At 41.2% G+C, this 72,089-nt stretch overlaps 5 protein-coding genes across 7 annotated transcripts; 2 read left to right on the forward strand and 3 right to left on the reverse strand.

Annotated features, from left to right (window-relative positions):
• The first annotated feature begins 374 nt into the window (after nucleotides 1–374).
• LOC310691014 (vomeronasal type-2 receptor 26-like) lies at nucleotides 375–34,294 on the forward strand. 3 transcript variants are annotated; one of them, XM_083470599.1, is made up of 4 exons: nucleotides 375–1,223; nucleotides 1,960–2,187; nucleotides 4,469–4,595; nucleotides 7,745–8,702. In XM_083470599.1, exons 1-4 carry the CDS (start codon nucleotides 390–392, stop codon nucleotides 8,653–8,655), a joined length of 2,100 nt encoding a protein of 699 aa, XP_083326725.1. In that variant the 5' UTR covers nucleotides 375–389; the 3' UTR covers nucleotides 8,656–8,702. The 3 variants fall into 3 exon arrangements, 1 of the variants encoding a protein (XP_083326725.1); XR_014518317.1 differs by lacking the exons at nucleotides 375–1,223; nucleotides 1,960–2,187; nucleotides 7,745–8,702 and adding exons at nucleotides 3,568–3,649; nucleotides 33,881–34,294; XR_014518318.1 differs by lacking the exons at nucleotides 375–1,223; nucleotides 1,960–2,187; nucleotides 7,745–8,702 and adding exons at nucleotides 3,568–3,649; nucleotides 14,969–15,107.
• On the reverse strand, nucleotides 19,508–25,054 carry LOC310691002 (vomeronasal type-2 receptor 26-like). Its single transcript, XM_083470569.1, has 4 exons — nucleotides 24,203–25,054; nucleotides 23,244–23,471; nucleotides 22,287–22,413; nucleotides 19,508–20,645 (listed from the first exon to the last, which is right to left on the reverse strand). The coding sequence occupies exons 1-4, from the start codon at nucleotides 25,034–25,036 to the stop codon at nucleotides 19,735–19,737; spliced, it is 2,100 nt and encodes a 699-aa protein (XP_083326695.1). The 5' UTR covers nucleotides 25,037–25,054; the 3' UTR covers nucleotides 19,508–19,734.
• LOC310691070 (olfactory receptor 6F1-like) lies at nucleotides 29,734–31,387 on the reverse strand. Its single transcript, XM_083470670.1, has one exon. It carries the CDS (start codon nucleotides 31,371–31,373, stop codon nucleotides 30,438–30,440), a length of 936 nt encoding a protein of 311 aa, XP_083326796.1. The 5' UTR covers nucleotides 31,374–31,387; the 3' UTR covers nucleotides 29,734–30,437.
• Nucleotides 34,295–38,136: 3,842 nt separating the features above from the next.
• Nucleotides 38,137–39,625, forward strand: LOC310691101 (olfactory receptor 10R2-like). The gene has a single exon (XM_083470704.1). The coding sequence runs from the start codon at nucleotides 38,753–38,755 to the stop codon at nucleotides 39,617–39,619; it is 867 nt and encodes a 288-aa protein (XP_083326830.1). The 5' UTR covers nucleotides 38,137–38,752; the 3' UTR covers nucleotides 39,620–39,625.
• Nucleotides 39,626–54,839: 15,214 nt separating this feature from the next.
• On the reverse strand, nucleotides 54,840–55,775 carry LOC310691651 (olfactory receptor 6F1-like; the record flags this gene model as incomplete). The annotated part of the gene is made up of 1 exon (XM_083471511.1): nucleotides 54,840–55,775. One exon carries the CDS (start codon nucleotides 55,773–55,775, stop codon nucleotides 54,840–54,842), a length of 936 nt encoding a protein of 311 aa, XP_083327637.1.
• Between the last annotated feature and the right edge of the window lie 16,314 nt (nucleotides 55,776–72,089).

A 72,089-nucleotide genomic window follows, 5' to 3' on the forward strand; every position in this document is an offset into this window, starting at 1 on the left:
CTGACATAGCTAAATAATATCTAATGCACAGGTAGCTAATCCTCTTATTGGGGCCTGATGTGCCCCTCCCATCAATTTTACTCAACCCACAAGACCTACCAATGTCAGCAATGACACATACACAAAAATCTTTAAAAATAAATAAATAAATAATAGACACAGTGCCTGTCCCCACTCATCAGATCAAATGTTTAACAAGCAGGAATGGGAAATTATCCCAGTTTTCAGCTCATGTGAATGTGTCTATTTTGTATAAATGAAAGACAGCATGCAGCCAACAGAATTCATCATATAATGTACATAAATAGTTTGAAATAACTCTGGAAATTATATTTGTCTCGTCCCTTCCTCCATTCCCTCTTTAGCTCATTTATGGCTCTGCTCCAGTGATGAATGATAAAACCCCAGGTCTTTCCTTCTACCAGTTGGCAGCCCAGGAAGACCTTCAATATGAGGGAATTATCTCTTTGCTTCTGCATTTCAAGTGGACATGGATTGGGGTCACTGCAATGGACAATGGCAATGGGGAAAGATTTGTGCATACAGTACTTCGATTGTTTTCTCAAAATGGCATCTGTTTTGCCTTCGTAGAAAGAATTCCTGATTTTAGTTTTATCCATGAAATTAATGACATGTTACAACAGGGGGCAAAAATACATGATAAAATAATGAGCAGCAAGGCTAATGTAGTGGTGGCCAATGGAGACTTTTATTCTATGGCATTTTTAAAATGGCTTCCATACCTATCAGAACACGATATGACAAATAATGTAAAAAGTAAAGTTTGGATAACAACAGCTGAGATTGAATTCACTTCATTTGTCTATCAAAGAAACTGGGATTCGGGACTATTCAATGGTGCTATAGCCTTTGAAATTCACTTCAGTGACCCACCAGGATTTCATCAGTATGTTGAGAACAGAAACCCTTCCAACACAGATGGGGATGGTTTTATCAGGGACTTCTGGCAACAGGCTTTTGATTGTGTATTCCCAGATATCACTGCAGACCAGGTGGAGGGGAACATTTGCACAGGGGAAGAGAAGCTAGAGAACCTTCCAGGATCATTTTTTGAAATGAGTATGACAGGGCACAGTTACAGTATCCACAGTGCTGTCTATGCCATCGCCCATGCGTTACATGCTATGTCCACATCCAGACCCAGACACATAGAAATGGCATATGGAGGGAGAGTGAAGAATCAGAATCAACTGTTTTGGCAGGTAACGGGTTGAACTTCCTCAACTTGGAAGAGCACTGTTATTCCTTCACAATGTATGGGTTTCCTAAATACTGTCAGCTTGCTCTTTCCTCTCAGGGTTCAGGCATATGGAATATGAGGAGGAACTAAATCATAATTTTGTGGACAGATGATGGCTGTGTCTTTGTTTCTCTGAGGAAAGAGCAATGATGGCTGTCTCCTTGTTTGAACAGAAACCCCCCTGTACATGATATAGCATTTCCTTGGAGATGTTTTGTGGCCCATTGAGACACCATTTCACTAACAGTCAGGAAGCAGTGGTAACAGTCCATAGAGATGAGCAGCATTCTTGCTATTCCAGTTGTTACAGCAAACCTGTGAATAGCTGTGTAGCTGTGTAGCTGCTATATATGTATAGGCATCGAGAGGAGTAGAAGCAAATGTGATTATTGACAATAAATAATTATCTGTCATGTGCATTCCTTTGGCTGTGAAACACCCTTGACAGCCTGCAAATTTTTCATCAGAGCAGGGGGTCACACACCACTGTTCTGTCTGAGGGATGTAACAGGGAGAAAGAGGCCTGACAGAAAGAATGAGAGAAAAACATTTATGTGGGAGAAAATGGGTTGGCTCTCTATATGCTTGTCCCTGACTCCACTCACTGTAGGTTCTGACCTCAGAGGAAAAAGGATTGCTCAGCCCTGTATTAGAGTGCAGCCTTTTTTAAACACTTGTCTTTTCTGTTTACAATTTAGCTCCACCACATTCTGAGAAGTATCTCATTTAATAACACTGCAGGAGATGTGGTATCCTTCAACAAGAATGGGGAGGTAGCATCTAGCTTGGATATTATCAATTGGATTATATTCTCCAATCAATCCCTTCATAGAGTCAGAGTCGGAAGGATAGATCCTGGAGTGCCTTCAGATCAAGCATTCACCATTGATAAAGAAGTAATAACTTGGCACAGCTGGTTTAACCAGGTAGAATCCAAGTCACAGGCATTTAGCAAAAGGTCTAATAATAAAGGAGCCCTGATATTCTATCCTGAAATTTAAAACTGATTTCATTTGATGATGAACACTTGTGAAATACAAGTGGACCAAGGAGGATATAGTGTGGACCAAGAAAGGATAAAAAATGAAGATAGGATAAAATGTGACTGAAAGGCGGGGGGGGGGGGGAGGACATGGGTGAATGGGTGAGGAGTGTCCACATAACTGGAAGTACATTGCACTGGTGCAAACAGTCCCCAGAGCAATGCTAGATAGTCCAAAACCTCAAATACTGGTCCCAGTCCAATACAACAAGCAAAGTCCAGACTCAAACAGTAAGGCCAGGTTCCCACGTCTGCAAATGATCCAGGGTCAGAAAGCCTAGAGTCATCTGAGTGCCCACAAAATTCCTCCCAGATCTAACAAGCCTCATGGTACTACCTGGTCAATTAGTGAGCTGAGCTGTGTTCCCTTGCCTGCCTCACTCTTCTAGAGCAGTGTTTCCCAACCGGTGTTCCACGGCACACGAGTGTGCCGTGAGACATCGGCTGGTGTGCCGCGAGATGCCTGGAGGGAGGCGGGCGAGTCGGGCGGCGAGAGGCGGGGCGGCGGCGGCGAGGAGCCACTCGGCGCGCAAAGCGAGGGAGGCTGGAGCCAAGAGCAGCGGCGAGCAGGAGGCGCTTGGTGGGAGATTCAGCCGAGCCCGAGCTGCGTGCGCTCCCGAACCTCTGGGCGGAGAAGAGCGTGCGTGTGTCCGGCTTAGCGACGGATCCTCTCACCCGGCGCAGCAGAAGACAACCCTTGGGGCGGAGCTCCTGCCACAGGCCTCCCGCCTTCTTCCCCACGCGGGGCAGAATAAGTGGAAACCGGCGGACGCAGCGGGTTTTTCAGCCGCTGCCCGGGTTGCCCCTCTCTCCTACAGAGCCGCATCCATCCCAGCCCCTCCTGTCATCTCAACCTGCCCGTCTAATTTACATACCATCATATCCTCCTTTCTTATTGATTCACTTAGATTTAGTCTTACATTTCTCGCTTTGTCTCCGTAGACTGCGCGGAGGGAGAGCCAGAGAGAGGCATCGCTCCTGCGCGGCGGGAGAGGGAGCAGCCGGAGCGATGCCCCAAACGAGCTGAATTCCGAGCGAGGGACTGAGGGGGGAGGGAAAAAACTTTCACTTTCGTGCGTCCCTCCCGGCGTGACGCTGCGCGCTGACGTCACGGGGCGGGGCTTTAATGGTGGTGTGCCGCGAGATTTTTTTTCAGTAAACAGGTGTGCCGTTGCCCAAAAAAGTTTGGGAAACACTGTTCTAGAGTATGTTTCCCACTACTCCTGATGCCTCACAGCCCGCTGTGCCCATAGAGATGGAGACCCCTCTGGTTCTAATGATGTGTCCTTTTCCTCTGGCTCCCATGGACTGTCAGCTGCCCCTTTAACATCCCCTACTACTGTCCTGTGAGTACCTCCTAAGTCCCCAATCTCTCCTGCCCAATCATCAATTTGTATCAGTTGTGGCTAACACTCCTTGCCAGGATCCTCTTCCCCTTCCTCGGTGTCCTGATATATCACGACAAGAAGGCAACAGGGGATGAAATGAGGCCAGAGGGAGAAACTGAGAGTTGACAACAGGAAGTATAGAGGAGACAACTAAAGTTGATATGGGAGTTGTAGAAGAGAAAAAGGGAAGCATAGTAGTGAAGGTGGAGATAGTGAAGGAAGGGAAGGACAGGGATGAGGTCAACAGCCTGGTGCAGAAGTCATAGTATTTACTGCCATTCTCCTTATTTATTTACATATTACTTTTGTATATTGTCTGTACTATCTTCCCACTGATATTGATGCATATTTTTATGAATAGCTCAGTTCAGTTCCTTTTAAAAAACAAAACTGGTTCAATGAACATGTTTACTTAATATGCATATTTTCTCTCAGAACACATATTTAATTACATATTTTGATCAAAGAGACACCATGTGTTGGATAGTTAACTTCATATTCTTATGGTATGGATCAGGACGTTTTTTATTAGAATATATAGGGACTGAATTCATCAAATGTCCCCAAATGACTTCCTCCACCTCAGATAGTAGCTGTTGAGACTAGGGTTGGCAATTACTTCTACAGTGTCCAGTGCCCTCAAGGGAGCCAATTCATACCCTACTGAAATGCTGTGTCACTTTAGTAACACAAAGCTGGGTCCAGCACCTGAGGGATTCCAAACACCTTATTTTCTGTTTATCATTCTGCTTATTCTGTTTATCATTTATGAATTAGGCCTCTCCTCTTTCGGCCTGCACTGAAAGTTGCCAACCAGGATCTAGCAAGAAAGTGAAAGAAGGGAAGCCATTTTGCTGTTATGATTGCATCCTATGTCCAGAGGGCAAGATTTCAAACCAGGAAGGTGAGACATAGATGATTGCACAGTCAATTGCACTTAGTTTCCTCATACATGATGGGGATCTAAATGTAGCTATGGCTAACAAGCTACTTTCAAAGGGGCTGTTATTGATAAGAGTCTGATGCTGGGCTGACCAGAGCCAATAATCACACCGGGGGGGGGTATTGTATTCAGACTGCAGTAATATGGCACTGGGGAATGGATTACAAAGCCTATATACCTCATGGGTGCCCAGGAAAGATTTTTCTGCATGTTGCTTACATCAAGCCATCAGGATCAAAATTAAGGGAGAGAAGAATAACAGTGACCTCATTGTGGGAGTTTACTATAGATCCCCAAGCCAAACGGAGGACATAGATGATGCCTTCCTGGAGCAGATGGCCAAGCATGCAAAAGGAAGGGAGATAGTAGTAATGGGGGACTTCAATTACCCGGATATTTGTTGGATGTCAAACTCAGCCAAGAGCATAAGGTCAAACAGATTCCTCACTGGCCTTGCAGACAACTTCATTGTCCAGAAAGTGGGAGAAGCAACAAGAGGAACAGCCATTTTAGATCTGGTCCTAACCAAGGTTGATGACCTGGTTAGTGGGGTAGAAGTGGAAGGATCATTAGGCGCGAGTGATCATGCTCTTCTGAAGTTTACTATATAGCGGAAAGGAGCAGCCAAGCATACTAGGACTCAATTTCTTGACTTTAAGAAAGCCGACTTCATAAAACTTAGGGAAGTGCTGGGTGAGATCCCATGGACAGTAATACTAAAAGGAAAGGGAGTTCATGATGGCTGGGAGTTTGTTAAGAGGGAGATAGTAAAAGCACCACTTCAGGCAATACCAATGAGACGGAAACATGGAAGGTGCCTAAAGAAGCCAGGGTGGCTATCTAAAGAACTTTTAATTGAGTTAAGATTTAAAAAGGATGTGTACAAAAAATGGAAAAGGCGGGAAACCACCAAAGAGGAATTCAAACAAATAGCCAGCACGTGTAGACACAAAGTCAGAAAAGCTAAAGCACAGAATGAACTCAGGCTTGCTAGAGAAGTTAAAAGCAACAAAAAAGGCTTTTATGGGTATGCTCGTAGCAAAAGGAAGAACAAAGAAACAGTGGGGTCACTCAGAGGAGAAGAAAGGGCTGAACTCCTCAATGCCTTCTTTGCCTCTGTCTTCTCCGATAAAGAAAACAATGCCCGACCTGAAGAATTTGGAGCAAATGATTCAGCAGAGGAAACACAACCCAGAATAACTAAGGGGATAGTACAAGAATACTTGGCTAGTTTAGATGTATTCAAGTCTCCAGGGCCAGATGAACTGCATCCAAGAGTATTAAAAGAACTGGCAGATGTGATCTCAGAACCACTGGCAGTCATCTTTGAGAATTCCTGGAGAACAGGCGAAGTCCCGGCAGACTGGAGGAGGGCAAATGTTGTCCCTATTTTCAAAAAGGGGAAAAGAAAGGACCCAAATAATTACTGCCCAGTCAGTCTGACATCAATACCAGGGAAGATTCTGGAGCAGATCATTAAGCAAACAGTCTGTGAGCACTTAGAAAGGAATGCTGTGGTCACCAATAGTCAGCATGGATTTCTGAAAAATAAGTCATGTCAGACTAACCTGATCTCGTTTTTTGACAGAATTACAGGCCTGGTAGATGAAGGGAATGCAGTGGATGTAACCTACCTTGATTTCAGCAAGGCATTTGACAAGGTGCCCCATGATATTCTTGTAAAGAAGCTGGTAAAATGCGGTCTTGACTATGCTACCACTCAGTGGATTTGTAACTGGCTGACTGACCGAACCCAAAGGGTGCTCATCAATGGTTCCTCTTCACCAAACTGGGAGGGGTGGCTAACACCCCAGAGGACAGGATCACACTTCAAAACGACCTTGACAGATTAGAGAACTGGGCCAAAACAAACAAGATGAATTTTAACAGGGAGAAATGTAAAGTATTGCACTTGGGGAAAAAAAATGAGAGGCACAAATACAAGATGGGTGACACCTGGCTTGAGAGCAGTACATGTGAAAAGGATCTAGGAGTCTTGGTTGACCACAAACTTGACATGAGCCAACAGTGCGACGCGGCACCTAAAAAGCCAATGCAATTCTGGGCTGCATCAATAGGAGTATAGCATCTAGATCAAGGGAAGTAATAGTGCCACTGTGTTCTGCTCTGGTCAGACCTCACCTAGAGTACTGTGTCCAGTTCTGGGCACCACAGTTCAAGAAGGACACTGACAAACTGGAACGTGTCCAGAGGAGGGCAAGCAAAATAGTCAAAGGCCTGGAAACGATGCCTTATGAGGAACGGCTAAGGGAGCTGGGCATGTTTAGCCTGGAGAAGAGAAGGTTAAGGGGTGATATGATAGCCATGTTCAAATATATAAAAGGATGTCACATAGAGGAGGGAGAAAGGTTGTTTTCTGCTGCTCCAGAGAAGCGGACACGGAGCAATGGATCCAAACTACAAGAAAGAAGATTCCACCTAAACATTAGGAAGAACTTCCTGACAGTAAGAGCTGTTCGACAGTGGAATTTGCTGCCAAGGAGTGTGGTGGAGTCTCCTACTTTGGAGGTCTTTAAGCAGAGGCTTGACAATCATATGTCAGGAGTGCTCTGATGGTGTTTCCTGCTTGGCAGGGGGTTGGACTCGATGGCCCTTGTGGTCGCTTCCAACTCTATGATTCTATGATGGTATATCATGTTACATGCTGATTGGTTACAAAGCATTGATGTATACATTGTTGTTGAATCAAGGTATTTGCACACTATTCAGCTTTTTCTACTTGTTCTTCAGTTCCATGGTAATATCATCTATCTTCTGCTGCTGCTTCCCTATTCTGAAATCTAAGGGCAGGTTTCCCGCTCCCTCTTTCTCACAAAACTTAGAATATGGTAAATTTTGCACCAGCCACTACTCCCACATCACAGTCATGCATACCTCACCTGCCTTACCACATCCTTGCCATTGTAGCCCAACATCATATTATAGCACCACAAAGCTCCAAAGCAAATAAACAAGTCCCCACAACAATTCAAAGTATTTTCCAATTTGAATAGATCCATTTCTTTTTCTGAGTTTGAGGGAAAGGCATGAAATGTTTCTGAGACTGATAGCATATATGTGAGCTAAGGTTAATACTTTTCTTTTCCCAGATATGAATGACTGCACTAAATGCTCAGATGAAAACTATCCAAACAAGGAACGAGATATATGCATTCCCAAAAGCATCAGTTTCTTGTCATATGAAGAACCTTTAGGCATCAGTTTAGCTATAGTTGCTCTTTCTTTTGCTTTCATCACAACTCTGGTACTGGGAACATTTCTGAAGAACCGCAAGACTCCCATTGTCAAAGCCAACAACCAGAATATCACCTATACTCTCCTTGTCACCCTCTTGCTATGCTTTCTGTGTGCTTTACTGTTCATTGGCCAACCGAAAAAGATGACATGTCTCCTGCAACAAGCTGCTTTTGGCATCATCTTTTCAGTGGCTGTTTCCTGTGTACTGGCAAAAACTGTCACTGTGATTCTGGCTTTCACGGCCACAAAACCAGGATCCAGGATGAGAATGTGGGTGGGGAGAAGGCTGGCCAACTCCATTGTCATTTCCTGCTCCCTTATTCAAGCAGGCATCTGTACACTGTGGTTGGCAATCTCTCCCCCATTCCCAGATGTTGACAAGCACTCAATGCCTGAGGAAATTATACTAGAATGTAATGTGGGGACTGTGATTATGTTTTACTGTGTCCTTAGTTACATGGGCCTTCTAGCAATAATTAGTTTCACAGTGGCTTTCCTTGCCAGGAAATTGCCAGACATTTTCAATGAAGCAAAGTTTATCACTTTCAGCATGTTGGTATTTTGCAGTGTTTGGTTGTCCTTTGTTCCATCCTACCTGAGTACCAAGGGGAAATATACAGTAGCTGTGGAGATCTTCTCTATCTTAGCCTCCAGTGCTGGTCTATTAGGTTGCATCTTTTCCCCCAAATGTTATATTATTTTGTTGAGGCCTGAGCTGAATATTAGGGAACAGATAATAAGCATTAACAAAACAAAGAAATAAATATCTGTGTTTTGCTGTATGTTATGAGGGGAAAACACCTCACTTTATTACCAGCTTTTGTTTAACACTGCTGATTCAACTTCTAACCACTACCACCATAAATATGAAGGATGAAGACCCTGCCCTTTGAATATATTGATAGTTGCACAGATGCATGTGTGAGAGAAAAATCACTGCTTTATTAGGGTTGCCATATTCCCCAAAGTGAAAATCCAGACAAAGTTGTTCAGCCCTAGCTTTATTTCTTGTTTTAAATACACGAAGCATTAGTTCTAGTGGAATAATCACGTGTGTTTAGTAACTGGAGCATTTTAAGCTTCCTTTTTCATCAACAAGGTTCCCAGAGTAGCTAGCAAAGATCAGAAGTCAGAAAGTTCTTGTCCTCAGGTTTACAGTATGTACATTATATTGTAAAAACACTCTCAAAGCTTCACTTGAACCTTGTGTATTCATGGTCATGTGTCTCTTGATTTTATTGGGACAGTCACACTTGATCCTGTCCATACTGTTTCACAATTTAAGCCCTACAATATTTTGTTGCTGATCCACACTTGTCCTCTTATTATTTCTGGTTTTCATTTCTTAGTCTTGATCATCCCATCCCCAGATATCCTTTGTCATGGGGAATAGGTTTAGGAACGAACAGAGGTCAGCTCTGGGTGGGAGTGGTTCAGAACACAAATGATATCATCGTCTGCTACAGTACAAAGGTAACAGCAGAATCTCTCTGATAATGAGAATATAATGAGCCTTTCAGCTTTTACTGTTCCTTGTGAGGGAGCAGCAAAGTGGACGTCAAAACACAAGGATAACAATCAAGCAATGAATGTGTCATTTCCTTTGATTGTATTTCTCCTTTATACTAGTAGTTTGTGGGGTAACGTTTTTTAAAAAATAACAACTAGTTTGTATTTTTAAATAAAACCTTAAGGTCACATTTTAGCTCACTAAATATATTTTTAAAAATAATAATTATGCTTTACATGTTGAAATTTGTAAAACTATGATGAGATAAGAGCCACCGGATTCAGTGGACCTTACTCCCAGACAACTATTATGAACAGTATTTTAGTAATGCCTTATGGCTTATTGGTGATGTGAACCCAGGTCTCCACAGCCTAATTTGAACATTATATGTATACCACTCTCCATTAGGGAGTCCCTTTTGGCTACAGCAGCTGTTAAAATCAGTGCCTAACATCAGAATTCACTACAACACCCTTGTTACCACATTATCTAAAAGAAGAGAATTCAAAATGATACTACTGGAAATGTAGCAGCAGTTCTACAGGGAATCTCCCATTCTGACTTAATAATTATCTTCCTGTTTCATGATCAAAAGTACTGTAATTAATTCTGCTGCTTCCCAAAGCCCCTATGGAGTTGAAGTGAACACTGGCAAAACTCACAGCAAAACCTGTGGAAGATGATATAAGCATACCCAGTACCATTTAAAAGGTATGGTATCCACTAGTCTGATATTGGATGCTCCTAGACTCAAGAGAGACAGTGTAAAAGTAATGAGAGTGTTGCAGAAGAGAATAGGGAAATATTTGTGCATAAGGAAGATTTCCTCTTGTTCTAAGGATGGTGGATTTGGTAGTGTTGCTGCTGGCAATGTTTCCTAACAAGATATGCAATTCCCATGTGGCAAAATGCAGGGTGCAGGATCCACACCATCCAGTTCACATATATCATCAGTCAGGAGATTTTATTATTGGTGGCATAGTTACTCATGGTGGTTTCTACTCCAGTCAAACAACCTTCACTGAAGATCCGCCACCCGCGTTGCCTGAAGAGCTTGTGTAAGAACATATTTATTGTTTGGGTTTTTAGTTATATTTCTCATGTCACTTGAATTATCAGCCTCAAAACACCCGCTGAGGCTGCAAACATATGCACGCTTATTTGGAAACAGCTCCCTTTGAATGATATGATCCATTTCTGACAGAAAATGGAGAGGTGCGTGTTTTTAAATTAATGTTTTTAAAGTAATAATGAAGAAAATAATCTCCCATTTCTCCACAGGCGAATAAATAATGCTTCATTGAAAGGAATATCTATTTTGCGTATCTGAAATACCACCTTTAAATAGTTGGTTGGTTTTTTTTAAGAAAAACAATTTTTTTAAAAAAAAAAAAAACCAGACCATTTATGATCATTTTAACTTCCTGAAAATCTTATTCCCATTTCTCAGGGAATAAACCCTACTGAACTGCATATTGTTAAATTCAGAGTGCAGTACCCACATTATCCATCTCATATGCATAATCAGTCATGAGAGTTAATAATTGATGGCATTGCTTTACTTGGAGGATTTTTCTCCAGAGCCTCCAGAAGTTGCAGCACTTAACCCACAATCACTTTCATTGGAATAAATCCCACTGAATGCAAACTGATTAACTTCTGAGTTGAAATATAAGGGGCTTACCAGTATGAAGTATTTTGACACAGATTGCAACTCTTGTTCTAGGGTGGCGCCTAAGGCTTACCAGCACATCCTGGCCTTGGTATTTGCAATAAAGGAGATCAATGAAAACCCTCACATCTTACCCAATCACACCTTGGGCTTCCACATCTATGACAGCAATGACAATGCAAAGAAGACGTATCATGCCACAATGCTACTTTTATCAACCCTGGAGAAATTTGTCCCCAATTATATATGTGACATCCAGAATAATCTGACAGCTGTCATTGGTGGGCTTGACTCTGAAATCTCCCTTCATGTGGCATCTATTTTGCATATTCATAAGATTCCACAGGTAGGAAACTCTTGTCTGTTTTCATTTGGAGTATGAGAATCCAATGCCATTTTCATACTTTCGTGCTCTTTCCAGATTTTATTTTGTGTGTTGGAAGGAGAATTAGACACATTAGAAATAATCAGATCAACAATTATTATTTCTCTCCCTCTTTCTTATACCCAGGCTAATAAAAACCCTTCTTACAATTCATTCATTAAAGAGAGAAGACATTATAATTGGAAAACAATGCTCTAGCAATATAAGTGAGATTCATGTCTGACTCTTGGATGAAACCAATTTTCTTGACATACTTCAGTTTGGGTCCCCATCTCTCCTAAGAGGGCAAGGCCCTGGCAGACCCCAGGTACAAAAGACAAAGGATGCTCAGCGCATGAAGACCATGCATAATGTCATGGCATATGTGATAACAAATGCTCTCTGAAAGCTGATGACCTAAACCATTCTCTCAAGCCCATTTAAAATATAGTCTTTCTCCAAGATCCTGAAATAAATAAATACTGTACAAGAGTGTACATCCTCACCCAATCCCAAATTCCAGAGCCTGTTTTCCATGCAATTGTAAAGTTCAAATGCCTTTCAGGGTTCTTCTAAAAATCCCTATAGTAACATATGTGAATGGCTATAACTAGTTTAATCTGTGGTGTAATTTATAATAGCTTTCACATTTTCTCCAATCTCTCTTTAGCTCACCTATGGCCCTGCTCCAGTGGTGAATGATAAGACCTCAGGACTTTTCTTCTACCAGGTGGCCCCCCAGGAACACCACCAGTTTGCAGGAATTCTCTCTTTGCTTCTACATTTCAGGTGGACATGGATTGGGGTCATTGTGGTTGATAATGACAATGGAGAAAGATTTGTGCAAACTGTGCTTCCAATATTTACAAAGAGTGGTGTTTGCTTTGCCTTTCTAGAAAGATTCCCCAAATATAGTTATGCCAGTGACAGTTATGGCATGGTACAACAGGGAGCAAAAATACATGATAACATTATGGGCAGTAAAGCTAATGTAGTGGTGGTCTATGGAGAATCTTATTCCATGGTATTGTTTAGATGGCTTCCCTTTCTATCAGAACATGAGCAGATGACACTGAACATGAATTGCAAAGTATGGATAACAACAGCCCAGATTGAATTCACTTCATTTGCATTTCAGCGGAATTGGAATTCAGAAATGTTCCATGGCTCTATTGCTTTCACAATTCACCTGAATGACCCAGAAGGATTTCATCTATATGTTAAGAGCAGAAATCCATTCATTACAGATGGAGATGGTTTTATTAAGCACTTCTGGGAACAGGCCTTTGGCTGTAAATTCCCAGATTACATGGCTGGCAAAGTGGAAGGGAATGCTTGCACTGGGGAAGAGAAGCTGGAGAGCCTTCCTGCGGATTTTTTTGAAAACAGCATGACAGGCCATAGTTACTGTATTTACAACGCTGTTTATGCTGTGGCCCATGCTTTACATGAGATGTCTACAGTCAAGCATGAACAGAGAGCAATGGTGCACCAAATGAGGCAGAAGAATCAGAACCACAAGTTCTGGAAGGTAAGGAGTTGAAGATCCTCAAGTGGCAGAGCACTTTCTCCTGACATCTGGTCTTCCTCCATGTTTCTAGCCTGCTCTTTGCAGCTTAGTTTTACAAAGAGGATGAGAAAACCAGTGCTGAATCATGACATCCCACACAAAGGGGGGGGGGAGAATTATAGTTATGGTAGTCTGATTGATTTGTGGCATATTGTGATGCCTGCAAATTCTGGCTGTACAAAGGTGGCACTTTCCGGAGACAAAAAGAATATGGTCATGGGATTGTTCATGCAGAAAGCATCCTGTTTTTCATGACAAAGTGTTTGTATGGAAGATCCCACAAAGCCAGCTGAGATGCCAAACTAATAACAACCGATAATGGCTGGAGGCACCTGCCCCATTCCCTTAGCAGCCCCCATCCTCCAAATCCTTCCTCAGAGAAAGTGTTCCCACATCACTCCTGAGAAGGAAGGTGGTGGTTGTAAAAGAACAGGAAAAGATGTTGTGTGAGAAAATCAGTTGATTCTGTCCATTTTGGGCTATGACTCTACTCCCATCTGGCATAATTGCCATGCTCCATTGGCACTGCGATCTGCACTCACCATTTGATGAGGTTTAAGAGTTTTCCTATGTATCAAAACGCTTTCCTGGAAACAAGTTTCACCGTCTCTACCTTTTTTCTGAAACTACTGATTTTCTTTTTCCAATCTAGCTCCACCAATTTCTGAGAAGTGTCTCATTTAACAACACTGCAGAGGATGAGATTTCCTTCAACCAAAATGGGGAGGTGCTATTTGGCTTGGATATTATCAACTATGTTATATTATCCAATCAATCCTTTCAGAGAGTGAGAGTTGGAAGGATGGATCCACAGGGTTCTCCAGATCAAGCATTTACCATTTATGAGGATGTCATAATGTGGCCCAGCTTATTTAACCAGGTACAGCCCAACTGTCAGCTACTTCAAAGGTTTTCTGGGATTAATTGAGCACTGATGATCTCTCCTTATGGTGAAAACTGCTTTCATTGTGGAAATCATGCATACCCACAAAAAGATTTTTGATTGAAAGAAGATTACTACTTATGAATTCTATCCAGGTTGATGTGCAATAAAGGGGTGAAGAATAAAAAGACCAGCTGAGAGCAGACATGATCAGGTTGTTTTTAGAGCAGCAATAGAAGAGGAGAAAAAAAGAGAAGTGGTGAAGGGGCTTGAGCAGGAGATATGGAATATATCATTCTTACAGGAGTGGTTGTCAGGGAAGGGTGACACAGCATACCTGACCTCCCAACAGCAATGCAACTGCATTACTGGGTGGGATAGGAGGAGGGGAAATACAGCAGAAAGGTTAATGCACTGTAAGTGCACTGGCAAAGGGTATGTGTTGGTTGGGGCAACTTTTCCACCATATCCCACTCTCCCTTCCGATAAGCAACAGTGAAAGCATTGCCAAAATGAATGATATTTGATAGCCCTCCCCACCAGCCACTCTTTCTGCTTTTAATTGTATTGGTTTTTTTATTTTTCAGTTATTAACTACATTTGTATACTACCCATGGAACTAATTTCTCTTGCCAGTTTTTGTCACATATGCATATTTTAAGCCATAGGTCCATTTCCTCATAAATATGATTTTTTAAAATAAAAAAAACATTTTAATATGAATTAAGATAAATATTCAGAAAGCATATTTAAATTCCTGTTTTAATCTGTTTTAACTGTGCTGGAATGCTTGAGGAAGCTCAAAACATATGGATTGGTCCACTAGATGCTGATCAAACATATTGTACTGGGATTCACAAAAACTGAATTTATCAAACATTCCTAAACGTGACCATCCTCCTATGGTAGCAGCTGCTGGAACTGGGAATGGGTGTAGCCCTAAAACTGCTTTATCTATATATTGTATATCATACTAGGTATTTTCTATCTCTCCCCAAACAAGTGGACCCAGAACCTGAAGGATTCACCAGACACTGTTCTCTTCATTATCATTCTGCTCTTTCATTTATGGATTAGGCTCAGCCTCTTTCTGTATGTACTGAGAGTTGCAAACCTGGTTCTTACAAGAAAGTGAAGGAAGGGGAGCCATTTTGCTGCTATGATTGCATCCCGTGTCCAGAGGGGAAGATGACAAACAAGGAGGGTAAGAGATAAACATAGAAAGCTGGATCCACTCAGTTATTTGCACTTAGTTTCCATTGAAATACAGTAAATGTAAGAAATTTTAGTGTAAATGCCGGTCCTACTTAACACCCACAAGCGTTCCCTGGAAATCATACATTGGGCAAGCATTTGACCAATGAGTCCATGATTTCCATTGATACTTACAGGAATCAGTGATCTCTTTCTGCCTTCCACAATGGTTTGCTGTTATGATGGCTGCAGCCAACCAGATAAAGAGAGACAAAGGAAAAACTGATTTTGTCTGATCTCTCCTGCTCTCTGATTTGTTCAATCTAGCTCCCCTTTCCTCTCTGCATGGTTCATGCCCCAAAATGGTGGTCACTGACTAGCAAAGCACAATAAGGCTCTGGCTATTCAGATATATGAATCTGAGGAGTATATTGCAAGCTTTAGGAATTACTCTTTATATTTGCATATATGATTCGGAAGGTAACAAGCAGGTTGATATTATGGCCTGTGTGTATTTAAGTCAGTCTGCATCGGACGTAAATGCTACTGAGTTATGACATCACTCTGAGATTTAGCACACATGATCCCAAATAGTTTACCATCATTTTTATCCCTGCATCGTCCCACACTATGATGCTTCATTAGATCCATGTAGACCTTAAACAGTGATACTCACCCCTGAACACTTTTTATCATATCAACACTTCCTCTATTATGTTATTTGAACTGCTCTGTCCAAGGGTAGCTGTTACATCGTGCTGTTGATATAGATGGCAACTATGTGAACTCAGAATACATCTTTCTTTTTTCAGATATGAGTGACTGTAATAAATGCTTAGATGAAAACTATCCTAGCAAGAGGCAAGATACATGCATTCCCAAGAATATAAGCTTCTTGTCTTTTGGAGAGCCTTTGGGCATTAGTTTAGCCTTCCTTGCTCTTTCCTTTGGTTTGATCACAGCACTGGTGCTGGGAATAATTCTGAAGAACCGGAACACTCCCATCGTCAAAGCCAACAACCGAAACCTCACCTATACTCTACTCATCTCCCTCCTGCTCTGTTTCCTTTGTGCTTTATTGTTCATTGGCCAACCTAAGATGGTGACATGTCTCCTCCGACAAACTGCTTTTGGCATCATCTTTTCAGTAGCTGTTTCTTGTGTGCTGGCAAAGACCATTACTGTGGTTCTGGCTTTCATGGCCACCAAACCAGGTTCCAGGTTGAGGAAGTATGTGGGGAAAAGACTGAGCAACTCAATTGTTCTTTCCTGCCCCCTTATTCAAGCAGGCATATGTGCTGTGTGGCTGGCAACATTTCCCCCCTTCCCGGATGCTGACATGCATTCCCTGACTGAAGAAATTATATTAGAGTGTAACGAGGGCTCTGTGACTATGTTTTACTCTGCTGTTGGCTACATGGGCTTCCTGGCAGCTGTCAGTTTCACAGTGGCTTTTCTTGCCAGGACGTTACCTGACAGTTTCAATGAAGCCAAGTTTATAACTTTCAGCATGTTGGTCTTTTGTAGTGTTTGGTTATCTTTTGTTCCAAGTTACTTGAGCACTAAAGGCAAATATATGGTAGCAGTGGAGATATTTTGTATCTTAGCCTCTAGTGCTGGATTGTTAGGTTGCATTTTTTCCCCAATTTGTTATATTGTTGTGTTAAGACCTGACTTGAACAACAGGGAAATGCTAACAAGAAGAAAAGAATAAAGCACTGAATTTGCTATACATTTTAATCGAGAGGTTTGCAAGTGTGTGTGTTTTGTATTTGTGTGTTAAGTAGATTTTTAAAATTTCTCTCGTCTTCATCAGCTTTATATTAACCTGATTCACAATACTAATCTGTTGTTGTTGTTGTTATACAAGAACATGTAGACATGAAAAGCTAGTAACAGGGGAAAAGTAATGATAGAGTTGGAGAATAAAATAATAGCATCATATTACAAACTTGCTTTCCTGAGTAGCAAATGGCATTCAGATACCCCTGCCATAACAAATAATGAGAATGAGAAACTAGCTATGAAGAGGCCCTCCCTGTTGATATATACAAAGAAGGGAAATCAATCTGCATTTAAATTGTGAGTCCAGGCACAATGAAGCCATGAGGGGTTTGGTGAACACACAGTGGATACATAAAATACGTCCAAGGACTGTGCTGGGATCAAATAAGGCCACAACTTTATTGATGATTTTTTGCAGGTTTGGGCATAGGATATGTATCTACTAATCAACCAGACTGCCCACTGGTTTATGGATAGTTAATTCCACCCACAAGGTCCCTTCCAACTCTGTATATTGAGTGTAAACCTGTCCCTACACTGTCCCATCAATGTGCTATGTGCAAGGCCTTTTGGCCAAAATATACTCACTACCTTTTAAGGCAGGTAGCTGCTGTGGAAAGAGCTTTCTTCATTGTGATTCTCTGCTAACAAACCACTCTCCCAATAGAGAGTATCTCACCCAACACTCTGTTGGTTCCTGAACCCATTTCCCATGGCAAAGGATATTTGGGGATGGGATGATCAAGACCAAGAAAAGAAATCCAGAAATAATAAGAGGACAAGTATGGATCAGCAACAAAATATTGTAGGGGTTAAATTCTGAAACAGTATAAACAGGATCAAGTGTGACTGTCCCAATAAAATCAAGAGCACACATAACCATGAAGATATACTGTAGATATAGATATATAGATATGGGACTCGGGTGGCACTGTGGGTTAAACCACAGAGCCTAGGACTTGCCGATCAGAATGTTGGTGGTTCGAATCCCCACGACGGGGTGAGCTCCCGTTGCTCAGACCCTGCTCCTGCCAACCTAGCAGTTCGAAAGAACGTCAAAGTGCAAGCAGATAAATAGGTACCGCTCCAGCGGGAAGGCAAACGGTGTTTCCGTGCGCTGCTCAGGTTCGCCAGAAGCGGCTTAGTCATGCTGACCACATGACCTGGAAGCTGTACGCCAGCTCCCTCGGCCAATAAAGTGAGATGAGCGCCACAACCCCGGAGTCAGCCACAACTGGACCTAATGGTCAGGGGTTCCTTTATCTTTATCTCTCTCTCTCTCTCTCTCTCTCTCTCTCTCTATATATATATATATATGAATACACAAAGTTCAAGTGAAGCTTTGAGGATCAAGTATGACTGTCCCAATAAAATCAAGAGCACACATAGCCATGAATACACAAGGTTCAAGTGAAGCTTCGAGAGTCTTTTTAATATATAATGTACATACTGTAAACCTAAGGACAAGAACTTTATTACTGTTGATCTTTGCTAGCTACTCTAGGAGCCTTGTTGGTGAAAAAGGAAGCTTAAAATGCTTCAGTTACTGTCAGATGGCAATGGTGGTTGCTTGTGAGTAACCAGTCAGGACTCTTTTACTGGTTTTATTTTGGTGCAAGACTATTTACAGTGCAGAACCACAAGTTCATGTCTGCCTCAATTGCTAGCAGAATCTGGGAGTGGTCGTTTCCAGGTCCTCCCCCAACATAATAGCTTAGTCACCCCCAGCCTTTTCCTTCCTTATGTGCATTTTACACCTCTGCGCAGGGTGGGCGACGGAAGAGGCGTGCTTCCCTCCTGGCTGGCTTGACCAGGAGTGGTGCTAAGGCTCCCAGCAGCATCCTCTGGTCCCTTTCCCTCTTCCCCACTGGAGGTGTGGCTTTCCCCACCACAGGAAGAGTGTGCTGGTCCCATGGGTAGATCAAGAGGCGAGGTCCAAGTCCAGTCCGAGGTCGAAGGAGCAATAGGGAGGCAGTCTGTAAAAGCTGAGGCCGGGAGCAGGGCAGGGTTCAGGCAGGAACTGGCGACCAACAATGTTGCTTCTGCAACTTGGGAGTGGGGCTGGCTGGCATTTATCTGCCCTGAGACATAGGGTGGCCCCGATCCTCAGGTGACTCACCTCTCCTGGCCTGGAGGTGAGCACTCCTCCTGTGGGAACTTAGTTCCCTCCGCCTCTCTGCCCTAAGCCTCTACAACCCCGGAGAGGCTGGAGGGTTATCTGACCCAGAGGCAACCTCAGCTTCCTCTGACTGGGCTGACAGTGGAGCACCTGCAGGCAATGGGTCCTCCATCACCTCAGGAGCCAGAGCAGACTCAGCTGGTGCCTGCACCTGAGGATCCAGCACAGGTGAGGACCTTTCAGGCTCATGCCCCAGCCCTGGCTCAGATGGCTCTGGAAGCGGGGAATCCTGTGCAAGCTGGAATTCCTCAGGTTCAGCATCCGACTCGGAATCCCAGGCCATCACAAAGAGGAACTGCTTTGCAAGATTTTGGGAGGTTCCCTGTAACCCAACTGCCCCTCTCCTTCCCTTCCCTGTTCCGATGGGAGTCCCCTGACAATTACCAAACAAACACACGTGATTATTCCACTAGAACTACTGCTTCATTTATTTAAAATGAGAAATAGAGCTAGGGCTGAACAACTTTGTCTGGATTTTCACTTTGGGGAATATGGCAACCCTAATAAAGCAGTGATTTTTCTCTCACACATGCATCTGTGCAACTATCAATATATTCAAAGGGCAGGGCCTTCATCCTTCATATTTATGGTGGTAGTGGTTAGAAGTTGAATCAGCAGTGGTAAACAAAAGCTGGTAATAAAGTGAGGTGTTTTCCCCTCATAGCATACAGCAAAACACAGATATTTAATTCTTCGTTTTATTAATGCTTATTATCTGTTCCCTAATATTCAGCTCAGGCCTCAACAAAATAATATAACATTTGGGGGAAAAGATGCAACCTAATAGACCAGCACTGGAGGCTAAGATAGAGAAGATCTCCACAGCTACTGTATATTTCCCCTTGGTACTCAGGTAGGATGGAACAAAGGACAACCAAACACTGCAAAATACCAACATGCTGAAAGTGATAAACTTTGCTTCATTGAAAATGTCTGGCAATTTCCTGGCAAGGAAAGCCACTGTGAAACTAATTATTGCTAGAAGGCCCATGTAACTAAGGACACAGTAAAACATAATCACAGTCCCCACATTACATTCTAGTATAATTTCCTCAGGCATTGAATGCTTGTCAACATCTGGGAATGGGGGAGAGATTGCCAACCACAGTGTACAGATGCCTGCTTGAATAAGGGAGCAGGAAATGACAATGGAGTTGGCCAGCCTTCTCCCCACCCACATTCTCATCCTGGATCCTGGTTTTGTGGCCGTGAAAGCCAGAATCACAGTGACAGTTTTTGCCAGTACACAGGAAACAGCCACTGAAAAGATGATGCCAAAAGCAGCTTGTTGCAGGAGACATGTCATCTTTTTTGGTTGGCCAATGAACAGTAAAGCACAAAGAAAGCATAGCAAGAGGGTGACAAGGAGAGTATAGGTGATATTCTGGTTGTTGGCTTTGACAATGGGAGTCTTGTGGTTCTTCAGAAATGTTCCCAGTACCAGAGTTGTGATGAAAGCAAAAGAAAGAGCAACTATAGCTAAACTGATGCCTAAAGGTTCTTCATACGACAAGAAGCTGATGCCTTTGGGAATGCATATATCTCGTTCCTTGTTTGGATAGTTTTCATCTGAGCATTTAGTGCAGTCATTCATATCTGGGAAAAGAAAAGTATGAACCTTAGCTCACATATATACTATCAGTCCCAGAAACATCCCATGCCTTTCCCTCAAACTCAGAAAAAGAAATGTATCTATTCAAATTGGCAAATACTAAGAAATGTTGTGGGGACTTGTTTAATTGCTTTGGAGCTATGTGGTGCTATAATATGATTTTGGGCTATAATGGCAAGGATGTGGTAAGCCAGGTGAGGTATGAAAAAGCATCCCATGACTGTGGTGAATAAAAATTGACCATATTCTCAGTTTTGTGAGAAAGAGGAGAGAGAAACCTGCCCTTAGATTTTAGAATAAGGAAGCAGTAAAAGAAGATAGATGGTATTACCATGAATCTGAAAAACAAGTAGAAAAGCTGAATAGTGTGCAAATACCTTGATTCTACGAAAATGCTTTGTAACCAATCAGCATGTAACATGATATATCCTCCTGATGGCTTGATCTAAGCATCATGCATAAAAATATTTCCTGGGCACCCATGAGATATATAGGCTTTGGAATCCATTTCCCAGTATCATATTACTGCAGTCTCAATAAAATACCCCCACATCCTGGTGTGATTATTGGCTCTGGTTAGCACAGCATCAGACTCTTATCCATAACAGCCCCTTTGAAAATACCTTATTTTTCGCTCTATAAGATGCACTTTTCCCCTCCTAAGAAATAAGGGAAAATGTGTGTGCATCTTATGGAGCAAATGCAGGCTACGCGGCTATCCTAGAAGCCAGAACAGGGAGAGGGAGCCCTGCGCAGTGCTCCCTCTTGCTGTTCTAGCTTCTGGCTTCATGCAACTATCCCTGGCTTTTGCAGGAGGTGGGGGAAGAGACAGGGCGCGCAGCTCTGTCCCTTCCCCCGCCTCCCAGAAAAGCCCCCAAGAGCCGCGCTCCCTTTCTTTTTTTTCTTTTTTAATGAATTTTATTAGTATTTTCCACACAACAACAACACAAAAGATATCAAAAAATAACAATACACAACACACAAAAATCAACATTTGAAAACAAAACAAAAAAACCCAAAACAAAAACAAACAAACAAATCCATATCTTACAAGTTAATATTATAAACACTAAAACAACGAGAAGACATTGACTTCCACCAATCCCACAGCACCTCCTTTATCTCTCATTGTGTCTTCCTGTTTTCCTTTTAAAGAGCACACAGCTTTTGCGGGAGATGGGGGGAAGGGACAGAGCGTGGCTCTGTCCCTTCCCCCACCTCCTGCAAAAGCCCACAAGAGCAGTGCTCCCTTTAAAGAGTTCGCTGCTCTTGGCTGGCTTTTGGAGGAGGTGGGGGAAGGGACAGAGGGCAGGTTAGCCGCGTACAGCCTCTTCCGGGCAGGGGAAGCCTTCATTCCGCTGCCCGGGAGAGGCTATGCGTGGCTATCCCAGAAGCCAGAACAGCAAGAGGCTGTCCCAGAAGCCAGATCCCTCTTGCTGTTCTGGCTTCTGGGATTCAGAATATTTTTTCTCTCGATTTCCTCCAAAAACTAGGTGCGTCTTATGGTCTGGTGTATCTTATAGAGCAAAAAATATGGTAGCTTGTTAGCCATGGCTAGATTTAGATCCCCATCATGTGTGAGTAAACTAAGTTCAATTGACTGTGCAATCATTTATGTCTCTTACCTTCCTGGTTTGAAATCTTGCCCTCTGGACATAGGATGCAGTCATAACAGCAAAATGGCTTCCCTTCTTTCACTTTCTTGCTAGATCCTGGTTGGCAACTTTCAGTGCAGGCCGAAAGAGGACAGGCCTAATTCATAAATTAAAGAGCAGAATGATGAACAGAAAATAAGGTGTTTGGAATCCCTCAGGTGCTAGACCCAGCTTTGTGTTACTAAAATGACACAGCATTTCAGTAGGGTATGAATTGGCTCCCTTGAGGGCACCGGACACTGTAGAAGCAATTACCAACCCTAGTCTCAACAGCTACTATGTGAGGTGGAGGAAAGCATTTGGGGACATTTGATGAATTCAGTCTCTCAATATTCTAATACAAAACTGACGTGCAGCGTAAATTAATAATGCAGAGTTTTAAAGAATAAAAGAATAACACATCATTTTTTCCAGCTTTAGGTCTCTCTGTGACCCCATCACTTGGCGGAGAATGCTGTAAAGCGTATAAGCCATCCACCATTTTAGTAGAAGCAATTACCTTGCCCTGCTTCTTAATAAAACATTCATCACCTTCAAACATAAATTCGAAACCAACATTGGTAAGGCATGAAATTGACAATAAAGAAAATTCTAGTTCTTCAACAAACAATACATCCCTCAATTCTGCATCTAGGCATGTTGGGGACTGTTTGCACCAGTGCAATGTACTTCCAGTTATGTGGGTGGTTCAGGACACACCTCCACCCATTCACCCATGTCCTCCCCCCCCCCCCGCCTTTCAGTCACATTTTATCCTATCTTCATTTTTTATCCTTTTTTGGTCCACACTATATCCTCCTTTCAAAATAAAACAAGTATTTCACAAGTGTTCATCATCAAATGAAATCAGTTTTAAAGATCAGGATAGAACAATAGGGCTCCTTTATTATTAGACTTTTTGCTAAATGCCTGTGACTTGGATTCTACCTGGTTAAACCAGCTGTGCCAAGTTATTACTTCTTTATCAATGGTGAATGCTTGATCTGAAGGTGCTCCAGGATCTATCCTTCCGACTCTGACTCTATGAAGGGATTGATTGGAGAATATAATCCAATTGATAATATCCAAGCTAGATGCTACCTCCCCATTCTTGTTGAAGGATACCACATCTCCTGCAGTGTTATTAAATGAGATACGTCTCAGAATGTGGTGGAGCTAAATTGTAAACAGAAAAGACAAGTGTTTAGAAAAGGCTGCACTCTAATACAGGGCTGAGCAATCCTTTTTCCTCTGAGGCCAGAACCTACAGTGAGTGGAGTCAGGGACAAGCATGTAGAGAGCCAACCCATTTTCTCCCACATAAATGTTTTTCTCTCATTCTTTCTGTCAGGCCTCTCTCTCCCTGTTACATCCCTCAGGAAGAACAGTGGTGTGTGACCCCCTGCTCTGACGAAAAATTTGCAGGCTGTCAAGGGTGTTTCACAGCCAAAGGAATGCACATGACAGATAATTATTTATTGTCAAGAATATCACATTTGCTTCTACTCCTCTGGATGCCTATACATATATAGCAGCTACACAGCTATTCACAGGTTTGCTGTAACAATTGGAATAGCAAGAATGCTGCTCATCTCTATGGACTGTTACCACTGCTTCCTGACTGTTAGTGAAATGGTGTCTCAATGGGCCACAAAACATTTCCAAGCAAATGCTTTATCATGTACTGGGGGGTTTGTGTTCAAACAAGGAGACAGCCATCATTGCTCTTTCCTCAGAGAAACAAAGACACAGCCATCATCTGTCCACAAAATTATAGATTCAGTTCCTCCTCATATTCCATATGCCTGAACCCTGAGAGGAAAGAGCAAGTTGACAGTATTTTGGAAACCCATACATTGTGAAGGAATAAAAGTGCTCTTCCATGTTGAGGATGTTCAACCCGTTACCTGCCAAAACAGTTGATTCTGATTCTTCACTCTCCCTCCATATGCCATTCCTATGTGTCTGGGTCTGGATGTGGACATAGCATGTAATGCATGGGCGATGGCATAGACAGCACTGTGGATACTGTAACTGTGCCCTGTCATACTCATTTCAAAAAATGATTCTGGAAGGTTCTCTAGCTTCTCTTCTCCTGTGCAAATGTTCCCATCCACCTGGTCTGCAGTGATATTTGGGAATACACAATCAAAAGCCTGTTGCCAGAAGTCCCTGATAAAACCATCCCCATCTGTGTTGGAAGGGTTTCTGTGCTCAACATACTGATGAAATCCTGGTGGGTCACTGAAGTGAATTTCAAAGGCTATAGCACCATTGAATAGACCCGAATCCCAGTTTCTTTGGTAGACAAATGAAGTGAATTCAATCTCAGCTGTTGTTATCCAAACTTTACTTTTTACATTATTTGTCATATCGTGTTCTGATATGTATGGAAGCCATTTAAAAAGTGCCATAGAATAAAAGTCTCCATTGGCCACCACTACATTAGCCTTGCTGCTCATTATTTTATCATGTATTTTTGCCCCCTGTTGTAGCATATCTTTAATTTCAGAGATGAAACTAAAATCGGGAATTCTTTCTACGAAGGCAAAACAGATGCCATTTTGAGAAAACAATTGAAGTACTGTATGCACAAATCTTTCCCCATTGCCATTGTCCATTGCAGTGACCCCAATCCATGTCCACTTGAAATGCAGAAGCAAAGAGATAATTCCCTCATATTGAAGGTCTTCCTGGGCTGTCAATTGGTAGAAGGAAAGCCCTGGGGTTTTATCATTCATCACTGGGGCTGAGCCATAAATGAGCTAAAGAGGGAATGGAGGAAGGGACGAGACAAAATATGATTTCCAGAGTTATTTCAAACTATTTATGTATATTATATGATGAATTCTGTTGGCCGCATGCTGTCTTTCATTTATTCAAAATAGACACATTCATATGAGCTGAAAACTGGGATAATTTCCCATTCCTGCTTGTTAAACATTTGATCTGATGAGTGGGGGCAGGCACTGTGTCATTTATTTATTTATTTAGATTTTGTGTGTGTCATTGCTGACTTTGGTAGGTCTTGTAGGTTGAATAAAATTGATGGGAGGGGCATATCTCGCCCCAATAAGAGGATTAGCTACCTGTACATTAGATATTATTTAGCTTTGTCAGAATTGTAAGTTCCGAATTTATTTTTCTAGAGCTTCTTCTTTTTTATTCATGATGCAGAACCCAGCCCAGAGCAAAACTGAGATTTCCGCCTCCTTTTTACACGATTCCTCGCACTTCTTTTGTGAAACCACATTTCAATTGTGAACCAGCTGTTCACTAATATTACTCCTTTCCAGCAAAGCTTGATTGTTTCTGCTACTTAACTTCATTATAGATAGGTAGCCGTGTTGGTCTGCCATAGTCAAAATAAAAAATTCCTTCCAGTAGCACCTTAAAGACCAACTAAGTTAGTTCTTGGTATGAGCTTTCGTGTGCAGGTATCTGAAGAAGTGTGCATGCACACGAAAGCTCATACCAAGAACTAACTTAGTTGGTCTTTAAGGTGCTACTGGAAGGAATTTTTTATTATAACTTCATTATGTGTTTAATCTTCCCTAAACCCATTACTTTTTTGGGGGGGTGTGGTGAGGAGGGAGAAGGATTTTAGTGCCAGCTTCCCCCCTCCCACTGAATGCACATTCCTTCTTCACTAAGTAGAAAATGCTGCATACCCAAACATAGCTGGTCCATTATCCCACCAGTGGACCTTGGGATATCAGTCTCCTGGAAAGGGGAGGGGGTTGAAATAGAGAATGAATTATTCTCCCCTCCCATGCAAATTTACTGCAAAGCAATGTTGTCATTAAAGTGCATAGTAGAAATGAAGGGGTGGATACTTAGATTGTAAAGAGGTATTGCCCATAAGTGCCATACCTGTGGAATCTTATAGATATCCAAAATGGTTGCCACATAAAAGGAGATTTCAGAGTCGAGTCCCCCAATAACCCCTGTTAGATTATTTTCAGTATCACATACATAGTTGGGGACACATTTCTCCAGTTTGGATAAAAGTATCAGTGTGGCAAGATACGTCTTTCTTGCATTAATATAGCTGTCATAGATATGGAAGCCCAAGGTGATATTGGGTAAAATGTGGGAGCATCCATTAATCTCCTTGACTGCAAATGCCAATGCCAGGATGTGCTGGTAAGCCTTCGGCACCACCCTAGAATGAGAGTTGCAGATTGTTTCAGAAGCACCTTCAACACTTGGGACATTTAAATATCTATTCAGAAGTTAATCATATTGAGTTCAGCTGGGTTTACTGCTAAGTTACTAGACTGTTAATCTATACATCCCAACCCACAACTAAACCTAAAAGAGCACAATGGAGCTTACTTTCCATTGTGGGATCAGTATATTTTCACTGTATTCAATATTTCTTAGTATATATCCCATAAATTGGAGTTTGTGTTACTCCCTTTATTCACAGCTGATTCATGTGAGTTTTCAGATCAGTATGTTATATTTAAATCAAAGATTACTGAGTTGACATTTGCAGCATCAGCCATTGTTCTGAAGCTGCTGCTCTGGGATTGATCATGAGAGGCTGAGTTCTTACACAAGTTCTTCAGGCAGTACTGGTGGAGGTTCCTCCATGAATGTTGCTGAAGTGGATAAGAAGCCACCATGGGAAACAATGCCACCGATGATGAAATCTCCTGGCTGATGATAGGTGTGAAGTGGATGATGAGGACCTTGGAGCCTGCATTTTGCTATGTGAGCCTGACATACCATGAAAGGAAATAGTTCCAGCAGAAAGATTACTAAAATAACCATCCTTAATACAATACAATCTTCATTCTACACAGAGACCACTATTTTTCTGGCAATCCTATGAGCAGCATCTCCAAGATGAAAATTGTCTACTTTGAATGATAATTTAGTTTCCTCGGAGGCTTCAATTTGGGCATATCCAAACTCAGACTTCTGGATCCCAGACTCTATCTATTCTGATTTGATTTATAGTATCCTTTGACAGTTATCACTGAACATCCACAAGGATTTTTGAGATTATTAAGATCTACAAGGATCTTAATAATCAAACAGGAAAGTAGTTATTCATTAAGTGCTAGGTATTCCCAGTGGAAATGCTGGAGAAAATGTGTTTGTCACATATTCAGAACTGTCACTTTTTAATTCCCTTTGGTTAGATAATAAGGGACCAGTGGTGTAGTGGTGAATTTTGAAATTAGGAGCTCATCATAACAAACCCTGTAGCCAACTGGGACTCCAAAATGTAGTGTGGTGTAGTTAGCATCTTGGAAATTGTTGGAGGAGACCTGGATCTATATCCCTGATCAGCCATGTGTCATGACTACAATCTATGCACAATACTTACTTGGGAGTACGCTTTGTTGAATTCCGCTATTCTAATATCAAACAACAGTAAAATTTGGAAGCTTAGTTACTGCTTCATCTACTTCCAAAAGCAAGGAGCATCTTGTGCCCTGGGAGATGATGACAAATCTGCTGTTCTACAGCTCAGCAAGGGAGAGTAGATTTTGGAATTACCCAAGACAAGGGAAACCAACAAACCAATCATCCACCAGAAATAGTATATGGTCCCTCTCCACACAATGGTCTTCTCTCCTTCACACAGTCAACATTCTGATAATGCTTCTTGCATTGTTACTCAACTCACAAATTAAGAAAAAGTAGAGTACAAAGCATGTTTTTGTATTGGGAAAATCCTTGTTTTGCCCTCCAGGACCTCTAGTCAAAATGAAGTCATGGAGCCTCAGTTTCAAATCCTAGCCATAGTAACTAATGCTGCGTTAGGTGGCCCACTCCATCACATACAACTCAACACACTCAGCTTCCCATTCCCTTATGTTTCTGTCTCTAAAGTACTCAAAGGCTGCTCCAGTGCTTAATCAATAAGTCATCAACACCTGTACTGTACTTGAGCCTATTCTAGCTCACCCGCCCATGCCAGAATCCAAAACAGACCCAGAGCCACATGTGCCAGAGCCCAAAACAGAGCTTGAGGCACCCAAAACAGAGTTCGAAACAGAGCCAGAGCCAGCCGTGCACACACTTTTTTTTTTTTACCCTCCCCCAACCCGGACATTTGCTTAAAATTGTAAAAAAAATCGCCCAGATGAGCATGTAGGCGCCCAAAAGGACATGTCTGGGATTTCCTGGACGTATGGCAACTAACCCTATGACCATTGCAGAAACTAGGTCTAGGAGGGGGAATATCCTTTCCATACAACCAGATCCAAGCTACTGAAGGCCTCATATGCCCCTCTGTCCAGAGGTTCTTCACCATGAGTTTATTTGTGGCATTATTTCTATACCCTTTATTATCATATAATAAATGTTTCTCTTGAACCTCAATGCAATGAACTTCTTTCTTAAAAAAATTATTTTTATTAGTTTTCCAATACACTCTCAATAATAGCCAAATTAATAACAATTAATTCCCCAATTATACACTTATCAAAGTCCCAATCAATCTCCAGTTAAAGTGGCTCCCCACGTGATAGTTTGGGTGCATTTCCGATCTTATATCACTGTGTTTCATAATCTTAATTAATGTCAGCTACATTTCAGTTACAATAATAATCCCTTAGTCAACAGCTACATAATTAATGATTTACATTTGTGATGTTACAATATATACATTTATAAAGCTTCAAGTGAGGAACTCAAACTATTATCTTTATTCTGCTCTGCATGTGAAAACTGTTATATCCATGGAGATTCCTTCTGTCCATATAGTATGTTGTCTCTTTCACTTCCCAGCTGTTGTTTTCTCCCATCATGGCTTGGGGCAGAACTGAATCTTGAAGTTTCTCAGAGGTCTTATCTCTCCATCCCTTGCTTTGATGTCTCAGAACAGGGAACAGTCTGCTCAGGGCCGTCTTTAGCATATGTGCCGCCGGGGTGCAAAAATCTGTCCAGCGGCCCCAAATTTAGTTTAGCCACCCCCAAATTAACATTTATTGAGCTTTTTTGGGGAGGGGAGAGCCAAAGTTGTTGACCTTTTCGGGGAGAGGTGAACTCAAAGTTGGGGGGGGGGATAGCTCACCTGTAACGACGCAGCGGAAATAATTGCTTTTGTTTCCTGACTCTTTGGGAGTATTTTGTGCTATGGAGTAACAGAGCGAAAAGGGGGGGGGGGACTATCGCTCCATTGCTTTTCACTGTCACCAATTGAGAGGGACCATATACAGTAGGTAAACCCCAGAATTTGGTGGCCAGGTGCCCCACACCCCTTGCAACCCTGAGTAAAGATGGCCCTGAGTCTGCTAAAACACATTCTGTCTCACTAGTAAAACATGTCACCATTTTTCCCTCAGCCTAGGAAAAGGTGAGCAATTTTTAACAAGCTGAAGATTTAATACTCCTTTCCAACTCCCAGAATCTCTGCAGCATTCTTTTCACAGCCTCCAGATTCTTTTCCTTCCACCAAGAGATTTATGGCCCAATTAAACTTTTATCTTAGATTACATTCCATCAGTAGCACACATAAATCTCAGTCTCTTTTTCCTTGTCTGTTGCTTTTAAGCAGAGGTGAGGAGAATTACTCTGTCTTTCCAATAGTCATACTTGAGCTACCCCTCCCTTCCTATCTTCAATTCAAATCACACACAATTTCTATTTTTGCTTTTTAATATCAACATTACTCCAATGTCCCTTCCTCACTTGTAAATATATTTTTATCTTATATTCCAGATTGCCGAATCATGAATATATAAAAGAAACTTAGAATAAACAAACTGTGGCTTCCTTCTCCCCATTTGACTCTTATGCCGAAGAAAATCTTATCTCAATTCAGACCTTTGATCCATGTAGCTGGTATATTTGACCGTATGTTTTTGCAACCCTTTTGCATCACGCGCCTGTACTTTAAAGCCAATTAAAGATCCAATTAAATGGAGAACCTCTGCTTCTTAATGGAGTCATAGGAGGGGTTTCGCCAGGTGAAGTGCTTTTGCACTCGGTGACTCCCTGCCTCCCATATTCCAAGCAAAAGCCAGGTACCAAGATGAGCTGTGAGTGAAGCCCATTTCCCCTGTCCCTCTGGGGAGTTTGCAAGGATGATTTACCCTCTGTCATCCTTGTTTTTCGTTCACCGACGATCACAAGCTGTTGTGGGGGAATCCCTCCATTAAGGCAGTTGGGACCATAAGCCTAATGCAATGAACTTCTGATTGCATCCTTCACTTCTTTATTTCGTAGTGTGTAGATGAATGGATTCAGCAATGGAGTAACAATTGTGTTCAATATGTTGACAATTTTGGTCATTTCTAGGGATGTCCGCTTAGAAGGTTTGACAAAAAGAAAGATGGTGGAGCCATACCAAATGAGCACTACAGCAAGATGGGACGAGCATGTGGAGAAGGCTTTTTGTTGACCTTGTACAGAAGGGATGCGTAGGATAGTGGTGATAATGCATATGTAGGAAAGAAAGGTGATCAGACATGAGCCCAATATGACAATGATAGATATTACAAAAGCTGCCATCTCAATGTCATAGGTATTGGTACAGGAAAGAACTATCCAGGAATCAATGTTGCAGTAAAAGTGATTGATCACACTGGGGCCACAGAAAGACAATCTTGTGATTAGAAAGGCTGGTATAAAAATAATGAGGAAACCACATAGCCAGGAGCCAGCTGCCAGCTTCCTGGAGAGCTCGTTGTCCATGATGGTGCTATAGTGCAGGGGATCACATATGGCCAAATATCGGTCATACGCCATGACAGACAGCAGGAAGTATTCTGTGCATCCAAAGGCAAACACAAAGTACATCTGAAGGATGCAGCCAGTGAAAGAGATGCTTCTGCTCCTCCCCAGAAAGATGGCAAGAGTCTTAGGGATAGAAGCTGTAGTGTACCATATTTCTAGGAAGGAGAGATTACATAGGAAGAAGTACATGGGAGTATGGAGACGACGATTTGCTATTACCAGAATGATGATGGCCACATTTCCCAGCATTGACATCACATACATGATAAGAAAGAGCATGAAGATGGACATCTGTAAATACTGAGATCCTGGGAAGCCAAGAAGGATGAATTCCATCACTTTTGTTCCATTTTGCGATCTTTCATTTGTATTTCCCATCAATCTTCTTTTAACTGTTCAAACAAATAGCCAAATTAACGGATTCATTATCCACCAGGAAATGATACAATATTATATTATGTGATGGTGTGTGTGTGTGTGTGTGTGTGTTTGTGTGTATCCAACATGAACCTGCACCTGCACCTTTCCCATCAACCTGTTATCTGTCAGGACTCCCCCCTCCCTCCCAAATACTCTGACTGGGGCTTTTTAAAAGCTGGAACTTGCCCGAACTGAGTTCCTTAGCAAACGAATCGAAAGGGTAGTGATATAATAGCAAGATGCAAAGTCATACAGAAATATATCACCAAAGGCAACTGCTTCATAATGAGGAATATAAACAAGCAAACATATAAATTCCCAAAGTAGTCTTTTTCTTTATAATAACTTGTGTATTTGATAGAGGCAATATCAACTCTATTTGCAAATAGAACGCTGTAGGGCCTCTTTCTGTTCTTCCCTTGGGAGATATGTATATAGAGACAGATTTGCCCATTTCTCTAAACTAATGATTGTATACTGCATAGTTTTCATGGTACAGGGTAAATCAATTAATGTACTATATACATAATAGTATTAAGATCACCATAGCCATTCTAAAAGATGAAGGGAGGCATTCATAGTGAATTCCAGCACCTCTTTTTCTAGAAAAATATCACTGACTCTCACTATCTTGTAAAGTGAAAAGACCCTTCTTCATTGTGGCTATCTGCTAACAAAATACTTTCCAAATGGAGGCTCACCCAGTACCCTCACTGATTTATTTATTACTTGCTTTTGACTTCTGTTTAAACCTCACTTTATCTACCTTTTTCCGTCGGTATCATCAAACAACCCAATAGTGTGTGTGTTCCCTAAGTGGGCTATCCCTATAGATAAGGTTTTGTTCCATGTTACTACTGTATATTGTGAACCTAAACTATTGGTGGGACAAGGATAGCCTTCCCATTGGACCTTAGTCACTGGAAGGCTGATACAGGGGCAAGGTACTTTTGAGGTGCTTGGGTCTCATGTTGCTTAGGACACTAGTGGCTGCTTGCTCTACTAGTTGCATCTTCTGGACTATCTACAAGGGCAGTCCCATATGTAGTGAGTCACAATACTCTACTTGGGAGGTTACTACGGCAGGGATTATTGATCCTAGATTATTCCAATCTAGGAATGGTGGCAGCCAGCAAACCAGCTGCACATGCCAATAGGCATGCCAACCCACTGAAGCCACCTGAGCTGCATAGAGTAAATCAGGTTACATGCCTTCTCCTTCCAATTGATAGATTAAATTAAGTCGATTAAATTAATTAGAATTAGAATTAAATTAAGTAGATTAAATTAATTAGAATTTGATTTTTTTAAAGCCTCTGTCAATAATGATTTCAACATTATGCATATGCCTCTAAAAAGAAGGAAAAAATATCATTTTTCATTCACTTTATGAGGTACATCATCACATATATGATGTTGTCCACAAAGTAAAACAATAAAACTTTATTGTATAGAATAATAAATAAAACCTATACACTTTAAAACACAAAGTATCATGAAAGTGAGATCACTGCCCCTCCAGACACACAAACAAACACACTACAAAACACTACATGCAGCACAGAACCAAAATGTGTACAATAAAACCACCAACCATGCCACAGGAACTTAAAAACAAAATCTTAAAAGGTCTTGAAAAGTAAAGAAAGCATGTGAATTATATTCTAGAATAAAAAATTTCCCGTTGTTTAAATTACTGTAAAGTAGTATTGGAGGGAGGGGAAAATGTGTTCCTGCCATAATATGATGAAGTTGAACGCTTATGCAGTATATACAAACTGACTTTCATAATGTACTCTTTACTTATCCATTACAAAATGATATGTTCAATTTCACTAATTTATTTTTAATGCAGTAGTCTCTCTCTCTCTCACACACACACACACACTACTTGAGATTACAATGGAGGGGTTCATGCCATTCACATTCACATTCAAATCACTTCTAGCTCACACCACTTCTAATCAAATACTTTGTCTTTCTAAATGGAGAAGGTACCCCATTTTCTGTCTTGTACAGATCCACATCCTTTGTTCCCTTTCATGGCCCATTGCCTTATCAGGAAGCTGGAACTGCTTCAGGAGAATACAAAAAGTTGAATTCTCTCAAAGTTTATATTCCGAAACACACTCAAAAATAGAGCCACTTACCACCTATTTACTGCTCTCTTTGTATCAATTAACGTATAATATATACTATTCTTCCACTTTTACTATTTTCAACAACTAATTGACTGTCTTATTCTTTCTACTCACCCAGTTAAAAATTCAGGTAAGGATGCTGTCCTGCACAGCTGTTTGTAACTCAAATTAATTTAGTTGAATAAGAAATATTTATCTTATTAAAAGCCACGTCTCCTTTAAGATTTCACCTCAGCTTTGAAAATATAGCCCTATCAAGTCTTAAACAACTATGGAGAAAAAAGAAATCCCTTAGATAACTTAAGCTGTGCTGTGTTCCCACAGGCCCTTCAACATAGAGAGTGTAGGAATACACCAAGGGATTTGAAGGACAGACCGAGCATCTGGGACCAATTCTAAGCAATCTGTCACTTAAGGTATTATTCAATCCCATTGAAGTGGACTTTTTAATGCATCTTGAACACCCAATTTGTTTGAATTGCATATAATTCCCTGGTGCACTATTAAAAATCATTGCAGAGGGAAAACACAGGAGCAGGAGCAAACTTGAACAAATTGTAACCACTAGGGGAGAAGTTTTCAACCTTTTTGACTCCAAGGCCCCCTTGACCAACTACATTCTTTCTGTGGCACCTGCCTTAAGGGGGTGACCAGGCTGAAACACAACGACTCCCCTTCCTGCCAAAAACGAATGAATAAAATACCAGGTTAACTTAATTTACAGTACAGCAGACCATCTAATGCCCATGACCCAACTATTCAATAAGTAGTAGGTGAAAAAACCAACCCACCCGGAGGTGGATCTGCCAAAGATTCCTACATGGCCCTGAAGCGACAAATAAGTCACACTGAGAGATGGGGGGAGGGTGGTGCTGCTAGGAAAAGAAGCGGGACGGAGGCTTCTCCCCCCCCCCCAGCCCTTAAAAGGACGACCCGCCACCACCTCACCCACAAGTGTATGATTGATGCAGAAGCAGCAGACATGCTGTCTCCCTAAGTCTGAGCAGGCTGAGGATACAACAACTCCCCTTCCTGCCAAAAACAAATGAATAAAATAGCAGATTAACTTAATTAACAGGCCAGCAGACCATCTAATGCCCACGACCCTGTTGGAAAAATGCCCGGGAAGGCTGCCACCTTCCCAAGACACTGAGGCGTCTCTCCAGTGGTCACCCTCTGGCTGTAAATCTTCCTCAGTCCAGAGACACCGGTAATAAGCGACCCCTCCCTCCTGAGAGGAGCACACTCGTCTTCTGGCATCTCATTGCAGAAGAAAAAGACAATCAGTAGCTATAAACTACTTTATTTCACAGTCCATATATACAGAGAACCCATCAGCGTGTCTCCTCTCTCTGAGCAGCAGTACGGAAGAGAACACTTCACTCAGAAGTGAAAGTAACTTTTTTTCACAGTACTGAGACTGTGCTGAGACTTCCTGTCTCACACTCCCAGACACTCACATGATATAAACAACCATTGTGCTGCTCGCTGAGTAGCTGGTGAGATAAAAATCCTAACAGACCCAGCTATTCAATATGCAGTAGGTGAAAAAACCAACCCACCCAGAGGTGGATCTGCCAAAGATTCCTACATGGCCCTGAAGCGACGAATAAGCCACATTGAGAGATGGGGGGGAGGGTGGTGCTGCTGGGAAAAGAGGCGGGACGGAGGCATCCCCCCCAACCCTTAAAAGGACGACCCACCACCACCTCACCCACAAGTGTATGATTGATGCAGAAGCAGCAGATATGCTGTCTCCCTAAGTCTGAGCAGGCTGAGGATACACCCCACTGGCCAGTACTGAGGCAGAATGGGCAGCTGTCTGGGTCTTCCTGTCACCTTGATTGCCATTCATTCAGTAGGGATACCTGAAGATGGGAATCCGAAGTATGGAGTTCTCCACATTCATATACTTCCACACAAGCAGCAATTTTGATTTATTGCAAGGAAAAGAAAAACACAACTAAATGCACAACCTGTCTAGCCAGTTACAAATTAATTGTATGTAGGCAGAGCCCAGTCATTGTTACATTCAAATATTCTATTCTAAAGAAATCTTAATTTTCTTAGAGATATGCAGAAGGAGTGGATCTATCTAGCATTATAAATCTACAGAAACTGAGAGTGCTGAGGAAAGAGTTGGAGCAAATGTGTGTTGCTAATTTGCCATTGTAAGAAACTATAATTTAAATATATTTTTGGGGCCTCACTTATTCCTGTATAATAAATGAAGGTGCAAAATTGTTCCATACACCTTACTCTGTCATGCTTTCCTGAGACACTACTGTTGGGGGGGGGGAGAAGTTCTTATCTCTGTAGTTCTGAGAACGGGCTTTTCTTATGTTTTTATTTATTACTCCCAAATCAGAAATTTACCCCAAAATTAGCTTCATTGTTTGAAGTTGAGTTCCTCCTTAAGGGAGTCGATAACCTTCATATTTGCCAGGGCAAACTGGTTAAGTGTTAAGTAGGTAGAGGATGCCAGTTGTTCTCTTATGTCCTGGACAAGATAGAAAAGGTACTAGGGTTATAGGGCAATTTCAATATTAAACCATGCCAGCCTGCACTGAGAATCTGCTCCATAGAAACAAACCACATAAAAAGTTAAAATAAGCACCAATCTTTTTGACAAATTGAATACATTAAAATTTCATAATTAGGGGTTTAAAACCATTGTGGCATTCACCATGTTGTATCTGTATTATTTTTAATGTATTTCACCACATGTTTACACAGAATTTATTACAGAGGGGGAAGCTCAAAGGGCCATTTTTTTCTTCCCAAGTGGCTACAGATGGTTGGATGTTTACTTAATTACTTAAGTTTAAGTAATTAACTTATTTTTTTACTGATCCAACCCAAGAAGTGGGCAAAATATCCTGAAGAATAATAATAATAATAATAATAATAATAATAATAATAATAATAATAATAATAATAATAATTTTTTATACCCCACCCATTTGGCTGGGTTTCCCCAATATCAAATATTGATTATATCCTCCCTTGTTTTTCAGTAACTTAGGCTTTGAGCTGACTCATAATTAAATATTCCCAAGTGTATATATATACTGGTGATTCAAAGTAGTCCCTATTGTTGCTGCAATCAGGTCAGTACAGCACTGCCAAATATAATTTGCTTTTAATTGGTGATGCATGCACCTCATTTATTGGTTTGCCAGGATGTCACATCACTCCTCCCATTTCCTCCACATAAAATACTGAGCGAACTAATTTTCCCGCTTCTTACATCAAAACAGGTTTTCGGTTATATTCTAAAGACTATATTCTAAGTATCAGGAAGAGAGAGAAATAAAATACTCTGTGATAATTGTCAAGACGGAGATTCAAGATGCATTTTGGAGGCAATATTTTGAAAGGTAAAACAAAATTTATTCTTCCTTCCTTCCTTCCTTGAAAGCACATTTAAACAGTAACTCTGAATTGCATCCAGACCTAAGCTTAAAGTAGACCTACTGAAATCTAACTTATGTCCCCATTCCTTCAATGGATTTACTCAAAGTATTGATCTGATATGTAGAGATCTGAAGGGTTCTGGAAGCTTCTCTGTGTGAAAGAAACAAGCAGAAGGTTCAAGATGTTTGGGTTATTCCTTTAGAGAAGCTGAGTACAGCTGGCTTAAACTGATTCTGTTATCTCATGCTGACTATAAAAATAGGCCAGAAGAAGCCTGGGTTTCACTTTCTCTTTCTATCGCTTTTCATTCTGGTGTGGTGTTCTGTACATAGTATGCTTAGTATTAAAGTTTACACTTGTAAGTTATTGTAAGTTTAAGTTAAGTCTGCTGCAACTGGATTTCTTATGGGCAGTGCCCAAATTTCTGAATGTATTGGATTTGTTAACATTATGCTCATTTACCTTCAGTAGCAGTAAAGCTCTGCTGGATGAAATATTAATTAATTAATCTGGTCTATTTTTGGTGGAATCCTGCAACGTGTTTAAGTTTTTACTCTGCTAACTATACATTGGAATATATTCTAGATCAATATTAAGTAGAATTAATGACAATTTAGCCATCCAGATTTTGCTGGACTGCAACTCTGATCATCCCTGAACTCTGGCCATGCTGGCTGGGTTAATGTGAGTTGGAGTCCAGAAATCTATGCAGAACTACAGGTTCCCCATATTTCCATCACAGGGTCCAGTTCCTCTTTGAATGAGGGAGCATGGTACAGTGGTACCTCTGGTTATGTACTTAATTCGTTCCGGAGGTGCGTTCTTAACCTGAAACTGTTCTTAACCTGAAGCACCACTTTAGCTAATGGGCCCTCCTGCTGCTGCCGCACCGCCGGAGCACGATTTCTGTTCTCATCCTGAAGTGAAGTTCTTAACCCGAGGTACTATTTCTGGGTTAGCGGAGTCTGTAACATGTCATAGTGCTTCAGGTTAAGAACTTTGCTTCAGGATGAGAACAGAAATCGTGCTCTGGCGGCCCGGCAGCAGCAAGAGGCTCCATTAGCTAAAGTGGTGCTTCAGGTTAAGAACAGTTTCAGGTTAAGAACGGACCTCCGGAACGAATTAAGTACTTAACCTGAGGTACCACTGTATATCAGTGAGTCCACTCTGTAGAATTTAATTGGCTAAAACTCTGTGTGAACCAAATGACAGACCTTGAAAAAAGTCCTGCTGAAGCTCATCTAGTCTAATTTCCCTGATTCTCCTTTCTGACACACCTAGAAGGCTGCTTATATTATGCCAAAAAGCATCATTAATGATTGGGAATTCAGTACATAGTTCAGAGGTGACAGCCCTAGACACTTGCCTCACACCATGGATGTTCCTTCAGCTCTGGTCACCATGAAAATGAATGAGTGTCATACACTCATAAGAGATAATTAAAGCATTGCATTTGGAGGTAGCCCAGTATGGGGTGGAAGTTGTGAGTTTCCTATGTGTGTATTTATGTGCATGGCTGATGTAGTCTGGCACCTAGCAAGGAGTTTTCCCATGGCTGCATGTGATCTGACAATCTAAGGGATTTGCTAAGACACTATATGATTTATAGCAAATCAGATTATTCAAATTATGCTGAACTAATTTCTTGTTCTGTTGGTCTTCCTTTCCTTCATACCCCGTGTGTTTCTCTTTCCAGATGGAAATGGAAGCCCTAATCATACACTGATCACAGAATTCATTCTGCTGGGACTAGGAAACCTTCATGAGCTAAGGATCCCTATGTTTGTGGTATTCCTTGCAGTCTATATAGTAATATTAACAGGGAATATAATTATCATGGCAGTTGTGTTGACTGACCACAGCCTTCATACAGCTATGTACTTCTTCCTAGGAAACCTCTCTTTCTTAGAAATATGGTACACCACCAGTGTGGTTCCAAAGATGCTGAAAACATTACTGACTGCCCATGAGGCCATTTCCTTCTCAGCTTGTCTCCTCCAGTTTTACACCTTTGGCTCTTTGGCAGTTACTGAGTGTTTTCTTCTAGCAGCAATGTCCTATGATCGCTATGTAGCCATATGCCAACCACTGCATTATGGAAACTTAATGAACTTCAGAGTGTGCATTCAGCTAGCAATAGGGTCGTGGGTTGGTGGGTTTCTGACCCCAGTGCTCACCATAATAATGGTTTCTATGTTGCCTTTCTGTGCTTCTAATGAGATCAATCATTTTTTCTGTGATTTGGCCCCTGTCATCAAACTTGCCTGTGGAGACACACAAAAAGTGAGGTTCCCCTCTTTTCTTATCTCCATCCTTGTAACCTTCTCTCCTTTCCTTCTCACTATTATATCATACTATAAAATCGTCTCCACCATCCTCAAGATCCCATCTGCCAAAAGCAAACAGAAAGCCTTTTCCACCTGCTCCTCACATCTCATTGTGGTTACAGTGTTCTATGGGACACTGATGGTGGTGTATGGTGTACCTACAACAACTTGGTATCCCAACTTAAGCAAAGTCTTTTCTATGCTTTATACAGTGGGGACACCAATGATTAATCCTATTATATACAGTCTGAGGAACAAGGATGTCCAGAATGCATTGAGGAAGCTTTTGACTAGAAAGCCTATATTGCCACTTGAGTGAAGAGAATGTTGGCATACCATGTGAATGTGGAGAAGCACAGATCACTGTAAATTTGTATTTAAAAATTATTGTTTCCATATCTGATATTGGTTTTTTTATAAAAAATGTACAGATTCTTCTGAAACATACTTATGTGCATATGTACCACCTACACACACACACACACACACACACACACACACACATCCAATCTGTGAATAAGGTATAAACATTGAAGCGTCATATACTTTCAGTGTGATGTGAATGTGTTATCAGCTGTATTCAGAGTTTAGTCATTCCCATTGATAGCCAATATGTGGAGAGTGGACACAGCCCACATCCCAGCCCTGAAATTGTGCATCTTTTTGTCCATTCCATGGATTTTTGTGCTTTCTCGTGCATTCATTATGGATCTCTGGATGAGGATATTCCTAAGTGAATATTGTTCCACATCTCAGGAAATATTGGGTCTCAGACAGCATGGAACCATGTCTGCTCTTAAGCAGTTGGAAACTGAAAGTACAAAAAACTTACCATTGGTGGGGAGAGACATGGAAAGAAATGGAGGAGATGGAAGGAGACTGCCCCTGCTTACAGATCCATGGAAAAGTCAAAGAAAACTGTTCATGATCCCTCCAGTGGGGTAATTCTTTATTTGAATATTCTGTGCATCTGGCAATTTCAGATTCTTGCAAGCAACATATGGGACAGCTGCAGAACAGTGTGAAGAGCTTTCAAACCTGGGGGAATTAACAAGCTGAGCATATATCAGATCAATATAAAGTATTGATGGGCCAAAGAGCAGTCAGGGTACTCTGGGTGGTGGCTTTATTTCAAATATTAATATTGAACAGTTTGAAGTGACAGGGTGCATAAAAACTCACTCCTTTTGAAAATAAAACATTGGCAAGGTTCATGAGTTTAATTAAAGCTTTACTTGCAGAACTTGCCTCAAAACAACAAAAACATCAAAGATGCATCCAAATATTTCCATAGAATATATTGTGCAAGTCCAGCACAGGCTCAGCACCTTAGAAATAAAATATGAAATACTTCAAACAGATTTAAAATCAGAGGTCTGTCTCTCCTTACAGTCTCCATTTTTCCCGGAGCTGTATGCACGCACTGGAGGGGTTATTTATACACCCTTACTTCCACAGAACCTGAGATCAAAGATTCAGCCACCACCCTTCCAATTTACAATTCAATACCTCTCATATGATCTAAGGTTAAAACCACCACAACAGAGCTACCAGAGAAGAATAACAATGCCGAATTATCAACCCATTTAGGCAGCTTAGAGAGCTCTTCTTGCTGGCTATACTCCAGTGGAATTTTCCAATGTTAAACCTTTCGGCAATACATAGAGCCATTCTTATTCCAGTGTCAATTAATTAATTATACTTTACAGACCTTGTATGTGCACCCCTGCCCCATCTCTATTTTAACCCTTTGTGTGTTCGGACAAATGCATGGAAACAGCTTTTATCTTCTCATGATGGCTGCAAACCTATGATAATTACAGTTATGGAAAGGAAGAAGCTTATTCAAGCCAATGGAAGGAGCGTGTCACTGACCTCTCTGTGGCTTTCAATACATTATCCTGCCTACAGATGTTTTGAGTTAAATGCAAAGGCTCCTGTGTCTCAAATTAACCTTTATTCTTTGTATTTATTCATTTAAGCTTTATTAAAGATTTTCCTGGGTTACAAAAGTACTGTATTGTCTCTATTTTCAGGTCATAGAGTCTTTTCTACAAATCAGTTACATTTGATGTGAGACATTTATGTTGTGTACAGTATAAGGTTGGGGGAGAAGAGAGGAGGGGAGCTTTATTAAATTTTAAAACACATAAAAAGAAATAGAATCTTATTGCTGTCAAAACAATAGTGTATATGTCAAAGAAACAAAAGGTGGTAATTACTTAAAACAAAAACCAGTAAATCAAGAGCTCTGCAATGTATACCATATCCCAAACACATCCATTGGGAAGATAAGCTTGTTATTCATTTCTCTTGGTATGTCAAAATAAATTACAAAGTTTATACATAAAAATTCAAACTTGCTATTTTAGATACATCGTGTGAGAAAGAAAGGAAGAGTCAGAAGGGTGGAGCTGTAATGCTAGCTTTCCAGCAGTGTTGTAGCTGCCACTTACCAGGAGCAAAAGGGGTGCAAAGAGGTTAGCATGGTGCTGGTACACAGGTGGGGCCAACCCTGTGCTCACATCACTTCAACCATACCCTGCAGACCTTGTCACCTCACTCTCCACCCTGCTGGTCAGCAGCAGCAGCAGCAGCACCACTGTTGAAAAGCTAGTGTTGCGCCAACACCTTGTAAATTGACCTAGAAATATTTATCATGATGAGTGCATTATAATTTGAAATAATGAAAATACAAGCGCAGAATTTTAATAGGACTATGAGAATTTATCAGGGAGCTTCCAGACTTGGGTCACAAGATTGCAGGTAATGGGATTTTCAAAGCAGATTTGCAAGTTCCCTTCTCAGAAAGTGTGTCTCAAGAATGTTTAAGGAAGGCTAAAGTATTTAGGTAGACTAGAAGGAATTGGAAGATTTTACCACATCTGTAGTATAATGTGTCCTGTGGTGCTGGCATACAGTGTCTCAAGCCCTATATTGCTGCCTTTTGCTGCAGTTTACTTATAGCAAATCCAACCTCAACATTTTTTGGGGGAAATATTATCAATATTGCTGCATAGCATTTGACCAGTTTATGAAAGCCAAAGCTTTACTCAACAACATTCTTAGTGTTTCTTTAACCTCCTTATTCCTCAGACTATATACAATGGGATTAAACATAGGAGTCAGAACAGTATACAACAAGGAAAGTATTTTGTTTAATTCTACTGACTGTGTCCCTATAGAGACTGCATATGTGATGCCCAGAGTCCCATAGAAGGAGCTTACTACAATTAGATGAGAGCTACAAGTGGAAAAGGCTTTCTTCTTTCCAGATGATGATGGAATTTTGAAAATGGTCAGTATGATAGAGACGTATGATGTGATGGTTAGAAGAAAAGGAACTAATGACACAGCAAAGCATGCTACAAAGATGGCCACTTCTGCTAGGTGGATATCAGAACAGGACAACTTCAACAAGGGTGTCAAGTCACAAAAGAAATGATCAACCTGATTGGGGCCACAAAGTGTTAAAGACGTGGGTACAATGATGTTCAGCCCAGCAGCTAACAGGAAGCCCCATAACCATGTTCCAGCAGTTAATTTAAGGCAACAATTCCAATTCATTGATTTGGCATAGTGCAGTGGAATACAGATGGCAAGATAACGATCATATGACATGAGCAACAGGAGAAAGCATTCAACAGTTCCCAGGGCACAGAAAATGTATAGCTGTATGATGCAGCCTGTCAATGAAATGGTCTTGTCCTTTCTCAGTAAATCCACCAACATTTTGGGGGTAATGTTTGAGGTATACCAGAGTTCCAAGAATGATAAATTGCCAATAAAGAAATACATGGGAGTGTGAAGTTTCTTATCAACTGATACAGATATTAAAATAAGAAAATTCCCGACCATTGTTATTCCATAAATTCCTAAAAACAGTGGAAAAACAAAAAACTGAAGTTCCTGGAGGTCCCCAAATCCATGGAGAATTAATAGATTCATTGTTGTTCTATTTTGCTGCATAAAAATTTCCATCAGGTAATCCTAATTATGGGAGGAATAAGTATTTTAAACAATAATGCAGAAATGTTTAATCACAAAATTATGTGTCAAAGTAGACTGTTCACCATTGTGAAAAATGCAAATATGACAGTTTTGTGGCACCTTACCCAATACCAATAAATTTATTATGGAATAAGTTTTTAAAATCTGTTGGCATTTAAGATGCCAGAAGACTGCCAGTTTTGCTGCAAGGGACTAATACAGCTATGCTTTTGGAAACAGCCATTTAAAAAACCTCCAAAAGATAGTTTGCTGAATTGTGGGGTGTGAATTCATTTTTGTGTTTGCTGTTAAGTATTCATTTTCCCTTGTTTCCTTGTATGAAATGATGTATGAAATTTTATTATGGGTTGTGACTGAAACAATTACATCTGAAATGAAGAGAGTGGATAAGGGATATGTAACAAACCTTACCTTTTCTGTCTAGTTTTCTCAATCGGCTTCTGCACATTTGGGCTTTTCTTCTGATGTGTCTCATTCAAATGATTATATCTGGGTATCTTCTGGATTTTGGGAGGGGGGAGTGAGGGATTCCTAAGTCACACTTTTGTCATATTTGTCCATCTCACTCAAATATGACTCAAGCCATGACTTTTCATCTCAGAAATGGCTTTTAAGAATCTTCCTTCATACCCTACCTACACTCCTGATATTTGTTCCTATTGTCTGGGTGGTTTTATCTAAACACCTTTAATTCTTTTAGATTCTGTCATTCAGTTTGCACATATTTTATTCTCTGGTTTTTTTTAAAAAAGCAAGATTCACCAGAGATTATTTCTGTAGAGACAGACAGAAATATTAATAACAAGGCACTAGAGAATATAGTCTGTAACTAGTTTAATGATGAGGTTTGAGAGCTAATATGAGTAAGGGACAGTGTGCTGAAATTATATTTCAGAAACATGGCTATATCAATCATTCCTAGTGTGTGGTGTTAGGTCAATCATTATGTTGCATTCAGTTTCCATTTAAATAAGTGAGGCTTTTCAAGCTAAATATGACTAATTAAGGTGGCAATCCTATAATCCATTACATGGGAGAAGGAAAGAACAAACCTCTCTATTTTTATTTCCTTGTGTGTCTCATCCTTCCAATCTTTAGTACAGTTCACCCTACTCTACAATTACTAATTACCCTCTCCCACGGACTCATTTAAATAGCATTAGTATATTATTATCGTGCTCAGATGAGCAGGTATGAAATAAATCCAAACACTAGAAAAAGCCAGCATGCCTAAAACGAGGGGCTCAGTGTGAATGAACATGTCAAGTGATGTCCCAGCTAGAAAAGCAAAAGTGAAGCTGCAGATGACCAGAAACCTAACTGTAGGACGTGATGATGGAGTCTTCATTTTATTCCAGTGTGGTTCCATCATTCAACCTGACATCCCAAAGTCAACTATTTTACCAGCCCTACTTTATTAATACTTCATTAACACTTGTGTCACTAGAAAACTGATTAAAAGCAACATTCCACAAAAGTGAGCAAATTGCAGGAATTACATATTTGGATGAATGAATGGAGATATTAACATGCAAAATCAGCCAATCCTTTTTCCAGTTAACAGGTTCTTTGTGTTGAGATCAGCCCTGAAAACAATGGTGTAACACTTGGGGAAGAAGATGCAAGCCAACAGCCCGGTATTGGAGGCCAAGATGGCAAAAAGCTCCACAGCCACAATGTGTTTTCCCTTGGTGCTCAGATAACCAGGAATAAAGGAGATCCAAACACTGCAAAACACCAGCATGCTGAAGGTGATAAACTTGGCTTCATTGAAGGTGTCAGGCAAGCTTCTGGCTAAGAAAGCTACAATGAAGCTGAATAGGGCCAGGAAGCCAATATAGCCCAAGACACAGTAGAACATGGTGATGGAACCTTCATTGCATTCCAGTATGATCTTCCCAGTCTGTGAGTACATGTCAACATCTGGGAATGGTGGAGAGGTCAACAACCATGCAATACAAAAACACACTTGTTGGAGGGAGCAGGAAAGAACAATGGAAATAGCCACTTTTTGGCCCAGCCATGTCCTCATCCTATTGCCTGGCTTTGTGGCCAAGAAGGCCAGGATCACAAGGATTGTTTTTGCCAACACGCAAGAAACTGCCACAGAGAAAATGATACCAAAAGTCATTTGTCGGAGAAGGCAGGACACCTTCTCAGGTTTGCCAATGAAGAGCAAACAAGAAAGATAGCACAACAGGATGGAAATGAGCAGAACACAGCTGAGGTTCTGGTTGTTGGCTTTGACAATGGGTGTGTTCCAATTCTTCACGAATGTTTGTAACACAAAACAAGTGATCAGAGCAAAGGAAAGAGCAACACTAACCAGAACAAAACCCAAGGGCTCTTGATAAGATAGGAAAGATATAACCTTAGGGATACACTGGTCATGGTTCTCATTTGGATAGTGATCTTCTGGGCACTTGATACAATAAGCTGCATCTGCAATATAATATATATACAATATATGCACGCAATTAGTGTTGGCCAAAATTGTCTCAACACATTTATTTCCCGTTAGTCCATTTATTCCCAGAAATATCTGTTCTGCCCCTCCCCCCCGCCCCCGTTTCAATTATTTAGTGATAGCATATCAGTATATTAGTATCAGTAAAAGGAATAATGTTGCCCCTTTAAGGAAAGGTAGTGCCTTTCCCCAAAGTAGGCTGGAAAATGAAGGCACAGGAGTATTTTATTTTCTATTCACTCTGCCCAGAGCAGAGAAAACCTCCTTCTGTCCTTTACAACCTAGTTCAGTTTAGTTCTTGCAAGCCCAGGAAGAGAGGCAAATTCGCTTGTTCTTAAAAAACTCCATTAAAAACTCCATAGAAAACACCATAAAGAACTTCATGGAGAGTTTCCTAACTTCATTCATTCAAAGCAAAAGAACATCATACACTCGAATGTGAGTAAATATCTCTACGTGTGCCTTGTGAACTTCAGTAAAATGCCTGCTCTAGAGGTTTGTGGAGTTTTGTTTATAATATCCAGATTGAGAGAAGTCTCAGGATGGAACAATGCCTATTTTGAAAGCAATGAATCTAACCCAGGCTTCCTCAACCTCAGCCCTCCAGATGTTTTGAGACTACAATTCCAATCATCCCTGATCACTGGTCCTGCTAGCTAGGGATCATGGGAGTTGTAGGCCAAAAACATCTGGAGAGCCAAGGTTGAGGCAGTCTGCTCTAACCCCTCAATCCTTTAAAATCATGAATTTCTTGGGATCCTCCTGATCAGGATTAGGATTACACTGTACAAGGAGCAGTTTTTAATCCTTTTGTTGCTGTGCTGTGCTCCATACAAAGTATGCAGCAATCTGCAACACATTTCCCTGTGCATATCTTTATATTGCTACATACCCTTCTTGTTAGAAATCATGCTTTCTGAGCACGGAGTGCAGTCATAGCAACAGGCTGGTTTTCCTTCTTGAACTATTTTGCTGTGTCCAGTATGGCAGCTTTTGACACATGTAGACCGTGGTGGTATCTGTTCATAAAAATATATCATTATCAATCTTTATTAAGGTCCAGAGACCCAACAAATCGTTACAAAGCAATGCACAATTCAGACAGCCTACCTCCAGGTTAAACAAGCATTAAGAAATGCATACCTGTACTGATTTACCCTGCAGTTCATTGAGAAAGGAAGAAGGTGTGTGTTGGGTATAGTGAAGGGTTAACCTGTGTCTCGAGGCTGAGAGGAGGCGCTTACAAGGGAAGTAAGCCAGGACGTGACGAAAGCAGCTTGGACGAAAAGCAGCTTTTACCCTATCAAAAGGGTAAAAAAGTAAAAAGGCAAAGGACCTCTGGACAGTTAAGTCCAGTCAAAGGCGATTATGGGGTGCGGTGCTCATCTCACTTTTCAGGCTGAGGGGGCCGCTGTTTGTCCACAGACAGCTTTCTGGGCCATGTGGCCAGCATGACTATACCGCTTCTGGTGCAACAGGGCACTATGATGAGTGCCAGAGTGCTCGCAAATGCTGTTTACCTTCCCACTGCAGTGGTACCTATTAATCTACTTGCACTGGTATGTTTTGTAACTACTAGATTGGCAGAAGCTGAGGTCACCACCGTTGCACAGATTTGAACCACTGACCTTCCCTGGATCCCACAGGAACTTAAGTGTGTGACATTTGTTTTCCAGCTCTATGCCTCAAACAATACCAGTTTGGGAGACTCTGCCCAATTTCCTCCCTGGCTGAGTTGTGACATATGTGAGTCAGGCTTATGAATTAAAGCCTTGCTGTGACAAAGGAGTGTGTGTGTGTGTGTGTGTGTGTGTGTGAGAGAGAGAGAGAGAGAGAGAGAGAGAATATCAGTCAATGACAGCAGGACTTAAGCTGTCATAGTCTAGGCTTCTTCTTTTACAGTCATGGTACACACTAAGGAAGTACAGTGTTCCATCAGGCCTATGCCCCAGCTCTGCCCCTAGGAGTCAGTCATGGGTGCTGACTGTCTCCCGGGGTCATCAGAGACTCAAATACTGCCAGCACCACTGGCCAGGGTCCAAAACAATTCCCTGCCACCTGCCTTGCATAGAATTCAACATGGTCTGTTGCGGAGAAACACCTTATCTGAACTTATCTAGATATAGTGCACCAGTCTATGATCATTCAAGACAAATGATGGACTGAAGGTTTCACATCAGCAATGCAGATAACCAAGAGTAGCACCATTCTATTAAGATATGGAACGTGTCCCTACCTCCTTTAATCTTCTATTCCACACAATGGCATCATTGATAATGCTGAACATTTGACCTGATGAAACTCTTCCAACCCTGACTTTTTGGTAGGACTGATTGGGGAAAGTGACCCAGCTGATGATATCATATCCAATGCTCAATTCATTGTTCTCAAACAAGACTTCTTGGGCAGCTCCATTGTTAAAGTGGATGTTTTCCAGGAAAGGATGGAGCTAGTTTTGGAGACAATGCAATAAATTTTATAAAATGGAACCCATTGTTTCTGCCTGTTCAATTCTGCAATGTACAAGCATTCTAAAACTGGACCCAAAGTACAAATTCAGAAGATTTCTATCATTTTGCCTCCACAAAAAAGGGGAATAGCAATGTGAATTAGTTGTGTAACTTGATTGGGAGAAACTACAACAATTATTATCAACTGGAGTGAATCTTCTTACTCTCATCCATTCAGACATCTACAAACTACTGTTAACATAAACATGGAAATAATATTTTCCTCAGTTCCCTATCAACTTACAACCTCTCAGTTTGAATTCATTGGTGTCAGTTATTTGGTTTTATTTTATTTATAAAAGTAAGGTAGTCACCTTGGCCTACAAAAGCAAATCCAAAATTGATAGAAGGGCACCTAAAATGTCACAAAATAGTTAGCAAATTCCATATTCTCCATTTATCTTTCATTGGGTTGAGGAGGGAGAAAAATATATTCTACCCCCCCCCCCAATACTTTACTTAACATCTTAAGAGAATTTCCCCACAGCAATTTGCTAAACAGAAAAAAAATAGACACATACCCCTCAGCAGCTTCAGACAACCACACAAGGACATTCCCTGGAGTAGGGAGCCAAAATTGCACCTGTGGATGCAATTGAACCCAAAAGTATGTCCTATAATACCCATGGAAATCATTTTGTGACTGGTGGCCAAGACTCATTCTCAAAATTCAAAATATGCCCATTATCCCATGATGTATAGCCAAATTCCATCCTCAGAGTGATTTATTTACCTTCCATGGGTGAAAATTCACATGTTCCACTTTGCTTTTATCCAACATTATTCTTTGTCTGGAAAAATATGCAGCATGCAAAGCATGTGCCACAGCATAGACAGCATTGTAGATACCGTGGCTCTCACCAGACATATCCATCTCAAAAACATTTGAATGAAGATCCTCCAGATTCTCCACTCCTCTACAGCTTTCACATTGATTTATTAGAAATTGCCAGACTAAACAGAGGAATGTCCTTAGTGTTTTATCAAACTTTATGTTCAGAAGAAATTCCTGGAATCCTGACACCACATTTGTGTGGACTGAGAAAGAAAAGGCACCAAATAAAATGTCCCTGCCAATCAATTGTCCATTGGGAGAGGTACTGAAATACCACCGCGGTGGCATGATCCAGACCTTCCCTATTAGGACTTTCTTCTTTAATTCAATGCCTTCTAAGGACAACACTAATATATGGAATAAGAGAGAGTCCATTGCAAGAATAATCACATTGGCATGAGTTAAAATAAGTGTTTGTGCCATCACTATAATTCTTTTAATGTTATGTTTAAGAGCAAGGTCATTTGCTGTACCCTTTTGCAAGAAGGCAACACATATTTTGTTCTGGGCAAACAAAGGAGTCAGTTTCTGCACAAAGTTTTCCCCAGCATCATCATCAGATACAACCAGGCCAATCCATGTCCATTTGAAATGCCAGAGTAGCTGGATGATCCCCATATGGTACGTAGTTTCCCTTGGTGCCATCCAGTACAAAAAAGGGAAATCACTTTTCCCACTTACTGCAGCCTCAAATGAACCAAAAGTGAGCTAAGAAACAGAGGTATATGATTTTAAAACTCTAAAGAATAATAATAATAATAAATCCACTCTGCCATTATAGGAAACTGCACCAAAAGCTAACAATCTGGAGATTATCTCTTATATTTAGTATTTCTTATGCTTCTTGACAAATAGCCGAAGGTATTTATTTTTTTATTCTTCATGTGTAAAACGAATGGGTTTTAGCCATACTCAGAGTAGATCTATTGAAATAAATGAAATAATGAAAGTCCATTGGTTAAATGGCTCTACTCTAACCAATATAAACATATATAAATGTAAGAATAATTTTCTTTATACTCCCCCCCCAAAAAAATCTGGCTGGGTTGTGCCAGCCACTCTGGGTGGCTTCCAACACACACACACACACACACACAACCTTAATAAAACATCAAACATTAAAAAAATTCCCAATACACGGCTGCCTTAAGATTTCTTCTAAAAGTTGTGTGATTCTTAATCTCCCTGACATCTGATGGGAGGGCATTCCACAGGGTGAGTGCTATATACTGATCCCAAATAAAGACTGCATTTTAAATAAATAAATAAATAAATAAAGGTAGCATTTCTCTATTTAATAAATCTAAGCATTGAATATTCTACAAAATTTGTATTTTGTACGTATGTCAATAGTTGATTTTTACTTTATTTATCTCTAGATTGCTCCTGAAGAAGAAACTGCAGTTCTCAAAGACATTCAGCTTCAATAAGTATTAATAATTGGCACTTTTGAGAACCAACTACTCCTTTCTTCAATTTTATTTATAATAAAGGGAAAATTGAAAGAATATAATTGAACAGCAAATGGACACCATTCATTTCATTTTCATTTATTATATTTCTATGCTGCTTTTCACTCATATGAGTCACAAAGCAGTTTACATACAATAAATAATAACATAGTAGAACATCACAATTGCAACATAAATGATATAAAACAATTGACAAATTATAAATAAAATAAGCACTTCTATAAAACACTATTAACAGAACCACTTTAAAAATAGATTGAACAGATAAAACAACCACAAGAAAAGTCATATTATAACATTCAGAAAGCATTACAGCACTTGTAATCGACAAAACAATATTTACAACACTAACATACTAACAATGAAAAGCAAACTAAACACTGCTGAATTCATTCATATATATATTGATATGCATATACCTGTGGAAGCTTGTAGTTACTTAAGATAATGGCCATCTGCATAGAGTGTTCTGAACTGAATCCCCCAATAACAGACAATACATCTTTTCTGTCACACTTGTAATTGGGCATATTCTTTCTCTGCTTGAAAAGTAGATCCAGGATGACCTTGTATGTTCTTATGGAGTTAAATAGGTTGTCATAGATATCGAACCCCAGTGTGATGTTGGGCAGGAGCCCTGGGTTGTCATTGATCTCATGGATGGCAAAAATCAAGGCAAAGACATGTTGGTAATGTTTTAACTTTACACTGCAATGAGGTTGAGAGTGAGACTTAGAAACATCAATTAGAGAGAACATAAATTGCAGTTAGTAGCACAGGTATAAAATAAGAGCTGTCAGACCTCCTGCTCCAAAAAGCAAAGCCAAACAAAACACTCTAGCTTGATAAATGAGGGTTAAGATCAGAAAATAAGTGTGAGTCAGGGGAATGTATTTTGAATCAGCATGTGTCAGTAGAGTTGTTCAATGGAGGGGAAGGGGGAGAATATTTCATTCTAAAACTGGGCCAGATGCAACCAAAATTCAGCACTCTGTCCTTGGGATCAGCTGGAGTTAAAATTTGTAACAGAAGATTTGTAACAGTAGATGTGGAACTCTCACACTGAGATGGGGGGGGGGGAGTGGGGCTGGTCAGGATACTTTCTTCATGAACCCTGCACTGCTTTCTCTCTCCCACCCCAGTCCCATGCTTATTACGTTTATCATATAAAGTCATACTTCGGGTTACAGACGCTTTGGGTTGCGCACCGCGCCAAACCCGGAAGTACCAGAACGAGTTACTTCTGGGTTTTGGCACATGTACAGAAGCACCAAATCGCGCTTTGCGCATGCACAGAAGTGGCAAATCGCAACCCGTGCAGCGCTGTGGGTTGCGGACGTGCTTCCTGCATGGATCATGTTCACAACCCAAGCGTCCACTGTAGTAGGATTACACTGATCAGGCTCCTCTTCCATTTCTTTAGGAAAACAAGGGGTGGGCTTTTGATCTATAGTTTAATGCGTTTGAGTGAGTAGCTCTTCAAAGATCTTTGGTAGGTTCTGGACCTTTAATAAATCTATTACAAGAACAAATTTTAATGCTACAGCTTTCCCATTAACTTCAGTAATACAATGTGAAAAGCACTTCTTGAAGTTCAGCAGTTTAAATTGATAACAAATCTAATACCATCTGGCAAAATTGATTACTAGTAACTACTGTACAAATCTTACACAGCACCATCATGATTGCTATCAGGAACAGCTGTAAAATTGAATGAATACTCCAAAGGTTGTATTAGAGAAAGAACGCCACCAATGATTACTTCTCCAGGCTTATACAAATGCTCTTGGATATTTCTGCATTTTCCTGTCATTTCCGTACAGGCAAAAGGAGGGAGCTGCAGCTGCAACAATAATAGCAACAGCAAGTGCCTGCATGTAAAAACATGCCTACCCATGCTACGCTTGCATAACATATTGTTTCACCACACTCACAGCAGTAGCAGTAGATAGTACATTTATCCCTATCCTTCTTGCACAGACCACACTGGAACCAGTTCTCATTTGAGCTCAAAATTTAGACTCCTTATTATAAAAAATCTTATTATTCTTGTTGTTGCAGACTAAGGAAATGAATAATAGTGCTTTTCATAATTGCTGAGTAGATAAATACCTCCCTGATGTCATATATCCTCTGTTCGTTGGAAATAGAGAAAATGTCACCTGCTTCACAGTGAGGTTGCCTGAGCACAATTGCTTTCATTTACAATATTTAGACCAGGGATAGGGAGCCTGTGACCTTCCAGATATTGTTCTCCTACAGCTGCCTGCCTACCACCATCCCTGGTTACTAGCCATGCTGGCTGTGGTTGTTGGGAGGAGAAAATGTTATTCTGCAGGAGAAATTATTGTCTATCCCTTATTTAGGGAGAAATCCTGGGTAGATCACCCCATTTATGCAGGCTGGGAACAGAATGGTTTCTTCTAAATGTCTAGAAAATTTCCTCACATTTGGAAAGAAATTAACCATTGTTTTTGTACATATATGGCATGCCATCAAAACCAGGGGTTTCCTTTAATTCCCATGCCCATAAAGATAAACCAGTGGGAGAAATCATAGTGGGTGAATGGCAAGGGTAAAATACATAAGAAGGAAGAGGTGCTCATAAAAGCTTATGACAGCCTTCTTCGAGACCAAACGTCCCTTTGTGTATAGTCAGGAAAGTTGTTACTGCACCCTTTCCAGCTGTGTAGAACCAAATGTTGAAAATGTCCTGGAAGGCCTGTAAACACCACTTTTATACTCAATATAAGCCAGGGACTAATTGGTATCTGCTGTGGGAATCATAGAATTGTAGAGATGGAAGGGACCATAAGGGTCATCTAGTTCAACCCCCCTGCAATGCAGGAATCTTTTGCCCAACATGGGGCTCAAACCCACAACCCTGACATTAAGAATCTCGTGCTATACTGCTGGAGCTATCTTCTCCTAGACATGCATATATTTATCTGCTTGCTTTGATATATCATTTTTGGTTTGCTTTGATGCTATGCTGAGAGGCACAGACAATACCTATAAAGGCATGTGCCCCATCCTAAGCTGGCCACAACAACCCAGACATGGAGTTGCTTGGCTGGCAGAAACAGACTGTTAAAATATTACTATTGCACAGCTTGAAGAGACTGGATGCATGAAAACTGACTCCTTTTGGAAATGAAACATTGTCCAGACCCATGAAAATCTTATTCAAATTTTACTAGCAGAACTCTTCAGAAACAAAACAGAGTACAGTAAATTATACATCCAAAACACCCTTACAATGTCTTGTGCTTCCAGCACAGGCTCAGCAGTTTTTGAAATATGAAATAATTCCAGAAGACCTAGGAACAAAGGTCTGTCTCTTCCCAAAACATCCATTTTAGCCTAGGTATGTTTTCTCCCTCTCTCAGTCAGAGAGGGTCTTTTGCATGCCCTGACTTCACAAAGCCTTGAGACAAAAGACACAAAAGCAACTCCATTCAAAATGAAGATTTGCAACCCAATACCTTCATCACATTATCTAAGGTTACAACACTCACATATTAGTTTCCAGAAAACAGCAATCATTAACTCAGCAAGAGCTCAGGGTGCCCTCCTTGGCTTTAATATAGCCCTATAAAAAATCCCCATCTTAAACTTTTTCACCAATACATATTTTGGCATTCTCATTTCCATGTCAATTAAACCACTATCTTTTACACAGACTTGACCCTTCTCTCTCTCATCCCTTCATCTTCTTCCATACCCTATTCCCTCCCCTAATCTGCACAATTGGGTAATTTAACTATTTTCTGCAAGCCTAATAGCCATAGGATCATTTTCAGGAAAGTGGCACTGTTGAAAAGCAAAAGGTTAATAACCTTCCCCACCCCAAACTTCCCTCCACAGCAGCATCATGAATCAGACAATTTCCAAAGCCCATTTGCTGCACATGGTGGTATTTGTTGAGGTGAGGGGTACCCCCCCCCCTTTTCAGCAAGTAAACTTATAATAAAGTCTCATTTACATGAATTGGACTATCTCCCCTAATATCAGTGCACCCTAGTTAGCCCTTTACTTCCCAGCTGCAACACTTAAGAAAATTACTCACATTTTACAGCCAAATTTTCATGTGGGGTGGGGCAGAAGTTTGGAGACCATGGGCCAGATTGGAAGGTACCATTGTTCTAATGTGGCCCTTGAAAGATCCTCACCACTGGTCTACACACGTTTGTGATATACTTTTTATGCCCTTTTTGAATTGCATGACTCATTTGGGGTGGGGTTCAACCCCAGTGCAATGAACTTCTAATTGTGTCCTTCACCTCTTTATTTCTTAGTGTATAGATGAAAGGATTCAGCAATGGAGTCACAACTGTGTTCAAGATGTTGACTATTTTGTTCATATCTGAAGACATATTAGATAGTTTGACATAAAGAAAGATAGTGGATCCATACCAAATGAGCACTACAGCAAGATGGGAGGAACAGGTGGAGAAAGCCTTTTGCTTTCTTTGTGCAGAAGGAATGTGCAGGATGGTATTGATAATGAATATATAGGAAAGAAAGGTGATCACACAGGGACACACAATGACAACAATGGATATAACAAAAGCTACTATCTCAAACTCAAAGGTGCTGGTGCATGAAATAGCTATCCATGAATCAATGTTGCAATAGAAGTGATTGATCACATTGGGACCACAGAAAGTTAACCTTGTGATCAAGATGGCTGGTATAAGAATAATGAGGAATGCACACAGCCAAGAGCCAGCTGCCAGCTGCAAAGAAAGCTGGCTATCCATGATACTGCTGTAACGCAAAGGGTAACATATGGCCAAATATCGGTCATAAGCCATGACAGACAAGAGGAAGTATTCTGTGGACCCTAAGGCAAACACAAAGTAAAACTGAATAATGCAGTTTGTGAAAGAGATGCTTCTGCTCCTCCCCAGAAAGATGGCAAGACTCTTAGGGATAGAAGCTGTTGTGTACCATATTTCTAGGAAGGAGAGATTACATAGAAAGAAGTACATGGGAGTATGGAGACGACGATTTGCTATTACCAGAATGATGATGGCCATATTTCCCAGCAGTGCCATCACATACATGATAAGAAAGAGCATGAAGATGGACATCTGTAAATACTGAGATCCCGGGAAGCCAAGAAGAATGAATTCCATCACATTTGTTCCATTTCTTTCTTTATTCTTCTCTTCCATAAGTTTAACTGTTGGGGAGGGGGGAAATCACCCAATTAACACATTGATAATTCACCAAGGAGGTGATGAGGAGTATGCAGACAGAAAAGATCTACATGACTTGAGACCTTCTGAAGGAACACCTATTGCAATATATGTCTCTTCCTACACTTTGGTCAGATGCAGAAACCCTCATCTGGATGATCTTATCATCTAAAGTAAAGTGGGTTGCTGCTGTGAAAAGGCTCTTCTTGGTTGTGGTGCAAATAGGATACTTGCCCAACTGATTTGTTTGTTTGTTTGTTTGTTTGTTACTTATTTACATTTCCTCCTCTAAACCACATTTCATCTTTCCAAGATCACATGGTGACTTCCAGTATTCATATTAAAAGAGCAATAAATCAACAATAAAAGAACCAATTTAAGCCATTTAAACAGTATTTAAAACAACTGTTTAAAAAGCAGAGTTATTTACTATTTGCCATTTCATTTGTTTGTATCAATATGCCCAAAGTACCACTTTGAATACACAAAGATTTCCATCCACCCATCCATATATACTCTTCTCCCACTTTTACCACTTACCTTTTTCAATTACTATACACAGGTATATATATGGATTTCTTCTCTTATTCATTCTACTTACACAGTGGAAAACTTGGATAGGTGTGTCCTCTTAAACACATGCTTATAACTGAAATGCAGGTAGCTGAATAATTAAAATTGATATTAAAAAACCCCAACAAGATTCCTTTGAGATTTCTTCTCAATTCTGAAAATGTTTTCTAGCAGTTCTTACACAACTAAACCAGGAGGGGGGGGGAATCCCTGAAGTCACTTAAAACTTTTTGTATTTTATTATCCCTATGGATTTATATTGCTAGGCTCCCACAGATCCTTCACTACAGAGAATAAAACAGAGGGCCATGACAACACCATGGGATCAGAGATCTAGATAGGTGAATAATGAATATTTATCTCATTAAAAGCCACCTTGAGATTTCACCTTGGCTTTCTAGGATTGGGGGAAAGTACCAAAGGTCACTTAGTTATTTTGTTGTTGTTGTTGTTCTGTTCTCTTGATGTTTTATTTGTTCTTATCTTTATCTAGATCTCTCAATATAGAAATTCTAAAAGAGGTCAAGAAAAAGACTGCAGGATATGAAGGAGAGATGTGGCCAATTATAACTAATTTGTCACCAATGGGTAAATCATACCCAACAGAGCGGTCATTTCTTTAATAGTCCTTGATAATTCAATTAGCATGAATTGTATTGAATTTCTTGGTGCACTGAGGGACCACTAGGGGCGCATCAGAAGATGGCTGACAATAACATCTCTCCGACCCACACGAGGTAAATTGGAGGCTGTGATGGGAGTAAATAGCCTCCCTACCTCCCCAGGATTATGGTGGGGGACTGCCCTTGCCTGCTGTGCCCTATACCATCCCTGAATTTGTGGGGATGGGGGCACTAGGCACAATGCCCTCCAGTGGGATTTCGGCACTCCTGGACGCCATAACTGATCTGCGCCACTAGCTGCAAGAACTTCAAAAGAAATAATTTGGATGAAGCTAATGCACATATTTCAAGGAAGAAGGGGGAGTAAAGACTGCTAACAGAAGAGATCTCTGATAAAACAAGACGAGTCGGAGGAACAAGTATAGATCATGAGAAGATACACCAAGACTCGGTATGGCAAAGGGACTGATGGGGGAGGGGAAAAATTCATTTCTTTCCTTTATGTGATTAAACAAGAATCCCCACCCCCACCCACAAGTCAGAAATGTCGTTTTAAGGACTTAAGCTGTGGATTTAAGGCTGTGTGGAGATAAACTTTTGAACCAGAGCATGTTTTAAGAAGAGCGTGGAATGTATAAGGGCTTTGGAATAATGCAGTTAAAAATACCGTCGCCATATTGGGAAGTTCTGTCAGAGGACTTAAGTCTGAGAGGAGAAATAGAGAAATAGAGCTGTTTTTATATTGTGGATGAAACTCCTCAGTGGGACTTAAGAACGACAGTTCTGTAATTAATGATGGAAAGAGCGCTGTTATCTATGAAGGCGATGATATATGGAAACCATCTCGATTTGAGGACTGGAAGAATGGAAAAACCCACACAGGATTATTATTGGTGTTTATCGGCTTAAGGGGACTATCAGAAGAGATCATAAAGAAAAAAGAGAAAATATATGAACAAGATGTGATGTGGAAACAGCAAGATAAGTCTGGATAGAATTATGAACTTTGTTTGGACTGATTTGGACATTAACACAGTAGCAAGCAGATGATCAGAATCCCCCTTCGGACCTTGAAATATGGGTTCCCTCAACAAAATTTAAAATTCGGCTTTGTAATTCGGAATTTATGTGATGTGGTTTGATTTGATGTGATTGGCCAGTTAATAAAAATTATTTTTTTTTTTAAAAAAAATGAATTTCTTGGTGCACCTTTTGGAACTCTTATATTCGTAACTTCCCAGTTCAGTTTGCTTCCTTCATTTAATTAGCACAACTTTTCAGGCACACTGCCACTGCACGGTCATGTTAGTAATCCTTCTACTTCTTTGGCTTCAGCCAATCAATTAAAAAGATGGAATGTCAACATCTTTTACATCCAATTTACTGTAAATGCCTTTCTCTTTCCAAGTACCTAACACAAAGGATGCTGGGAAGAAGGGTAAAAAGAGGCATATAAGAGATAAATCCATAATGAACCTTTGTATAATTTCAAAATGAGGAGAGAGAGAGAGCCCTGGTCCACACCCTTCTCTAGTACATTTGCAAGCTTGGAATATGCCTTTGGAGTGGGATAATAGTTCCTTCCTACTTGGATGAAGGGAGGTGGTGTATGTCAAAACTACTGTCCGGACATATTTACCTATATTTACCCACTAGTTCAGTTCACAGTTCAATTTAAGTTCATCCTAATGATCCTCAACATTTTCTTCCATCATTCGGAATATTACAAGCAGTGTCAAACATACCTGAGAAGATGGTAAGAAGAAGAAAACTCTCACACAGTTGAATGTCAATTACTTAATTTATTTTCCCCAACAATTATGATCTTCAATCACCCAGCAGAGTTTCTCCCTTTAGAGTTTCAGGCCTCTTGTGACTGATCTACATTTATTTGTATGCACAAGCCCTCCTAACCTTGTAGAATAAAGCTTTTCTCTCTCTCTTATACATTGGTTATTTGGAATTCAGTTTACTTCACAGAAGACTAATGTAATTTTTGATGAGAATGGTATAAGAAAACTGGCCAGTGTCAGAAGCAAAAATGGTCAACACTTCCACTATCTCAGTATATTCCCTTTTTTGGTGATCATGAATTTGGTTAGAAAAGACATACAAACACTATAAAACACCAGAATCTAGCCATCTAACTATGACAGCTGCTGTAAAAGTACAACTTGGTACATTGAGAATGGACAGAACATGGTAGTGGAGTCTTGATCTGATTCCAGAATAATGTGATCAGTAAATCTAACAGCCAAAAGCCAGTTCTGACATGGTTTACTGGTCCAACTGGCTTAAACATAAATTAGTAGCCAATATTAAGCCACAAAGTTAATTTCCTGCAGTAAACAATAGTATAAAGGTATATGAAATGTACATGTAACAAAATAGAATAAAGAAACACCCCATGTTCAATTATTCCTTTTCTTAGTTAGCAGCTTCTTGGTATTGAGATCAGCCCTGAAAACAATGACGTAACACTTGGGGAAGAAAATGCAAGCCAACAGCCCGGTATTGGAGGCCAAGATAGCAAAAAGCTCCACAGCCACAATGTGTTTTCCCTTTGTGCTCAAATAACCAGGAATAAAGGAGATCCAAACACTGCAAAACACCAACATGCTGAAGGTGATAAACTTGGCTTCATTGAAGGTGTCAGGCAAGCTTCTGGCTAAGAAAGCTACAATGAAGCTGAAGAGGGCCAGGAAGCCAATGTAGCTCAAGACACAGTAGAACATGGTGATGGAACCTTCATTGCATTCCAGTATGATCTTCCCAGTCTGTGAGTACATGTCAACATCTGGGAATGGTGGAGAGGTCAACAACCATGCAATACAAATACACACTTGTTGGAGGGAGCAAGAAAGAACAATGGAAATAGCCACTTTTTGGCCCAGCCATGTCCTCATCCTGTTGCCTGGCTTTGTGGCCAAGAAGGCCAGGATCACAAGAATTGTTTTTGCCAACACGCAAGAAACAGCCACAGAGAAAATGATGCCAAAAGTTATTTGTCGGAGAAGGCAGGACACCTTCCCAGGTTTGCCAATGAAGAGCAAACAAGAAAGATAGCATAACAGGATGGAAATGAGAAGAACACAACTGAGGTTCTGGTTGTTGGCTTTGACAATGGGCGTGTTCCAATTCTTTACGAAGGTTTGTAACACAAAACAAGTGATCACAGCAAAGGAAAGAGCAACACTAACCAAAACAATCCCCAAGGGCTCTTGATAGGACAGGAAAGATATAACCTTAGGAATACACTGGTCATGGTTCTCATTTGGATAGTGATATTCTGGGCACATGATACAATGAACTGCATCTGAAAGTGATAAAGAAGATATATCATATAAAATACACTTCTTGTTTATGTGAAAGTGTTGAAATATTGTAATACATAATTAATGGTAATGAAAACATCTCAATCCACTTATTTAAATGGAGATATTTTGGATATATATTGAATATAAAACAATTTTTAATGAAATTCTCTTCTCTTCAAACCTGGGATAGAATTATTTATTATTTATACTACTACTACTATTTGAAGGAGGGCTATATTCAGCAAAGTACCTCAGGGTGACCCAAAGCAATGGTCAGTAAAAAATAAATTTATTAATAAAGAAAAAATCCTCCCAGCTGCATGTTAATTAAACATAACCCTCCCTGAACCTTTGAGTAACTGAATGAAGGATGGGTTTGGTGGTCCCCATATTGGTCCAGGGTGGATTGCCCTGAATTGGAACCCTAGTTTTGCTGCCACTGGGTAGCCTTACATACTATAGATCAGTGTTTCCCAAACGTTTTTGGGCAACGGCACACCTGTTTACCGGGAAAAAATCTCGCGGCACACCACCATTAAAGCCCCGCCCCGTGACGTCAGCGCGCAGCGTCACGCCGGGAGGGACGCACAAAAGTAAAAGTTTTTTCCCTTCCCCTTGCCGGGGTGGGAGGAGGCAGCAGAGCGAGGGATTGAGGGACGGCAGCAGCTGAGGCGGCGGCGGCTGTTGTGGTGGTGGCGGCGATAGCGGGCGGAGGAGGAGCCGTCGCCGGGAGTTGCTGCTGCTGCTGTTGCTGCTGCTGCCCGGACATGCCGGCCTCCTCCTCCTCCGCTTTCTCGCGCTCCTCCCTTTTGCGCGCGCTGCCCCGCCGCTCAGCACCAGCACCGCGGAGCCGCCCCCGGCTCGACGCGGATCCTCGCCGCCGCCGCCACTCGCCGCCCGACTCGCCCGCCTCCCTCCCACGGCACACCAGCCGGTGTCTCACGGCACACTACTGTGCCGCGGAACACCGGTTGGGAAACACTGCTATAGATCAATATTAAGAATATTTTCACTATATTGGGAAATCTGCAGTTCTCTGCATGACTACATAAAATACATAAACGCTGACTTGGAAAAAAACTGCATACCGCAGTTTCTTGAGGACCTGATTAGGATTAAGAAATCTGCTCCACTTCCTAGTGGGAGGAGTTGCAATGGACCGCGTGGCCACCCACTCCCCACCGGGAGCGTGGGACTTTGTCCCCTGTGGCCGGGGGATCCTGGCCACGTCAGAGCCCGGCCAGCCAATCTGTTGGCCAGGGGGGCGTGGCCGGGTCTGTTTAAGCAGAGGCGCGAGCCAGAGGGCTTCCTCTTTGGCTTGCTTCCTCAATCCAGTCGGATGTCGCTGTCTCCGCTCCTCCATTGTTCTCTTGGGCTTTGGCTGCCCGCTGAGAGCGCTTTGGGATTTTTGCTGCTTGCCTGCTGCTGCTGAGCCATGTGTGCTGCTTCTCCTCTACAGATCAACAGCCGGCTGCCAAATTACTCAGGAGCGGTGCAGAGGGGTGCGGATTGGTTTTTTGGGCTCCCTGCTGCCTGCCCGTGCTCCAGTGCCCAAGTTGGTGATTGGGTAAGTCGGACTAGGTCGGGGGGGGCGGATTGTTTCTTCTTTGCCTTGCTAATTGGGTTGGGAACGTCTTGCCCGCGGAGCCCCAGTCGGCTCTGTTTTGTTAGCGGCACCTACCTGGAGTCCTCCTGCTCATCTCAGCCAGCTTTGCATTGAATGCACAAGGCTTTCCAGCAACCACGTGCTGTGTTTGTTTTCCCCTTGCCTTGGGGTCCTTCCAGCGGCAACGGTTGCCCCTTGGGGTCCTTCCGGCGGCAACAGTGGCCATCACCTGCCCCTCCAAGCTTAAGGGTATTCCGTTAAAGGAATCTAGGGGTGTTGATCTTGTCCGAAGCCCGGGTTGGGGGCTAGGGCCATGACACAACCCCGATGGGAACACCAGGGGGAGCTCGAGTTGGTATGCATCGACAGGGCTCCTCCTTCCGGTGGTTTACCCTTACCGGACTTCCTGCACATTGGGCAGAAATCAGATATAGTCGGGGCCACACAATGCCTAAGCCAATACCGCTCACATGCTGTAATCAATAAAGTTTTGGCCAAATTTGCCCAATAACATTAACCGTGTCCTTGTGTGTGTTATTTCTCAATGAGAGAGTGGCTTTGGGGTCTTGACACGCAATACACCACACAAAGAGAAGTTTTCCTACTTTACTTTGGTCTTGACAAGATATAAAACATGGAACTCTTTTGAAAATTTCCCTGTACATATTTGTGTACTGCCACATACCTTTCTCATTAGAAATCATGTATTCTGGGCACGGAGAGCAGTCATAGCAACAGGCTGATTTCCCTTCTTGAATTACCTTGCTGTGCCCAATATTGCAGCTTTCAACACATATGGAAGGAGGTGGCATCTATTCAGAAAAAAAAAATACATGACCATACTTACCTCAGGAACCCTGCCCTTCCACATGAAACAGTCTACCACTTACATTCATCTTCAAAGGCCCAACCTTATGTCCTGCCCTTGTATGAAAACATAGAATGGTGAGCAAGACAGGGCATTTTCAGCAGTGATGCTGATGTAATGGAATATCCTCTCCCCTAAAAAATGGGATCCACACAATTCCTGTATCTGATACTTTTCTAGTATTATTTCTGAAAGGGGTAGCAATTTCAAACTGCTTTTAATGTTTAACATTTTAACCTGCTGTTTTATATTTTTCCTGTAGGAATTCATACCTGTTTTATTCACATCTGTAAGCTGCCTGGCTTTGAAACAAAAAGGCAGTCGATGATTATGGTGATAAATGTGTGAAATAATTAATGTGATAAACACTGGGGGTCTTATGTTAAATAAATCAGTCCTAACCCCAAGAGAAAGAACTCTGAATTGTGATGTGCTGGAGCAGTTAAAAGTGGAGTTCAAGTAAAAATTCACTCTGCATCAACATTTGATATTTTCAGTAGCATACCAAATTTCAAATCCATTTTTTAAAATGTAGTTACAATTATTATAACTGAAGACTACCAAATTAAAATTCTAAACTAAAGATGTCATGGAAAACACTCAAGCAGTTGCAACCCATTCAACAACTTCAACAAGAAAAGTTAAGTGCCAACCGTTTTGTTCCACTGATTTGTGACATAGGTGAGACTGGCTGACAAATTGCAGCCTTGCTATGTGAATGGCAAAAACCACAGAAACCTAGTCCAATTTACATAGTGAATAAAACACGTTCCCAGCTCTGTTAACCAGTGACCAACATCTGTCCAGATCAAAATGAGCTTAAATGAGGGAGGGTGAGTAGCTCAATTAGCAACTGAAAAACAAAAGCAGCAACAGCCCAGGTCTCCTTTTCCAGCCCAGAAACAGACTAAGGGAGCACACTTTCCCAACTGGGTCTTGCTCTGCCCCTGAGAGCTTCTCAAGGGACCAGATTGGCTCTCATAGCATGCAAAGGACCAAACCTTGCTAGCCAGAAAGCAACCTGACTTCTAGCTGCTTGCTGCAGTGAGAGTGCAACCTAGCCTGCTGTGGAGGGACAGTAAACCTGCATTTATGGGAGACAAGCCTAGTTTTATTACACTAGTCTAACACTATGGGTATCAGAGAGTACTCAAGACAAACTGAATATGGCCCAGGAAGCATCTCCATTCCATTAAGATAAACAATTTATTTCTACCATTCTTAATCTTTGATTCCACACAACGGCATCTTGGATAATGCTGAAGTTCTGACTTGACGAAACACTTCCAACCAAGACTTTTAGGTAGGACTGGTTAGGGAAAGTGACCCAGTTGATGATATCATATCCAACTGACATTTCCTTGTTCTCAAACAAAACTTCTTGGGCAGCTCCATTGTTAAAATGGATGTTTTCCAGGAAAGGATGGAGCTAGATTGGGATAAAACAGAATAAAGTTTATAAAGTGCCATCCATAGTTTCTGTGTGCTCAGTCTGGCATTTGATCATGTAGAAGCATTGGACCTGAAATAAAGTTCAGAGGAATCAAATTCAGAAGCTTTCTGTCCCTTTATCTCCACACAATAAAATAGTAGAAGAGTGGATTAATTTTGGATCTTTACTGAGAGAAACTGCAACAAATATTTAAAATGAAATCCATTTTCTCAGTATGCTCTCTCAGCAATCTACAGCTCTACCACTGTTGACATGAACTGCACAGCAGACTCCCACCAGTTCCTCATAGGTTTACCAATACTTAGGACAACCAAAATGTTGCTAGATAGTGAGCAAACTTCCATATTCTCCAGAGCTCTTTGTTAGATAGTGTTTTTTGGGGTGGAGGTGTGTGGAATGTTCCCATAGAGGACTTTGGTCCTGTCTTTTCTTCTGGTAATCTGATGCAGTAGCCATCCTGTGTTGAACCATGCTAAGCTTGGTAGCCATTGGGTGACTGATGCTTTTCCAAATTCCAAGCCTTAAAGTGATTCTTTACCTGCCATGGCTGGACATCCACATGCTCCAGTTTGCTTTTATGCAACATAGTTCTTGGTTTGGAAAGGTATCTGGCATGCAAAGCATGTGCCACAGCATAGACAGCATTGTAGATACCAAAGCTCTCACCAGACATATCCATCTCAAAAACCTTGGCAGGAAGATCCTCTAAATCCCCCTCTCTACAGCTTTCACACCGTAGCAGTGCTAATTGCCAGAACAAACAGAGGAACATCATTAGTGTCTTATGAAGCTTTACATTATGAAGAAATTCCCTGAATCCTGGCACTGTATCTGCATGGACTGAGAAAGAAAAGGCACCAAAGAAAATGTTTCTGCCAATCAGTTCTCCATTGGGTAATGTGCTGAAATACCACCCAAGGGGCATGATCCAAACCTTTCCTATTTTGCTCATCACATTGATTTCATTTGCTTCCATCAACTGTGCTAGAGTATTAAGCAGGAATGCATCCACCTTGAGAACAATCACATTGGCATCAGCTGAAACAAGTGTTTGTATTAAGTCCTTGATTCTTACAATGTAATTCAATTGCACGTCATTATTAAGAATAAAGTTAATTATTCTTTCCCTTTTCAAAAAGGCCATGCATATACTGTTCTGGGCAAACAAGGGTGTTAGTTTCTTCACAAAACTTTCCCCAGCATCATCATCAGATACAATAAGGCCAATCCATGTCCATCTGAAATGCAGAAGAAGCTGAATGATCCCCATATGGTAGGTAGTTTCCCTTGGTGCCATCCGATACAAAAAAGGGAAATCACTTTTGCCTCTTTCTGTAGCTTCAAATGAACCAAAAGTGAGCTAATGAACAGACAGACAAAGTATATATTAAAACTATAAGAAAAATAAACCTGCCTTTATTATAAGCAACTGCACCCAATGGAAACCATCCATGTGATCATTGTGGTCACACATTACATTCAACAAGGGTAAAGGTAAAGGTACCCCTGCCTGTACGGGCCAGTCGTGTCCGACTCTAGGGTTGTGCACTCATCTCACTTAAGAGGCCGGGAGCCAGCGCTGTCCGAAGACACTTCCGGGTCACGTGGCCAGCGTGACGAAGCTGCTCTGGTGAGCCAGCACCAGCGCAGCACATGGAAACGCCGTTTACCTTCCCGCTATAAAGTGGTACCAATTTATCTACTTGCACTTAGGGGTGCTTTCAAACTGCTAGGTGGGCAGGAGCTGGGACCGAAGAACGGGAGCTCACCCCGCCACGGGGATTCGAACCGCCGACCATATGATCGGCAAGTCCTAGGCACTGAGGTTTTACCCACAGCGCCACCCGCGTCCCATCAAAGAAAATAAATAAGCCTTTATTATAAGCAACTGCACCCAATGGAAACCATCCATGTGATCATTGTGGTCACACATTACATTCAACAAGGGTACAGTCTGTGTATTTGTGTGTTAAGCTATAAACTCATACCCTTATTCACATGCAATTTTCAATGAGTGTATGGTCTGTGAACAATACAATAATATATGTAAGAATAGAATAGGTGTCCCACTAATGCACTAATTTTCATGAATGTGCAAATAATGATAGAATGTTTTCTTTTTGATTTAAAGAAAAACTGAAAAAAATTATTCAGAGGAAAATGTTTTGGATAATTCAACTGAAATATAGTCACTACATGTGTTGATACAGATCATGTCTCTCTGTTATAGCCAGCACCTTGTATATGTAGCTAAAGGTAAACATACAGACCAACTTTTTATAACCTTAGTTATAAGATTTATTATGCTTTATTAGTTGTTCTATGATACTTCCAGTATGGGTGCATGAGGCCCTTCTCTGTGTGTCCCCTCCACGAGAGGACTGGAGGGTGGCAACACAAGAAAAGGAATTTTCTGCAGTGGCTTCCCATATGTGGAATGGTCTCCCTGGAAAGGTTTGCCTGGCACCTTCATTAGACATCTTCAGGCACCAAGCAAAAACATTCATCTTCAACCAGGCCTTTGGCCTTTAACTATTTTTAGCCTTTTAGAAGTGAGAGGGATGTTTATAATATATTTCTTTTTCACTCTTGGCTTTAATGTATCTTCGTGTGTGGTGGGTAGAGGGGGTTCTTCCTGTTGGCCTGTTTGTAAGGCATTTTGGGTTGCCCTGGCAGAAAATTCAGTGAATAGTAATAATAATAATTTATTATTTATATCCCTCCCATCTGGCAGGGTTTCCCCAGCCACTCTGGGTGGCTTCCAACAAAATATTAAAATACAGTAGTCCATCAAACATTAAAAGCTTCCCTAAACTAGGCTGCCTTCAGATGTCTTCTAAAAGTCTGGTAGTTGTTCTTCTCTTTGACATCTGGTGGGAGGGCGTTCCACAGGGCAGGCGCCACTACAGAGAAGGCCCTCTGCCTGGTTCCCTGTAACTTGGCTTGTCACAGCAAGGAAACTGCCAGAAGGCCCTTGGCATTGGACCTCAGTGTCCGGACAGAACGATAGGGGGTGGAGACGCTCCTTCAGGTATACTGTACCGAGGCTGTTTAGGGCTTTAAAGGTCAGCACTAACACTTTGAATTGTGCTCGGAAACGTACTGGGAGCCAATGTAGGTCTTTCAAAACCAGTGTTATGTGGTCTCAGCGGCCGCTTCCAATCACCAGTCTAGCTGTCACATTCTGGATTAGTTGTAGTTTCTGGGTCACCTTCAAAGGTAGCCCCACATAGAGCGCATTGCAGTAGTCCAAGCAAGAGATAACCAGAGCATGCACCACTCTGGCAAGACAGTCGGCGGGCAGATAGAGTTTCAGCCTGCGTACCAGATGGAGATGGTAAACAGCTGTCCTGGACACAGAATTGACCTGCGCCTCCATGGAGAGCTTTGAGTCCAAAATGACTCCAAGGCTGGGCACCTGGTCCTTCAGGGGCACAGTTACCCCATTCAGGACCCGGGGACCACTGGAAATCATTGACCAATGCAACCAATGCAGTTTCAGGCCCACGATGAGGCCTGAATCCCAACTGGAAGGGATCCAAATGGTCCGCATCTTCCAGGCATGCCTGGCGTTGTTCAGCAACCACTCACTCAATCACCTTGCCCAAGAAATAAACAACAATCATGTAGCCTGCATGTAAACAACATCCTTTATACATATATTGATATGCACAAACCTGTGGAAACTTATAGTTACTTAAGAGGATGGCCATCTGCATAGAGTGTTCTGAACTGAATCCCCCAATTACAGACAATGCATTTTTCCTCTCACACCTGTAATTGGGCATATTCTTTTTCTGCTTAAAGAGTAGATCCAGGATGACCTCATATGTTCTTCTGGAGTTAAACAGGTTGTCATAGATATCGAACCCCAGTGTGATGTTGGGCAGGAGCCGTGTGTTGTCATTGATCTCATTAATGGCAAAAATCAAGGCAAAGACATGTTGATAGTATTTCAACTTTGTTCTGTAATGAGGTTGACAGTGAAACTTAGAGACATCAATTAGAGAGAACATAAATTGCTATCAGCAGCAGAGATATCTCTTTAAAAGAGATGCCACACACATCCAAACAAGACTGAGAAATGCAGGTTAAGATCAGAAAAAACTGAATCAAGGGAATGTATTTTGAATCATCATGTATGAACAGAGTTGCTCAACTGAAGCGGGGTGAGGAGGAAGGATAATATTTGATGGTAAATCTGGGGCAGACGAAGCCACATTTAAATACTTTAAATCATGGACAACTCACTGCGGGTATGAGAAAGGGAGGTTAAGATAAGAAAATAAATGTGGAACAGAGGAATGTATTATGATTCAGAATGTGAGAGGAGAGTTAGACCAATGGGGAATAGGGAGAATATTTCTTTGTAAATCACTGGCCTTTGGATCGACTGGACTTAATATTTGAAACATCGGATGGAGCTGCCTTTCTTCAGTAATAGTAGTGGGGATTCTCCATTCCTTTCTCTACTTCCCTTTCATGCTCTCCTGGCTCTGCTTGTCATGTAAGAGAGATACAGTGAATTGACTCAGCTTTGTACAACAGGCTGTTTTAAAGGGCTACACCTAGGAGAATAGGGTGGGGTCAAAATCCTTCCTATTATGGAGGCTCTTTGGGGTAACAGTTTCCCCCACTAGGGGGTTGCATTTTGACCCCAAACCTGTGTTTTACAGCCTAGATTTCTTCAAAGATATTAAGGAACTGCTATGAAGATTTCTCACTGGGAAATCTGGGAGTGGAAAAGACAAAAGTGAAGTTTAACAAAAAGCCATTCTGATAAAAAGGTTTCATGCAGAGTGTGAACTTATGGTCCCAACTCTAGTTCTTTCCAGGGTCACTTATTCAGGGGTGCCAACTTAAATAAAATATTGTGGGGGCCCAGGTAAGCCCCACCCTGCATAACTGCTCACATGATGCAGTGCACACACACCATTTGAATGGGAATGCCTATCAACTTGGGGGGAGGAGCTCCTAGGAGTTGGCTGCTATGCACTTATTCAAAGTCAGAAAAGCTTATCCAGATTGGATTTTAGGAATTCAGGGATTTGAATGCTCGCCACTCCTTTAAGGCAAATCTACCTAGGCACCAAATGTAGTTTCTGGGTGTTTATTAAAAGCAGAAATTTGAATGATACATTTTCCTCATTAACTTCAGTTAAACCCTTTGAAAAATTAGCTGTTTTGGACATTCCACAAACACACCTGCAATGTGACTGTTGTCAAATGCAATGTTGGCAAATATGAATATGAGTTATTAAAAAAAAGACTGTACAAAACTTACAAAGGAGCATCATGACTTCCATCTGGAGCAACTTTAAAATTGAGCAAATATACCCCAGGTTGACTTAAAGAAAGAACCCCACCAATCACTACTTCTCCAGGCTTATACAAATGGTCTTGGGTGTTAATGCATGCTCCTGTCATTTCACTACAGGCAAAAGGAGGAAGCTGAAGCTGTAACAATAGCATCAAGAACCAGCATCTTGGTTTAAAGACAAGCCTACCATGCTGCAATTGAACCATAGCATGCTTTGCCACACACACAGCAGGGATAGAAGATGGTCAGTTTGTCCTTCCTGCATTTATCTCTGCGTTCTCGTCTGTAAGTGGCACATTGCATCCAGCACTTGTGTGAGGTCAACATTTCTGTTTTAATTTTTGTCACAGATGAAGTAAAGCTAATAATAGTGCTTCACATAATTACAGAGTAAATTAATTTCTCCCTGATGTCACCTATGCTGTTTGTGAGAACCAAATAATTTTTATCCCAGACTCAACCAGGTTTCCACCTGCTTCAGTGAAGTTACAATGTTTGATGGTTTTGGTAAAAGAAGTGGATGAAGTTCCAAGCTTTTCCGAGGCAAAGGTGAAGGACCCCTGGACAGTTAAGTCCAGTCAAATTTGACTATGGGGTGCAGTGCTCATCTCACTTTCAAGCCTAGGAAGACAACGTTTGTCCATTTTTCCAGTCATGTGGCGAGCATGACTGAACCACTTCTGGTGCAATGGGACACTGTGACAGACGTTCTTTCATCTTGTACCCACACTCAACTCCATCCACCTTTGTCTAATGAGTGAAGCCTTTCCCCCGTTTAAATAATGCCTTATGTAGTACTTGTTTCTTGTCCAGTATCCTATTTAAGCCACACGATCTTGTCATTTTGCCACTATGAGTAAGCCTGACTAGTTGTTCTTCTTCTTCTTCTTCATATCCCTGCATTCCCTTTCAAAGAATAAAATGGGGCCCTACAAAAAAAAGCTGGCTCATCTAATGGCAATTAAGATTCAGGCAATTTAAGCTGTCTGTTACGAGAAGCGCAAAAAGTGTACTAGTACAAAAAAAGACACATAAGAAATAAATTTGCATTCAGTCATTACTTTCATGGGGTTAGCAGTTTACTAAGTCCAGTAAAAAAGTGCTTAATGGTAATACAATAGAATACAATACAATACAATAGGAAACAAAAACTGGTCAATCATTTGCTGTTTGAGTTATCAGCATCTTAGTATTGCTCAGTAAATTTTATTGTATATAGCCAAATGCCTTTATAATGGACAGCAAAGAATAAAAGGGAAACTTTCATCTAAAATCATACAATTCAACCTGTAGCAGTTTACAACCTAAAAAAATTACAACATTAAAAATTAAAATTGGAGTGCATTCACATAGCTGGAATGGAGTTTCTTGGCTGCTAACACAAAATTGGCTACCTGGTGTGTAATGTATAAATGTTTATCTGCTAGGAGTTCAACTGTGTCTTCCTGTGTGGATTACCCTGCAAGCCAATTAAGAATTGGCGATATAAATTTTCCTGTGGGCGTTGTATACAGAGGACAAATCAGCAGATAGTGTGTGATGTCCTCTACCTGATGGCATCCATATATACATTTGCAATCCATATGGGGAATTCTCCAGTATCTCCCCTCTAAATTTGCTGAGGGCATCTGTTGGAATCCGAGTTATACAAAGAACCTGCATAGTTTTGGGAATGTCAGAATTGGGCCTTGAGTGATTTGCTTTAATTTGAAGGTACCAAGTAGAGTAACGACCTGCAGCGATGGATGGCATCCTGGTCCTGGTTGGCATCCTGATCAAAAATCCAATTTCTAAGGTCATGTGGGCAAAGGGCTACCATCTGAAGCTTATAAGACCTAAGCTTATCTTGGCACTTTTGTGCCCAGCCCCCTGTCCTTAGTTGCTCTAACCAAAGCTTAGTAAGGTTATGATCCTCAAAGGCATTTAGTCTGTGCCAGTATCTCAGATAGACTAGATCAATTCTGGCTACTAGCAAGGGAGGCCCAACTCAGTTCTGAGGTGGGCTACTGGTGTCCTGCAGGGAAGCCCCAAAATCTGCCTCATAAATTTATTTTGTAGGATTTCTATTTCAGATTTTACACCAAATTCATCCTAGTATTGAGATTGGCCCTGAAAACAATCATGTAACATTTGGGGAGAAAGATACAAGCTAATGCACAGTTTACTAAGTTCAGGAAAGAACTTTTAAATGGGACCCCCACCCCCAAAAAACATGTAGCAAACAAAAACTGATCAATCATTTCCTTTTTTGGTTAGCAGCACCTTGGTATTCAAATCAGCCTTGGGGGAAACGATGCAACATTTCATGTGGGAGATGCAAGCCAATAGCGCAGTGTTGGAGGCCAAGATGGCAAAAACCTCCACAGCCATTATATATTTCCCCTTGATGCTTAGGTAACTTGGAATAAATGAGATCGAAACACTGCAAAACACCAACATGCTGAAGGGGATAAATTTGGCTTCACTGAAAGTGTCAGGCAATATTCTAACTAAGAAAGCTACAGTGAAGCTGATCATGGCTGGAAAATCC

The sequence above is a fragment of the Podarcis liolepis genome (assembly GCF_965112155.1).
Source record: "Podarcis liolepis genome assembly, chromosome: 13".
In the NCBI taxonomy this organism is placed as follows: domain Eukaryota; kingdom Metazoa; phylum Chordata; class Lepidosauria; order Squamata; family Lacertidae; genus Podarcis; species Podarcis liolepis.

Bases quoted from the DNA above. Each gene is read 5' to 3' on its own strand.
- LOC310691014 (XM_083470599.1), top strand. From the start codon at position 390: ATGAATGATAAAACCCCAGGTCTTTCCTTCTACCAGTTGGCAGCCCAG. The intron at 2,188-4,468 runs GTAGAATCCAAG...TTTATGAATTAG, and splicing joins GGCACAGCTGGTTTAACCAG to GCCTCTCCTCTTTCGGCCTG. The intron at 4,596-7,744 runs GTGAGACATAGA...TTCTTTTCCCAG, and splicing joins CAAGATTTCAAACCAGGAAG to ATATGAATGACTGCACTAAA.
- LOC310691002 (XM_083470569.1), bottom strand. From the start codon at position 25,036: ATGAATGATAAAACCCCAGGGCTTTCCTTCTACCAATTGACAGCCCAG. The intron at 22,414-23,243 runs GTAGAATCCAAG...TTTATGAATTAG, and splicing joins GGCACAGCTGGTTTAACCAG to GCCTGTCCTCTTTCGGCCTG. The intron at 20,646-22,286 runs GTAAGAGACATA...TTCTTTTCCCAG, and splicing joins CAAGATTTCAAACCAGGAAG to ATATGAATGACTGCACTAAA.
- LOC310691070 (XM_083470670.1), bottom strand. From the start codon at position 31,373: ATGGGAAATACAAATGAAAGATCGCAAAATGGAACAAAAGTGATGGAA.
- LOC310691101 (XM_083470704.1), top strand. From the start codon at position 38,753: ATGTTTGTGGTATTCCTTGCAGTCTATATAGTAATATTAACAGGGAAT.